The sequence below is a fragment of the Lathyrus oleraceus genome, chromosome 7 (assembly GCF_024323335.1).
Source record: "Lathyrus oleraceus cultivar Zhongwan6 chromosome 7, CAAS_Psat_ZW6_1.0, whole genome shotgun sequence".
NCBI classification, from domain to species: Eukaryota; Viridiplantae; Streptophyta; class Magnoliopsida; order Fabales; family Fabaceae; genus Lathyrus; species Lathyrus oleraceus.
Genome location: NC_066585.1, coordinates 527,279,965 through 527,352,053, shown reverse-complemented (window position 1 = coordinate 527,352,053; position 72,089 = coordinate 527,279,965). Strand labels below are relative to the sequence as shown.

At 34.2% G+C, this 72,089-nt stretch overlaps 3 protein-coding genes across 8 annotated transcripts; all 3 read left to right on the top strand.

Moving 5' to 3' along the window:
- The first annotated feature begins 19,963 nt into the window (after positions 1–19,963).
- On the top strand, positions 19,964–30,571 carry LOC127107852 (delta-1-pyrroline-5-carboxylate synthase). Of its 4 annotated transcripts, none has more exons than XM_051045183.1 (20): positions 19,964–20,236; positions 24,909–24,980; positions 25,119–25,222; positions 25,314–25,416; positions 25,504–25,665; positions 25,986–26,275; positions 26,646–26,796; positions 27,002–27,166; positions 27,331–27,408; positions 27,858–27,947; positions 28,243–28,329; positions 28,437–28,523; positions 28,602–28,698; positions 28,791–28,894; positions 28,985–29,060; positions 29,318–29,468; positions 29,565–29,633; positions 29,816–29,882; positions 29,972–30,042; positions 30,153–30,571. In XM_051045183.1, the coding sequence occupies exons 1-20, from the start codon at positions 20,057–20,059 to the stop codon at positions 30,235–30,237; spliced, it is 2,289 nt and encodes a 762-aa protein (XP_050901140.1). In that variant the 5' UTR covers positions 19,964–20,056; the 3' UTR covers positions 30,238–30,571. The 4 variants fall into 4 exon arrangements, with proteins under 4 accessions (XP_050901140.1, XP_050901141.1, XP_050901142.1 ...); XM_051045184.1 differs by having other exon boundaries at positions 19,966–20,236; positions 25,998–26,275; XM_051045185.1 differs by lacking the exon at positions 19,964–20,236 and adding an exon at positions 24,281–24,464.
- LOC127107853 (uncharacterized) lies at positions 30,571–31,904 on the top strand. Of its 3 annotated transcripts, none has more exons than XM_051045189.1 (3): positions 30,571–31,204; positions 31,292–31,344; positions 31,424–31,904. In XM_051045189.1, the coding sequence occupies exons 1-3, from the start codon at positions 31,129–31,131 to the stop codon at positions 31,727–31,729; spliced, it is 435 nt and encodes a 144-aa protein (XP_050901146.1). In that variant the 5' UTR covers positions 30,571–31,128; the 3' UTR covers positions 31,730–31,904. The 3 variants fall into 3 exon arrangements, with proteins under 3 accessions (XP_050901146.1, XP_050901144.1, XP_050901145.1); XM_051045188.1 differs by having other exon boundaries at positions 30,721–31,204; positions 31,289–31,344; XM_051045187.1 differs by having other exon boundaries at positions 30,571–31,344.
- Positions 31,905–50,537: 18,633 nt separating this feature from the next.
- On the top strand, positions 50,538–52,353 carry LOC127107851 (AT-hook motif nuclear-localized protein 15). The gene is made up of 5 exons (XM_051045182.1): positions 50,538–51,169; positions 51,245–51,370; positions 51,446–51,607; positions 51,689–51,796; positions 51,882–52,353. Exons 1-5 carry the CDS (start codon positions 50,603–50,605, stop codon positions 52,029–52,031), a joined length of 1,113 nt encoding a protein of 370 aa, XP_050901139.1. The 5' UTR covers positions 50,538–50,602; the 3' UTR covers positions 52,032–52,353.
- The last annotated feature ends 19,736 nt before the right edge of the window (positions 52,354–72,089 follow it).

The following is a 72,089-nucleotide window of genomic DNA, read 5'->3' as shown; positions in this document are numbered from 1 at the left end:
CATTACTTCAATGCGAGCGTGTTGCTTTTTCAGCGTGGGTGCGTTAAAGTCAACGTGGGTGCGTATTTTCCAGGGGCCGAGTGGATTTTTTGTTCCTTTTTCCACCAATTTTCTCAATAGGTTCTTTTTTTTTACCCAAAAGCGTTGTTTCGGGCATTTTCACTTAAATGCTTCTAACTTCCTCAATACTTGTCAAAATTAGTCGACTTTTCTTGCTAAATGACGTGCACTGATAGCCCGTCATCACAACCCCAAACTTGAATTGTTGTTTGTCCTCAAGTGACCTGTCTGCACACTGAACCTTTGTCTGAAAGAAATTATAAATCCTACCACCTGAATGTCACATGCTTTTGGTGATCGAGACCTCTGTTTCTTGTTTTGCTTCAACTAATTCAGATATGTTTCTTACTTTGCTTCGACTATAATATTAAAGAAATCACAAATTTGCTGGCGCTGAGATTCAAACCCATGAACTTTAGGAACTTTCACCATGATTTCTCTATCCAACTGTGGTAATATGTAAACTGTTTTTAATTAAATAAATAAATAAAAATTATGACGTCTGATTTTAGAGATGTCACCATGGTTCTTCAAAGAATCGTGATAAAATGGGCGTCGTAGTATATACTTTTTGTAATAGTGGTTCAGAGAGGATATGATATGGTGGAATACTACCATCATATGCCATTCTGAAACTTGTTCGAGTGGTTTGATAAAAGTAAAGTTATGGAGAGATATTTTGAAGACCAAAGAAATATAGCTGTAGATGGAGAAAGGATGATGAGAGAACAATTTTTGAGGCAGGAGCATGATCACCATGAGATGTTACAACACTTGGTTAACTTCAACCATTTTCCTCCTCAACCTTTTCCCAACTACCAGTGATACGGACATTTCAATGTTGTCTTCATATTTGTACTTTGATGTATTTTTTAGCTTTAACACTTAAGTTTTCTATTTTGTCAATTTGCTTTCCCTTTTGATAATTTATACTGCCTGCGTGAAATTAATGTACTGCTTTTCTTTCTATTTTTTTTTTGTTAGTTTAAAAGAATTGTTTATTAACTAATATACAAAATGAAGAAATATTATATATCAAAGATAAAAAAGAGCTTAGTTGTTATGGAAGTTTTGAATGCAGATTAATAGACAAAGAAGATGAATGATATCTAACCAATGTATACTCAACTTTAAGAGATCTAAATAAAAGGTTTTAGCCTAAACATTCACTTTTTACTCTTTCCTTGCTATTGAGAGTATCCATACAATGATTTATTTGTTAGAACTTGTGATATTTCTGAGTTATTTATTGGTCTGATTTATTATACACATTGAGACACTTGTTTATTGAAACTCTGATTCTTTTCAAGTCATTATATAAATAAATTTATCTATTGTTAAACTCATTTGAGCCTTAATCATTTTGTTCGGTGACATAGTCAAATTAAAAGCCTATTAACCAGAAAGATTAGTTTTTTCACTCTTTGAATTTAGGTATAAAAGAAATATTTTTTTTCTTGTTAATGCAAATGATTGAGTTTGTAATTGCTCTTGCAACTAGTAAGATTTTAGTTTTTCATTTTTTTTTCTTCTTTTAATCTTAGCCTCAAATATGGTCAAAATTCACACTAAAACAGTATATTTCTTCATAAATATGATACTAAAATTAGTTGAAACAAATGATAAAATTACACAATGACAGACATTTATCAGATTATAATTGACTTCTATAATATTTTAGATATAACTAATTTTATCGTATTTTTTCATAAAGATTCTCTTATTTAAAATAATTCTATTTGTGAGAGTATCGAACATTAAATGTGGACACTTAGTCCTATTTTAAATATTGACTCATCATGTTTTAAAAGTCTAATTTTTTATCTTAAATTTCAGAGATGACAAAACAATCCGGTTCGTCTTGTTTATTTTCATTCCGCTTAAGTCCGTCAAAAAAACAGGATTGAAAGAAAAACCCGAGTCAATTTATTAGTGAGTTGGTGGATTGGCTAGTTAAATAAATATATTTTAAATATTTTTCAATTAAAAATAAAACATGAATATTAAAATTTTAATAAAAATTAAACATATAATTACAAATTAACAAAGGTGATTAAGCTTTCTTGCCAACTTCAACTCATATTTTATATTTTTTTATATTGGCAAAGATGGAGACATGGAGAGGTAAATTTTCATGATTATCCTAAAGTAAATAAAAAAACTTATAAAATTAATTCAACGTCATCAATATAATTAATAAATTCAATATTATAATTAATAATTATAAATTCAGTAAGAAAAAAATTCATAACATAAAAAATATTTTTATTCAATTCACAAGTAACTCTTTCCACGTCTTTAAGGATGTAAGCGGATAAAAAGAATAAATTAAATCGACAATCTAAATAAAATTCAATTGAAATATAAATTGATTTGTTCAGGTTCGATTTAAAAATTGAACCGAAATAATAAAAACCGATATGGTTTGGTTCGGTTCTCAGTTTTAATTTTTAAGCACTGCCAAATCAATGAACCAAACTAATAGATATAATTTCGTTCTAAATCTTTTATTTCATCCATCATTAAGTCCAAATTTCATATTGGTCTAATCATTCTTTATCTTTGTTTACACTTCCTTTCTTTTAACAAAACACACATTTAGAACCAAACTCTAAAACATCGAAAGTAGAAATCATAAGTCACAAAAACTTGCTTTTACTGAACGACTACTTATGTTGCCCATCACAATTGTTGCTTTCTCTACTGTCGTTATGATATGTTATGACCGTCTTTTTGTATTCAAGTTCTCTTCATTAATTTTCATTTTTTTTTACCTTTTTTTGTTTCTTCTTCTTCAATAAAATTCATTCTAGTCTTGTTACAAAATAATTTTGATATGTGTTTGAGGTGGGAAACGTGTTAATTGATGTGTGTTTTGTTGTGTTCTATTTGTTATGCTTTCAGATCTCTTCCCAATCTTCTGATGCCAAATGTCAACTTTTATATTTGATAGTGAACTTATTTCATGATGCAATGAAAATCATGTCGCTGTTTCGTATGGATTAAGAGCAACTTGTAATTTGTTTGAAAAAATAAAGCATAAAATACACCAAAAAACACGATAGTGGAGAATACACTGATGAATACAATACTTGAAAAAATATATTGCAAATCGATTTGCTGAACCAAATCAAACCGAAGCAAACCGATTACTTTGGTTCGGTTCCATTTTTAAAAATATTAAAATCCGAACCAAATCAAACCGATGAAAAATGTCATCAGTTTAGACCTTTTTTTAAAACCAAATATTGATTCAAACCAAACTGATTACACTTCTACACGTCTCACCTGTCTCATCTATTTTTTCAACAAGTCATACAAAACGACTCAATTAATAGAATCAAGTTGAAGATTTTCAACTCAATTTATTTAAAATACTAAATTAAATAACTTGGTTTGTCGAATCCGATCCATTTTATCACCCATATTAAATTCAAATTTTTATTATTTAATTTTTATATTTTTTTTATATTTTATGGGTTATACTAATCAATGTTCTTGGGCATTGATTAAAAAATTTAAATAAAAAATATTATATATTAGATGCATTAAATACACATAATATTCTTTAAAAAAAATAATTATTTATGTTTTCAATTCATTGAATAATGTACCGAGACTTTGGTTAAAAAAATTAAATAAAAAAAATATTATATATTCGGTGCATTGAATACACACAATATATTCAATTTACTTTTTAAAATTTTTAACCAAGATTCATTGGCCCTACTAATCTGATTTGAGACTCAATTATCTCAACAGCAAGAGATTGAATTAGAGTCCTCCCTACTAGATTTATTGTCGATCATCATTTGACCAAGTCTCAATTGATGTTTTCCTTTTAAGATTTTATCCTTATCTTACTATTTCTTTGGTCATTAAATTTCTTTCATCCAAGCAAACCATCTAAATATCTATCCTTAAATAATTGTGGCGCGTTAACGTGTCGACGGAATAGTGTAAATAGAAGGTACACTATAATGTCTTCTTCTTTAATTTAACTTCTTCTCTACACCACAAAAGTTTAACTGTTCAAGTACGTCTTGAATCTTTATGTTTCTTTTTGTCTTCTCACTTTCTTTCTTTTTTTCATTTGGTCGTTTGACTTGTAAATATTGAGAGCTAATGACAAATTATTCTATTAATACATGTTTACAAGTAACAATTAATAATTGGGTTGTTAAAAAGGTACTATCATTATCTCCACAGATGTAACTATGTAAGGAAAACACATTTTAAAAAATTCCATTAACTAAAATAATATATTAAAATCACAACTCATCCTAAAAATCCAATTAGAAGTTGAGTGTCTCAATAATAATTCCATCCATGATAGTATGTAGGTATGGTAATAAATGACCTAAGATTAGTTTAGAAAAAAGTTTTTTTTTTAAATATTCATTAAAGCATTTTTAAATTTTTGTAATGTTGAATACATTATTTTTAATACAATAAATTTATTATTTACTTTTTGACATCTATCCTAAAGTTACTTTTAGAATATATGATTTATTTCATCACGATGTAACAATAAATCATAAATTTGTTTATAAAAAGAAAAAAAAAACTTAAATTATAAATCATTTTGCAAAAAAAAAAAAGCTATAAATTTCCTTCAATTATTTTATAAGTTAAATACAAAATTAATGTGTTTTTTCTATGATACAACTTACGGTCGACTTCCTTTTATTTATTGAGAGTCCCTATTTTTAAAGGAAGGTCCAAAGTTGTGTATTTCCATCCTTTGGCCGAACAAAATCAAAAGTAAACTTACTTTCTGGAAAACTAACTTAATCTCTATCGTAGGTGGAGTGAAGTTTGTTAGGTCTGTTATTCAAAGCAAGATGATATATTCAATAATAGTTTAGTCTTGACCTGTTAATATCATTAAGATGTTGGAAAGATGGTGAATGAACTTTATATGGAGTGCAGATTGTTAGTTATATGTATTGGCATCAATTTTGATAAAACTTAGTGCTATCACTAGATGTCACGCGTGTTGTCTTGATATGTGATATCAGCTTCCTGCAGGTTGTTTAATATGGTTATGCAGGATTTATTCAAGATGTCAGACTCGATGTTAAGACATGTGCATACAGAACATTCAGTTTGAATGTTATGTGTTTTGTTGTTGCGCTTTTCATGCAAGTCTTTGTGTGCTTATGTGGAGATTGCATGCGTTATTCAAGGAGTAATTCTATTTAAAGGCAAAATGTTTTGTTTCCCAAAGAGGAATGATTTGCTACTAATTCCTAAGGAATACGCGTTAAATAGAATTAGGATTTCATGATTACCCAGGCCCATTCAGAAAGCTTCTATTTAAAGACCATGTAAACCATGTGTGATGGTAGAACAGGAGAAGAAAATGCAAACGTTGAAGTGAGTGAGTATTAGGGTTTTAGCCTAATGTACGTTTGTGATTTGTGAGCCATTCATTCATCTTGTTGATTTGTGAATTGGACTGAGTTTTGGGTTGTATTATGTCCACTATAAGCTTTGAAGTACGAGTGTATTTGTTTACTTGATTGAAGCTTTTAAGCAAGATCAAGTATGTGTCCTTGAAGTGTGTCTTCTTTCTTTGTTGTATGTGTTCTAGTATCACTGTTGTGATTGAGGGGGAGTGAGTAGGGTCTCATATCTAAGAGTTCTTAGATAGAAGTCACACGAGTAGAGATTAGGTGAAAAGACTGTAACTTGAAGTTGTTTACTGAGAGTCTTTGAACTAATTTTGTTTAGTGGATGTCCTTCCTGGCTTGGTAGCCCCTAGACGTAGGTGTGTTTGCACCGAACTGGGTTAACAATTGCTTGTGTCGCTTTTTCAATTGTTTCTCTATTTTTATCCTGTTTATATGTCACTTGTTGTTCAGATATTAGTGTTGTGACATTACCTTCGACATCTCGTATCTGATACCAGAATTTCATAGACGTTCACAAAAGGAAATTGGTGACAGTATCGTGGAACACTATTACAAAGATGTGCAAGAAGGAGACCTTGGTATCAAGTCGTTGAGGGTCCTTAATAAGGCATCATATTTGAAACAATGTTGGAGTGTGCTCAATAATCATGAGGATTAGGTCAAACTTGTAAGAGCTAGAGTCTTTAAGAGAGGCAGACATATGAAGTATCATATTTTCTCTTCTATTTAGACAGGGAGCAAAAACTATCAAGAGGTAATAAAGAGAAACTCTCGATGGTTGGTTGGTATTGGCGAGCACATTAGTCTTTGGAGAGATAACTAGTGTGGTCATCCTTTGGTTGATTTAATCCAAGCTCCTAGAGAAAATATGGAGAATCTGAATGTAACTCTGAATAATTTTATTCATGATGACATAATCATTATTCCTTCTAAATTAACCAGACTTTGTCCTGGTTTAGTGCATCTTATTGATAGTGTATTGGCTAATCATGAGATGGACGACAATATGATTTGGAAAGCTACGATAAACGGCCAACTTACCCTAAAAGATGCGTATAATTTGTACAACAAACCTGTCATCCGTGCTTGGGGGCGAAATCTTTGGAATAAAGTTATTCCTCCTACTAAGTCCCTGCATTTTTGGAGGTTGGTTCATGGGAAATTGCCTAGTGACGAAAATCTAAGGTTGCATGGTCAGAATATTCCCTCAGTTTGTAATCTTTTTTCAGAATATTGAATCTATAAATGTTCTTATGCAAAGAATATTTTGGTCTAGTTGTGTGATTTGTTGGATTACGGTTTGGTATCGAGTTTGGAGGATTGTAGGAAGAAAATTGATGATCATCACTCTGCTCAGAGCCAAGTGGTTAAAGAATTTTAAGGTCTTATTGCATCCACCTCGTCCTTCGAATGTTTTGGAGGTCTTGTGGGCGCCTCCCAAACAATGTTGGATTAAGGTTTATGTTGATGAGGCTTCTGGTGGTACGCCTTTGTTGGTTGTGTATGGCGGAATTTTTCGTAATGATTTAGGTGAACATCTTGGCAACTTCTGGTGTTTTTTTTTCTATTAATGCGCTTCATGCTGAGCTTATGGGGGCATTTTGGTCATGGAAACTGCTTTTATTAAGAGTTGGAAGAATTTGTAATTGAAATTTAACTCATCTTTAGTAGTAACAACTTTTCCAAAATCCTCTATTGTTTTGTGGCGTCTTAAAAATAGACGGGATCTTTGCTTGTCAAAGTTGAGAAATTTTACTTTATTTTGCTTTACACATATTTAGAAGAAGAAGAAAATTGTGCAGATATCTTAGATAACATTGACTTAATAGTTAATATTCTTATTTGGTGGAATGAGATTCATCCGGAGGTTCGGGTGGATTTCAATAAAAACATGTTAGGTTTACCAAATTATAGAATTATTTAGGTTTGAGGTTAGGTTCTTTGACCTCCTCATTTTTATACCTATTACCGCTGCCCTTTTTCTAAAGAAAATATCTTGCAATTTCCTATTTATTTTTCTATTTTTCAAATTTTTATAGTCTATCTTTCACATTCAAATAAAACAATTCATAATATACTTTATATTTAGATATTAACTAAAAAATTTAGTTTGTATATATTTTTAAAACAATTTATAATTTAACTAAATAAAATAATAATAATAATAATAATAATAAATTTTAAAACACTATTGATTTTGATTAGATATTGATCTCTTCATACATAGTTGGTTTAAAATTTAAATTAATTTATTAATAAATCAATTAAAAAATAATATAAGATATAATAATCCAATGATAAATACATATTCAACTAATAAGCTCTTGAATATTAGTCTTGGTCATAAAAATAATACTCACTCGCTTCTTTTCTCGATAAGTGATCTATTTGAAATAGAAAAATATTTTAAAATGAATGACATATTTCAATTTTATTAATTAATTAATATTGATTTTATCATTTTTAATACTCCATCCGATCTCAAATATAAGTAATTTTAAAAAGAATTTCTTTAAAGAAAATATTCGAATGCATTTAAATCTTACTCTCTTTTTAATTTATCTCTATTCTTTACTTTGAAAATCCTTAAAAATATGAAAATATGAAATAAAATAGGGATATATTTAAAATAATAACTAAATATAATAATTATGAATTTTTTTCTTAAATTTTAGACTATTAAGATTTTTTTTTATATTTGAGACCGAAAAAAGTACTCCCTCCGTTCTTTTTTAAGTGTCATTTTCTTGAATAAAAAAATTGTTCATTTTTAATTGTCACTTGCAAAGTTCAAGGTAGTATTAATTGTACTTTTGTCAAATTTATCCCTATATAATTATTATATAGAGAAAAAATAAAATGAATGTAATAAATAATTAAAGATATTATAGAAAAAATAAGAATTATTATTTAAAAAATAATAATAATAATTAACTTCCTTCATAGGTGTAAAAAGTCAAAAAAATAACACTTAAAAAGAAATCGATAGAATATTTGATAAAAAACATATATTAATCTTTTTTAATCTTTATAAAATTGTCAATTAGATACTAATTGATTGTGTGAAGAAGAAAGTAACAAGCACAATCATTATTAGATACTACTACTACCATAACATGAGCTAGACTCTATCAAGATTCACCATCAGCCTAAGTCAATAATAAAGGACGTCACCAATCAAGTCATGCCAAAAAAAAAGAGTGAAGAATCTTTAAATGAAAAAGTTCCACAAACTCATTACTTGCTCTGTTATCCGAATCGGTAAAAAAAATGATATTTTTACTTCATTATCAAATATATAAAAAAATATGATCTTAAAAGTTTATTTTTTAGGTTTTATATATATATATATATATATATTATATATATATATATAATATATATATATATATATATATATATATAATCAGATTGCTTAATAGAATTTTACGATCTACTCGACAAAATCCAAATCAAATTAAATATTTTTTTAAATAAAAATTGTTTAAACTTTTAAAAGTTTATTAAATTAAAAAAATTTCATGCTATTAAAAAAGTATTTTAAATAAAATAATATATTTAAATAAATATGTATAACCTTTTATTATACTATATTTTATATATTAAATAAAAATAAAAATAAAACTTAATTGAATTTAAAAACTTGTGAAAACAAACTCAAAATATTATATGAACAATTTCATTAGTTGTTTTTTTAAGATTCCAAAAATAAATAATCTCACAAATTAATGTTAAAATATAAGTTTGAATAAATCAATACAAATAAATATTTAATTTTATTATTATTTTAATTTATTAATTTATTGAAAAAATAATTAAATTGTTTATTTATATATACTCAAATAAAATAAATCTTAAAATAAACTAATATGATAATCAAACTTCTGAAAAAATTACACTCAAACTTAAAAATAAAATTTTAATCAAATACAAACAGAACAAGATTTAAACTTAAAATTTTAATAGATATGACTTGCTGTACTAAATCCATACTTGCCCAATTTATTTTATATATTCTTCATGTCTTAATAATCTTAATAGATATTAGGGATGTTCAGCCACGGTTAATTTTCATAATCAATTTATAATTATAAATAATTCATATGTTACATTAGTTATTAAAATTATATTATAATCAGATTTTATTTTGGTAAAATGGTTATAAATTAGTTATTAACGAGTTATATCCATAATCAAATTTATAATTAGTTTTGAATTAAATTTTCTTTAAATTTTTTGTTTAAGAAAAATTGTTTGTTTTCAAAAATAAAAAAAAAAAATTTTGAAAAAAATATTTTTTAATTTTAAAAAATATATAATTTAGATTGTTTTTCAGTCTTTTTTTATTTACTGAAATAAAAATATTAAAAAAAAATATATTTTTTAATTTTAAAAATATATTAATTTGATTTTATTTTAGATTTCCAAAATATAAATTTGGTTAAAACTATATTAATACATATCTAAAATATAGATTTGGTTAAAATCATACTAATAATTAACCAGTTTTTAATCGAAGTCGAATATGAATATGGATAATTTAAATAACGAGTTAATTTGAACACCCCTAATGAAGATATGATGATCATTAAAAATAATTAATATTTTAAACTTCACAAAAAGTTTAAAAAAAATGTAACAAAAAATATATAATATGTTAAAATATTAAAAGTTTAATGATTCTGTCATCCAATAAAAATTCATCCCAAACTTAAGATATTTGTATATCTACACATATATTTGGTAAACTCGTCAATCACGGGGTTTGATCGTCATCACAAAAATGTAAGAGGGTCCTTTCAATTAATTGTATAAAAAAGAATTTATATTCACTACCATATTAGGGAATGTGGTTGTTGTTAGAGTCGTGAAATTCTTTACTACGAAGATGAGATTAATGATTTTTTATAGTATAGTTTTGAATGCACCACCACACCAAAGCATAAACGCAACATTCACAAATCAGAACCCATATCGTGTTACAAAAAGATGCTTTAGGTTTCTAAATTAAACACTACCGAAAACGACACACTATTTCCGCAATTGAAAAGACAAACGACAGCAACAGAGACACCATGTGGCTTCTGGATATCGACATGGAACACAACAAAAAAACCAACGTACATCACATGTCGTGGCATAGCCTTATTAACGTAAGTAATGCACGTGGTACCACAGAGAACCATAACATGATGATATATCTTTTTCACCGTTGGATTGGGTGGCTCACGTGCAGTTTTGGGGGCGTGGCGAAGATCTAACGGATGGTTTTGTTTTTAGTGTGAGATTTAATGAACCATGATATGACGTTGTTGAAAGCGAGATATGTTTTTCTTGTCTTTTTGTTTTCAAAGTAAGAGACGTGGCGATTCTTCGCTTTGTTTTCTAAAGAATGATAATGTCTTTTATGAATTTAGGTGATATTTAACGTGGTATGTTGGCTGCGTAAAAAAATTTCATTCATTGATGTTCAAGTTTTTTATCCTACAAAATACTACTATTAATGATTGAGTTGGTGTTAGAGTGGTCCAAATGGAGCTCATTCATCAGTCAGTTCGATTTATAGTTTAGTATGGGTCAACTTTTGGAGTTGATGGATCAGATTTGAGTTTTTCTTTTAACAAAGATTTGACTTTTAAGAATGAATATTTTTTAATTCAAATTTTGTTTTATATTAGGAATTATTTATCGTAATTTTTTTCATCCATATCTACTTGAACTGTTGTTAGATGACCTCAACCAAACATACCGTTTGAACATTTTTTTTAAAAAGATTTTATATACAAGAATCATGAGGAAGTTTGGGGATCATCACATTAAGCTTTTAACACCCACTTTAAATGAGTTAGACATTACATATTAATCAAAACCTTATGACATTAGGTTTATGAGTCTTTTCACTTATAAAATATTTAACATTTGTTTTTTCATCCAATGTGAAATTCATACTCATACTTGATATACCAACAATCAATCAATACATAATTTTGTTTTAACTTTAAATGAACTTTTCGCAAGTAAAAGGTGAATATGATCTTCGAACTTAATCAATTATTGAGTTAGGTGACAATTTTTTTTTAAAATTAATATAAATTTATATTTTAGTATGGATTGGATTATAAAAAATAAAAACAAAAATAGCATATCTTTTGTGTTGGATCACTCCAACTCATTTATATGCATATTCGTATGTGTTGACCAACCATAACGAAGATAGTTAAGTCTAACCAATCCACTTGTTAGCTCTAGTTGTTATGAATAAGTCATAATCGTCGCAAATATTAGTATATAATTTTATTAGATGGAAAAGTATCTTCACTTTCATTTGTTTGTTGCTATTGTATATAATCTGATATATGTTATTGCTATGAATCATTAATGTTAATTGATTGATCATTATGATGGGTGTTTCCTTGTCTATTTAAGATATTTAATAAAAATCAAGTCTCTTGCTTTTCTGTTTGAGACGAGTCATTTATGTGTGCATTGACATGTCTTGAATGTTCGGTCTGTGTGTTAAAAGTATGACTCAACAATAAGATATAATGACCTTAGTTTGACTTATTCAATTTAGATCATTCACGTTTATCCAATATTGTCATGTCTCATGGAATGCCTTGAAACTCGAGCAGACTCTTTTGAGTCCAGATTTAGACTCAACCCAAAATTTTAAATTTGTACACAGTCCCTTAAACATTAAATATATAAAGATGAAATGTTTTGCGAACATGTCGGATTATACGATAACCCTTCAAGCATGATGTTTATAAAAGTAAGATGTTTTGCGAGGAAGACGAAATTATACAATTTTTATTTAAAGATTAAATTAAAATTTAGAATATATATATATATATATATATATATATTATATATATATATAGATATATATATATATATTATATATATATATATATATATATATATATATATATATATATATATATATATATATATATATATATATATATATTATATATATATAATATATATATATAGAGAGAGAGAGAGAGAGACGAGAGAGAGGAGGAGAGAGAGAGAGAGAGAGAGAGAGAGAGAGAGAGAGAGAGAGAGGAGAGAGAGAGAGAGAGAGAGAGAGAGAAATGGATTTAATTGAAATACATTGACAGTGTAAAGAGATTTTACACCGTCAGTTAATCTTAAACGTTGGATATTGAAATAAGTTTGACTTTTATTTTAAAAACCTATAAAGTAATGCAAACGGATGATGGTGATGAATCGACAATGTAAATCTTTTTACACTGATAGTGCATAGTAATTAATCTCTCTCTCTCTCTCTCTCTCTCTCTCTCTCTCTCTCTTCTCTCTCTCTATATATATATATATATATATAATATATATATATATATAATATATATATATATATATATATATATATATATATATAATATATATATATAATATATAATATATGGATTTCATGACAAAGATTCTTATACTAGACTTCATGACGAATATCCTTACCACCCCTCGAGGTAATAAACATAGTTGGGTTTCATGACAAAGATTCTTGATGCCCCTTGAGGCAATACCTTTTGTTGGACTTCATAACAAAAATCTTTGTCGCCCCTCGAAGCGATACCTTATGTTGGACTTCACGATGAAGATCCTCGTCACCCTTCGAGGCAATACACATAGTTGAACTTCATGACGAAGATCCTTGTCGCCTCTCGTGGAGATACCTTATCATGGACAACATGACGAAGAACCTTTCCGCTCCTCAAGGCCATAACTTATGTTGGACTTCATGATGAAGATCCCTGCCTCCCTTCGAGGCAATACACATAGCTGGACTTCATGACGAAGATCCTTACCGTCCCTCGAGGTGATACCTTATGTTGGACTTCACGACAAAAATTCTTGCCGCCCCTCGAGGCGATACATTATGTTGGACTTCATGACGAAGATTTTTTCCTCCCCTCGAGGCAATACACATAGTTGGACCTTCATATGAGACTTGGGGTCTGCAGGAGGGTGGAGATAGTGATGCGTTTGTAGGTGAAACTTGTCTCCTACGAGAAGAAGAAGATGGAGAAGCATGAACCTCAAAAGTAGATGTCTCTGCATGGTCAGAGTGAACATGAGCCTCTGAAACCTGACTCTTCTTCCGCCACAATGATGCTTGATATGTAATTCTCCCGTGCCTTGGTTTATCATATCTATCAACCATAATGTTTGTAATTAAACCAGACAATTACTACAAGCAACAATAAAAAGCAAGAAAATAAAAAAAACAGGCTGATAACTTACGGAGATGCATCTCCGGGTAATATGAATCCAAATGTTAAAAAATTCCAGAGATGTATCTCAGAATTTTTTGCAACTCTTCAGTTCATCCATGGCGGCAATGCAGACATGCAAACCTCAAAATAAATGGTTTGATTGAGATTTTCAACAAACAAATATGTTTTACAACATGTTTATACTAACATTCTTGTATTTCCTACTCATTTGATACCTAAATCATCATTTTTTACTCATTTACACAAAAACTCAAAAATTTATAATTTTTCACTTTGCTTCAGTGTTGAATGATGTTTTGATGTACTTGAGATTTAATATTGAAGATCCTTAGAGTTTGGTTATTTGATTTTGGACTTGATTGGTGTTTTTTAGAGACTTTGATAAACTTTTGAGTTTTTTTAGAAATGATGAAGGTTTCTGGCGCGATTTAAGCTCAAATACCTTAAGGAGATGCATCTCCAAAATAAGTTTGAAGATGTATCTCCGAAATATTTTAACGTAAAGTCTAGATTTGGATGAGTCCGGAGATGCATATTCGAAATCTGGGATCATTTTAGAATTTTTACGTGGTGTCTAAGTAATATATAGAGTCTATTAAAAAAATCTCTTGAAAAAATCTTTGAACCCATATACACGTGGCACTAAATTTTGTATCCACAATCGTATTTTGTGGGTACCTAAGTACTCATCCATATATGTTTATCTATATTTTTAATAAAAAATTATCAATCAATTATAATTTATCATATCATTTTAAAATTTTAACAACATTTAAAAAAATTCAAGAATGTTATTGTTGAATTAAAAAAATAAACAAATATTTATATTAAAATGCGTACAAATTTAATAGTGATGTATATATAATAATAAATATAAAAATATATATTATGCAGTAATGAGATGGGGTGAGTACTAAGGTACATTTACCCGTCATATCCACTTATTTTAATGGATAATTGCTCGTACTCATGTCTGTACACATTTTACGAATTTTTATCCCAAAGATAATTTTTTTACCGATACCCACTAATGATTATTCCAACTGTCATCCCTAAATGAGATTTAATTTAATTTAATTTAATTATTATTTTGAAGAGAATTGATTTGTGAATTTGTGATTTTTTTGTTTTTGTTGTTTTATAATATTTTTTACTTTTATTTTTTAGATGTCATTCTTTTTTTAAAATTTGTATTTTGTTTATTATTTATTATTATTTTTTAATTATTTTAAATTAAATTAATAAATATATATAAAAAATTATCAGCTTACGGTGTCTATGTCATTTAAAGTGTGTCATCTACTAAAGAACTAGACCATTAAAAAACCTACTAAAGAAATTATATATTTGCTTTTTTTAGTGTGACCAAAATAGAATAAAAGAATTAAAATTATTTAAATATAAAATAGGATGATTGATTTTGTAAATAAACTAAAATAGGAGGACTAACACTCTAATTTAGCCTAACAAATTAAAAGAATTATAAATATATTTATTTGCATTTGAAGACTTATATACTAATGTCAATTTTTTTATCGAGAAAACAAATAATTGATTTATATGAATTTTTTTGAGTCAAATAACTTAGTAATTTATAATTCATCGGTAAACAAATAAGATGTTGCATGTTCGAACCCGCACCCCCACCATCTAATTTTGGTACAAAATAATTTACATGAATTTTAAGTAAGTGGTGTTGTGACAAATTTTATTCTAATTACGTTTAAAAATGTAAATAGAAAAACATTCTAAACAAATAATAACATCAATTTAAAAGTTAAAATAAACAAATTAATTATAATAGAATCTAAACTCTGGGTGTCAATGATAAATTGTCTTAATTGTCTTGCTTTCATCTTCCTTGGATTCCAACGAAGGTGGTGCAACGTTCTCAACCCACAACACCTTCTAACTCATTCGGTGTTGTTGCTCAACTTCGCAGTTGAGGATGAGTTCTTTTCCCATGATGGTTTTTGCTCTTATGTGATTGGCGTGTTCAAAGTTATGTTGTGGTAGCAAATTGATGATTATTTGAGTCTCTTACCTTGATTGACTTTGGAATGCTAGGCTCGAAATGACCGTTATTGCTTGCTTTTGATTTTAGAATAAGATGCTGGTTAGTGGTTCTAATTTTGTGTTAGAGGTCATATTCATTCTATGATCTTCACATTCTCCGATCTCTGGGTGGTTATTCTTCTCTCAAATCGGCTCCTCCGACGAGTAGGTTCTCATTATGTGTTGTAATGAAATGTTGTTCTGTTTTTAAATCGATCGTATATTCGATTCTTTGGTGTTGTTTTTTGTGATGAGATTTTCTTCATCCTCATATTTGTGTCTCTATTTGATTGGCCAGGAATGACTTGATTGCTTGCTATAACACCATAAACCCCAAACTCTTTATTTAACAAAATATACAAAATACTTTTTTCAAATACGATGTTACACATTCTCAACATGTATCTTACTAAAAAGTATTATAATAAAACAGTGGAATTCAAAACATCAATATTACTTGGACCTCTTTCATTGACACAACACAATGATGCATGTCAATACAAATCAATGCAACAACAATAACAATGCTTACGCTCCCCCTTCTGGCCATAACCAACATACATTGACACACAATAGTAATTTCCCATTTTGAACTACAATTCAACAATCATAACAATAATGCATACAAGTAATCCCCTCTTCTGAACTATTTATCATTACGTCAATAATACATAATTAATCACCTTATAACCATGTCTCTCACAACAATACTAGTCATTTTCACATCATATAACATTACAAAACAACATCATATGCATTTCATACAATTGTTAAACCATGTAAACAACAACATTTAAGTAATTCGATTATCATTCATCAATGATAATCCCACCATGATTAATTAAGATCATAATAATTAATTAATAATACGAACATAGCCAAACAGTAGCCAACTATCGACCAACTACAAAACAACATCAAAATTTTGAACCGACAACTTGAACTACATGAACTTGGACAAAATCGCCCCTTCTAACAGCATGACGGCCAGCCAGTCACCAATGTGACGCCCATCATCCACTTAAAATTGCCAACCCGTCATTCCAATGACGACCAGCTTGTAAAACCAAGCCTAGAGACCATGACGGTCTCCCTGTCATAGCGCTGACGCCCGTCGGCTCCTTGAGGTTCATGGAGGTCAACTCGTCATCTGGGTGACGCCTTTCACCCTGCACCAGGTTGTAGAAACACGAAACAACCATGGGAGTTCACTTGAAACTCCAAAATTTGGCTTCCCAACCATCCTAGAACATCCAGAAAATTATACCACTTATAATATTATCATTAATAACATGATAATTCACAGATTTACATAATTTATTCTTCAATTTCACAAAATTCATGTTTGTGTTTGAAACCTTCAACAATGACATGTATCATCTAGACATAAACAAAATTACACACGTACGAGTTTAGTCACGAAAAATCAGATAAAAACATATTTAATCGACAATTTTCGAATTAACATTCAACAACGACAATTCATAATAGTTTCACACAACTCCTAAAGGATGGTAAGGGTCGCTCTTATTCCTTTTCATGCAAAACACCAATATAGAAGCACTTTTTCCCTTACCTCAGATTCCTAGCAGCAATATCTAAATTTGATTAAGGTTGGTAATTTGAGTCATTCCCTCTTTAAGCCCTAGCCTCAATTTCTCCAAAAACTCTAACTTCACGTACTCTCTCCTCAAAAGCTCAATTAATACCCTTTTATCTCTAAAAAATCTAATTTAACCTTTTACTAATTACACTCTGGCCAAACTCCTTTTATAGTTCTAACCACTTCCCTTATTTCTTCTTAGTTTCTATTTTTCATCCAAAATCTCTATTTCTATTTATTTTAATTAATTAAAAATAACTATTATTTCTAATTATTCTAATCATTCTACCAACCCACCAATACTCTCACTACACCCCACCATATACCACATACACATACAACTCATAATATACTTGATTAAAAACGTATCACATACTAAAGCATTAAATAAAAACACAAATAATTTGATTAAATAGATTAATCAAATTTAGGGTGTTATGTCAATAATATACAAATAATTCATTACAAACCTAAGATAATATCAAGAACAGCAAAACATAAAAAAAAACTAGTAAAATCTACTCAGGTCCACCACGGGAAACATATGCTATCTCAGAGAACCATGCATAAACCTCACCATATGGGTTTACTAAACCTGTAAGGTTATATGAAAGAAGTGACATCTTATACAGTCGCAGTTGGCTAGTCACACTAGGTGGAGATGGTGACATGTCTTATGAAGGTCATCCTCCATCATGGGAAGGTCCAACTTCATCGTCAAGGTGAACAGATGGGATGATGCAAGAGTGTGATATTGTAAAGTACCCCTATAAGTAACAATCTAGACACTGCCCATGATAAAACACCCTCACTGCATTATTTCTAATAGCACATGCATTGCTGATAATGTTAGACTAGACTTAAACCATCTATCATTACCCTATGTTGGCACAAGAGGGACTGATATTAGGATGCCCTGAACATACCTAAATTGGTTCAGACACCTTTAAGGTAAATATCTAGTCACATAACTCTTCCTTCACAAACAATTAAAAAAGAGTTGTGTCAACAAACTCTTGATGCACTCTATGGTATGCATAAAATGTCCATATGACATAGTTGAATGTCATCGCATCGATCCTCCGCCCGTGCTCCTGAAGACCTCCTAGATGAGAATGTTTGTCTCTCAATCTTGTGGCTTGTGGAAATCCAATAGTGACAGGATCACGATCGTTCCTGTCACAAATTGACAAGAAACACTTGTATATCCAACACTACACAAGAAGAAGAAATTACATATACGAAATATCTTTGATAAATAAGAACTAAATAAATGAAACATAATAAATGTTCATACCTAAAATAGACTTATATAACCGACAAGATGTCTCGTCTCAAAGACAGTCGCCTATCCAAAGGCAATATATAACATCATCAAAGCAACACACCCTCGTACCTAGTTGAGATGCGTAAACTTAGTAAACATGAATATGTACATGACATCAATGTATACATGATACTTATCCACTAAGATAATACAACCTATAAGATGTAACATGTATTCCCTAGCGGCCGCCTCATACATGTGGTGTTACACCAATGTATGATACGTATCCCAGAGCAAAGACAGACGAAAGTGAACATCCATATCATCCCTAAACCACTCCAAGACCGCCCTCGTAGTAACCCCAAATATTTGCACAACAATATACATGCAAGCTCTTGGTCAATATCTTCAACAACATAATCACCGATCTGGTGAGGTATGAGGTGGATATTGGTGACGAAGATAAGGAAATTATCTTGATGTGATCATTATCAAGTTCTTATGACCATTTGATGACTACTCTTATCTACGAGAAAAACACTATTAGTCTTGATGTGATTACTGCTCCACTTTTATCTTATTCTCAAAGGAGATAAAGTTTAGAGGAACGAACTCAAGATCACAGTCTATATGTGAATGGGGTCGTTATCGTGGGTGGAACAATAGTAAAGTAAGTTCTAGAAAGAAGAGGTCTTCCAACAAAAAAATTGAATATTATAATTATAGATAAACTACGTTAATGCATGAGCTAATTATGGGAGTGTGAAGAAACTCTATGTATCTATTTTTTAATGACAAATTGCATCACTGATCATGACAATGTGTATTCTTGCAAGAAGCACAACCATATCTTTTAGTTATTAGAAACAACCAACTTCTTATCGCAAATGCTTGTGATCAACATTGTGAAATGCTAGATCAAAGAGCTCAAGTGGACAATAATTATACGTTTGAATTTGATAGAGATTAACTACAAATTTGCATAGATTAAAATATGATGTTGACCTTAGTCATATAACATGTCATGTCAGCATCATTGCTACACTGACATTGTTATTTCTACACACAGTTATAACAAATTTCCATGAAGCATTTCACATCAATTTTTGTTAATAAACGGTGATAGAAAGGACCAAAAATATGCCGAAGAAAAACATTAGGACTATATTTTTTATAGGTGTTATTGTTTGATTAAAAAAAGAATATTTTATAAAGATATATGCCGTGTCACTAAAAAAAATACCTAGTCTTATAGTATCAAATTAAAAATAGTAGTTGGTAAAGGACAAACCTCAAATCCAGCGCCTTTAAAACCCCTTGTCTTTCTGAACTAGACCTCACTCACTGCCTTCTTCTTTCATTGTCCTCCCTTCAATAAACCATCAAAACTGATATGAAAACAATGGAAGTTTTGCAAAATGGCTTTGCCAAGTTCGCAAAAACTAAAGTTTATGAGAAACCCTTTCTTAATGGAACAACAAATCACCTTAACTTGATAACTGAAACAGAGGATTTGAGCAACATGGATCCTTCTCGTACTTTTGTCAACAAGGTTAAGCGTTTGATTGTTAAGGTATCATCAATTTCTTCATCTTCTTTCTTACTTTTTACATGAAAAATATACAGTATTATGTTTATTCTTTCTTCAACATTAAACATTTTGTTTACTAATTAAGATTTTATTTCTAATACTGCTAATGCAAATAGTTTTTACGTAGAGAATCATAAAAGTAAGATCATAGAAATATTTGATTTTTATTGTAATTATTTTTAAAGTCACGTATTTAGTTAGTTGTTCTAAGAATTTTTTGATTTTTTGATTATAACATTGTTTTTATTTTATTAATTTGTTCACAGTCTTTTTATTATTATTTTTTACTGTCACAATTTCTGCATATAAATTATAAAAAGTACTAAAAGTTTGGGCCACAGGTTTTTATAATAGAAAGATATAGCAAAGTTTCTGCACATGTTGCTCTTTTGTCTCTAGCATATTTTGTAATAAAATATTCAAAAAGTTTTAATAGTTTGACAAAAATAAAATTTAAAATGTTTAATATTTTACTAGGTCGGTATTAAAATAAAAATGGTTTAAACTATTAAAAAGAGAATTTTTTTATTGTTAAAGATAAATAAATGTGTTGTTACTATCAAACATATTTAATTTTGTAAGTAAATTATACATGCCAAAAAGCAGTATTTTAAGTCATATATATTTTATTTTTGTAAGGAGTAGTTTAGTCATTTGTGAAATATGTCCTTGTCTTTCACTTTTACGTCTATTAAAAAAACTATTGTTTGTTATTTGAATTTGTTAAAAATGTGGATATAATAATAATTTTTACCATGTTTAATGCAAGAATAATCAGAAGACTAAACAAAACTTATGGTAAGCAATTGGATAAATAAGAATTTTTGTTCCTCACCGAATCTTGCGATAATTTTTTGTTTCAAATACAAATTAATAAAAAATATTAAAATATTATTCTCTTATTATTTAATATTTTTATTAATAAATATAATAATAATGTTTTATATATCCACAAAGAATATTTTAATAAAAGTAATATTATTTTAGCCTATTTCTTCATTTTTTTCTTTTTCTCATTATTTAGCATTTTAATTTATAAATATCAATATTGTATATATTAATAAGAAATATTATAGTAAAAGTTGTTATGTTATTTTACCTGATGCAAATACATACCAAACAAAATAAATAAAAAATTGTCATGTGCATCAACCATCAAACACAATATAATATAAAAAATTATCTTATATTATTATGTTAAATATTTTTTATTTTTATAGATTAAATACACTTAAATTATCTTAAAAAGATGTCATTTTATAAGAAAAATAGATATTTTGTCTATCATATAAAAAAAATATCATATAAAAAATAGTTTTGAAAATATCATATAAAAAAAATTGAATTCATTCTTTGTCATTTCTCTATTTTTTTTCCTTTTCAAAAAATTTATCCAATCAATAACCTTTAAGATTTTATACATATTTTTCTTAGTCAAATTGATGATTTTTAAAAATCTCATTTCAAATCATTATTTTTTGTAATATTAAACTTTTTAAGAAATAAAAAATAGGAATCTTCACATGTATTGAAAGGTGAATCCAAACTTTTTTTACATACTTTTTCAAAGCTCACCTTCACATATGACAAAATACCTTTTAATCCTTTTATAAATAGATAATTTACCTTTCATAAAGGTGAGGTTAAGAAAAAAAAAACTGATACAGAGGAAACATTTGTATGTGAAGTTTATATATATATATATATATATATATATATATATATAATATATATATATATATAATATATATATATATATAATATATATATATATATAATATATATATATATATATATATATATATATATATATATATATATATATATATATATATATATATATATATATATATATATATATATAACATCAAAAGTTCATATAGTAGATTAAACTAATTGAATTTTTTTTATCTCAATCACTTGATTTGCCAAACGATTATATAGCTCATTAAAAAAATGATTTCATATTAAAAGTTTAATTAAATGCTTATGTACTAACATTTATGCTGTATGTGATTACATTTTAAATTCATACCAAAATATGTAAAAGAATAATTTTTTTTTCTAAATTTCTTTAGAGGCATTTTTTCTAAAATTTAACTAATAAAGATTTTTCAAAATATTATTAGTTATCAGAAAATTTGAGTCAACCTTGATTCAAAATATTAACTTTTTTTTATAGAATTCTAAATTACTAAATATAATTTTATCTTTGAAATGGATGATAATAAAAATTAATAGTAACAAATAAGAAAACAAATAGCCAACGGGCCCTAAAATTGTATTATTATTAAAGATAAATAACTAATACTAATTATATATAACATTTTTATATATAAATTTATTTTTTATTTTTAGAAATCTATAATAATTTAAATTTATTTCTAAAGGAGTTTAGTGTTAAATTTATTATTATATTTAAAATTAAATAAGTGAGATATCGAAATTTAAACTTGCATTTTTAAATTGCGGAGACAGATTATCTTATATCTTATATGACATACTAAACAAGAAATGGTGTTTTCGGACCTCAAATTGTGTAGGCATCAAAGACATGAAATCGAATATTATCTTAAGGGATACACTCTATGGAAAGTTAAGAAATCATATGAATAAAGACACTCTTTGCATAGACTATCTTTCTAATTTTTTTTGCTTTAGTGCTTTGTTGGCTGCCTGCCTTATACTTGTAGTCTATTATTTTTGGAATAAAATATTTTTCTTCTCAAAATAAAAATTAGTTAAATATAAGTATGATTCTTTTATTATATAATTGAAATTTAATTGAAATACACTTATTAATATAAAAAAAAATTACATTAACAGTGTATAATAATTAATCCATATTTATTATTATTACTATTATTATTATTATTATTATTATTATTATTATTATTATTATTATTATTATTATTATTATGTTAATAAATGTTTTAGGAATGTTTTTAAAAAACTTAAATAGAAAATTATTTTTAAATAATTAAACAAATTTTCTTAATTTTTTTAGTTTTTAAATAGTATCACAAAAATATTTGTTAGCATATTATAAAAATGCTATTCAACATATAAATCAAATATTAAATAAAATATACTGAAATTGCTTACTGCACAAATTGCAAATTAAAATATTATTTTGACTTAAATATATTTTTGATCATCTAATTTGTGCGTTTTAAACCATTGATCTTCTATTATAAAATCTGCCGATTTTTACTCCTTAATTTTGATGGTCTTTGGACCTGTTTAAGGGACCAAAATCGCAAATTTTATAATAAGGAATAAATTATTTAAAATATAAAATTTAGGGGATCAAAAACACATTTAAACTTATTATTTTTATTAAAAACAAAAGTGGAGTATCTTATACAAATTATGAGTTTAATTTTTGTCTCATAAATACTTAATATTTTCCCACAAACAATGTGCTACATTATATTTTCCCACAAACAATGTGCTACATAATATTTTCATTAACAAATATTCTTGGTTTTGTGTACAAATACAATGGTTAAATTCAAATTTAAAATAATTATCTTACTATATAAATGTAACACTAGTAACACTATTGTCTATATAGAAAAAGAAAGAATAGTGAACCAGGTCAGTTATAGGAACCTGGTCATAAATATTTCAAAATACTATTAGTATTTGACCATTGTTTTATTTACCTTTTTTTATAATCAATTTATTTTCTTTCCATTTTATCAATTAAAAAGTGATAATATTATATTAAAAATGAAAAAAAAATGCAATACCAAAACATTTAAAATTTAAAATTATGATGATAAATTAATAAGTTTTTATTCAATAAGAGTGTAATTTTTAAATTATCATTGCTTTATCTTTAATATTAATAAAAATTATAAAAATAAATTGGTCAGAATAGACTACACTAAAAATAATAAAGACTTAAACATCCCTGATTCGTAGGGCCCATAATTCCCTTTGAATTTAGTGGACACGTGGCAGCACCACGTCAAATTAAGTGTAACTATATATTCTCCTCTCCCGCTCTCAACATTTTCCGCATTTCCGATACTCGTTTTTCTCTCAACTCGGGTCTCTCCGTCACTTACTTCAAAGTAACTCGTTCATCTTGACTCAGTCTTTGAACTCCATGGATTCATCTCGAGATTTCCTCAAGTCTGTTAATGACTCCATGGATACATCTCGAGATTTCGTCAAGTCCGTTAATCGAATTGTAGTCAAGGTCTTCTTCATCAATTCTTTAATTCATGAATATCTTATAGCATCATCGTCATCAATTTTCTCATAACTGTTGTTATTATTCTGAATTCTTGATTACGTATGCATTGTTGTAATCTAGTGTTTAGTTCAAGAATTTGGATTAGATTTTTATGGATTATAGTTTTCTTTTTACTGAATAAGATTATTATTAGAATTTGAAAAATGTATACTAAAGCATGCTAATCTGTCTCTTATTCGTATGCGAAGATTGACGTGAATTTTTTTTTTTTCGTTTTGGAATTGTATTTTCTGATGTGTTAAGCTCTAACTGATTTTAATAAGGTTGTTTGCTTTTAGTTTTATTTGAAATTGCTTTTCGTTTTAGAACACTGGTTAACACTATTATTCCCAATTTTTTTGCTACTTCTGTAATCAGTTTTTGTTTGTTTGATTTTCTTTATTGAAGGTTGGAACAGCTGTTGTTACTCGAAGTGATGGAAGATTAGCACTGGGTAGACTTGGAGCTCTATGTGAGCAGGTATGTGTGTATATATTTTTATGATTTTATCTGTATATAAGTTCATAAGTTGGAAATAATTTCAGTATGAGAACAAGAGAGTATTCTGGAGAGGTTTTTAGGCTTATTTCATGACATAAGTACTTTATTAAATTGCAGCTCAAAGAACTAAACCTTCAAGGTTATGAAGTTATATTGGTGACTTCAGGTGCTGTTGGTCTTGGCAAACAAAGACTTAGATATCGCAGATTGGCTAATAGCAGGTTCATATAAACAAGCTTATACTAATTTGTGTTGGAATGATAGAGAACAAGAGTGCCAAACCTAAAAAAAAATTGTTTATTTGTCATGCAGCTTTTCTGATCTTCAAAAGCCACAAGGTGACCTTGATGGAAAAGCATGTGCGGCTGTTGGGCAGAGTAGTCTCATGGCTCTATATGATACCATGTTTAGCCAGGTCGAACCAAAATTTAGTTTGCTCACGTTAATTTTTTGATAAAATTGTTCTTCCATATGATGCTGATAATTTTTTTTTCTTATGCAGCTAGATGTGACTTCCTCCCAACTTCTAGTGAATGATGGGTTTTTCAGAGATTCAGGTTTCAGAAAACAACTATCAGAAACAGTTACCTCGTTATTGGAGTGCAGGGTCATCCCCATTTTCAATGAAAACGATGCTGTCAGTACTAGGAAGGCACCATATGAGGTATTCTAGATTTTCTTGCAATATTTCATTGGGTTAAATCTATCTTTGGTCCTTATAAAATTGTTGAAATTTGACTCTGGTCCCTAAATATCTTTTATCTGCTTTAGTCCCTAAATTTTGTTGTAGTTCGGAATGAAAATGAATAACTTTTTGTAGGGATCAAAATCATTTTTGTTTCAATTTTATGGTGATTAAAAATATATTTAACCCAATTTCAATGAGTTATCTCTTTATTTATTTTTTTAAAAATTAATTTGCTTTTGACAACATGGTCTAGTCATGGTGGCTTTGTAATACTTGGTATTTCCTTAAATTGTAAGCATCGCGTGCAGGATTCTTCTGGTATATTCTGGGACAATGACAGTTTGGCTGGCCTATTAGCACTTGAACTTAAGGCTGATCTTCTTGTTTTATTAAGTGATGTTGAGGGCCTTTATAGTGGTCCTCCAAGTGATCCAAACTCAAAGCTAATCCATACATATATACATGAGAAACATCAAAAAGAAGTTACTTTTGGAGACAAATCAAGATTGGGCAGAGGGGGTATGACTGCTAAAGTCAATGCTGCTGTTGCTGCTGCTAATGCTAGTATCCCTGTTATTATAATTAGGTATTTAACATTTTGTGCTGTGGTTCATTCTCTAACAAAGTGTTCACTTTTACCATGCTGTGTAAAGTTTGGCTCATTTTATGCTATCAAAAATCAATACACATGTCTATCATGCTGTCTATGACTATAGTAGCTCATAGTGCATGTAACTCTTGGGATAAAAGAAAAAGAAAAATGGAATTTTGTGCGCTTTCAACAACTTTGACTTTACAAAAAGTATCTATTTTCCTGTGATTTGTTCATGTAATGAAAAAGGATTCTAATATCTGTCATGAGTAATGTTATAATTTGAATGTAGTGCATGATTTCAAGTGTACATCTGGGTTTTACATTTTACTGACTTTGAAACTGTATTTCAATTCCGTTTAAGTGGCTATGCCACAGACAACATCATACGAGTGCTTCAAGGGGAGAAAATAGGTACCGTCTTTCATAAAGATGCACATCTGTGGAAGAGCTTAAAGGAAGAGACTGCACATGAAATGGCAGTTGCAGCACGTAATAGTTCTAGACGTCTTCAGGTAAAAACAGTTATACACTGAGAAAACATCTAAATTGTTCTTGCACATATTAGCACATAAATACATCAGTTTTATCACTAATCTAGCTCAATTAAATTTTAAAATATTATCACATTCACTTTCTTGGAGAGCTATAGGGGTAGAAAATGAGCTTGGTGACTCATTGTATTTTTCAAAATACAAGTTTAATATTTTTGCCTTTCAGGCCCTAAAATCTGAAGAAAGGAGGGAAGTATTGCTGGCCGTGGCTGATGCATTGGAGAAAAACCAAAAGTTGATAAAGTTAGAGAATGAGGCTGATATTGCTGATGCGTTGGAAGCCGGATATGACAAGTCTCTGATATCACGTTTAACCCTGAAGCCTGAGAAGGCAAGAACTTAATTTGGTTGCATATACTTGAGTTAAAATTAAAGGATACACAGCCAGATTTTGATTATTTTCTATGTCTGGCACTGATTCCTCATTATCCAAAACACGATTTTTAATGATTGTGAGCATGTGTTTTGTCTGACCTTTGATTTTGTACTTAACAGATCTCTAGTCTTGCAAAGTCTGTGCGCGTGCTGGCAGATATGGAAGAACCAATTGGCCAGGTTTTGAAGAGAACTGAGGTCAGATCAAAACCCCTTTTCATTGATTTGAAGGATGCTCTCTTATCCTCCAAACTCGATTTTTTGGTCTAGATCCTTTATATAATCCGAGCCGAGCTAGGTTGATTCATATAAAGGGGCAAAACTTCTTGTGTTTATTTTTTATATCCACAAGACTTGAATACCAAACCTTATGTAAGAATAACATAGCTTCTTGCCACTTAGACCAACAAATGTTGGTCCTTCAAACTCTTACTCATCTCATTAGTAACATGTGTAATATCTTCTAACGTGTTTGACAGATTTAACATCTTTCCAGTATTTGGTTAAATGAGAAATTCTGAAATGGATTTTGTAACTTATGCTCACTGATCTTGAACTAAGATAAACAGATATAGTCAGTGACAGATTTTAACAAAAACTTAAGTTTACTCATTAGGACATTTCTGATTGTTGTTATACGTGTCCAGCTAGCTGATGACCTCGTCTTGGAGAAAATATCATGTTCTCTTGGTGTCCTCTTGATTATATTTGAGTCACGACCCGATGCTCTTGTTCAGGTACTTAAGGCACTCTATCTTATGCATCTTTCATTTTCAAAAATTACTTTGCATGACAAATATAAGTGTACCTTTCTAGTATAAGTTGATTATTGTTTCATTAGGCACCCTATCTTATGCATCTTTCATTTTCAAAAATTACTTCACATGACAAATATAAGTACCTTCCTAGTATAAGTTGATTATTGTTTCATTATATCATCGTATATCAATATACCCTTTTTGTTCATGCAATATTTCCTTTTAGTGAATTTGGATATTGTCGCGTAAGTTGTTTGTTTATATGAATTAACAGATAGCTGCATTGGCAATTCGAAGTGGAAATGGCTTATTACTTAAAGGAGGAAAGGAAGCCCGAAGATCAAATGCGATCTTACACAAGGTTTACTTATTTATTTTAGTTGAGGCTATAGTTTTTTCAGGTCAATCTGGATCATCATTTAAGTTATAAATAAGTTTCCATCTTTACATATTTCTTCTTTACTGTAGATCATTACTTCAGCCATGCCAGATACAGTCGGTAGCAAACTTATCGGGCTTGTCACTTCAAGAGATGAAATTCCAGATCTACTCAAGGTAGATATTACAAGTGAAAATCCTTATAATGATGCTCTAGTATGATGATTTTCCACTAATAATTAAACTCTGCTACAGCTTGATGATGTGATAGATCTTGTGGTCCCTAGAGGCAGTAATAAGCTGGTTTCTCAAATCAAGGAGTCAACAAGAATCCCTGTTCTTGGTCATGCTGGTAACGTATCATATGTAAAATATAAATTTTTTACTACACATAGACTTGTAAAATAAACTATGGATTCGATTGATATTTTTTCTGTTATGCAGATGGAATTTGTCATATCTATGTTGACAAGTCTGCTAATATTGATATGGCAAAGCATATAGTTAGGGATGCAAAGACTGATTACCCTGCAGCTTGCAATGCATTGGTAATTAGCATTCATATCCTTTGCAATGCTTTGTGATGTAAATATAGTTTTTGGACTGTGCTCATTAAAATAATGTCATGAAATTCTTAGGAGACTCTTCTTGTACACAAGGATCTGTCATCTAATGGTGGACTTAACGAGCTTATCCTTGAACTCAAACGTGGAGGTTTGACCTTACCTCTAAATGGATTTATATGAAGAACATTGGTTCACATTGAAGTTTTTTAATTTATTTTTATCGTACGAATAATTGGATTTTATGAATTGAAATGTAATGTAATCTCTGTTCTTATTTTAGTTTTGTGTTTAAATCTAGTCATTTTTTGTGATGATTGAGTATAGACGGTGCAACTATGCAAAAAAGCCCATCAAGTTGCCTCAAAATCCGGAAAACACGTATTAACAAAGAAAAATGGCTTGCAGGTGTTGAATTGTATGGTGGACCAAAAGCTAGTGCCTTGCTAAATATTTCTGAAGCGAGTTCTTTACACCATGAGTACAGCTCACTTGCTTGCACAATTGAAATTGTAGACGACGTCTTTGCTGCCATTAACCACATAAATAAACATGGAAGGCAAGTTCGAGCTGTCGTAATAAATTTCATTTTTGTTATCTGAGTCACTAGTTTTATTGTGTAAAATGTTTCATGCTTTATTTGATGTCTCGGCAGTGCTCATACTGAATGCATTGTCACCGAAGACTCTGAAGTCGCTGAGACTTTCTTATCTCAAGTTGACAGGTTTCTACTTCTTTTTGGTCAACTCATAACTACTACATTTTTATAACTCTTGTTACTTGATGTTATTAGTAGCATTCATGCTTTGATGTGTTTTCAACTCATAACTACTACATTTTTATAACTCTTGTAACTTGATGTTATTGGTTGTTAAAAATATCCATATTTGCTTTATGCACAAACAGTGCTGCTGTATTCCACAATGCAAGTACTCGGTTTTGTGATGGAGCACGCTTTGGGCTTGGGGCAGAGGTAATGCATCTTCCAGAAAATCCGTTGTTATTAGTGGGATAGTCATTCAATTTTTCTCATGTGTTTTTGGTTTTTCAATTGTTGAACAGGTCGGAATAAGTACAAGTCGAATTCATGCTAGAGGTCCGGTAGGAGTCGAGGGGTTGTTGACAACCAAATGGTATGGAAATAGATATTGTTTTAATAAATACAATAAAACTTCAAATGAACAAAAATTACAAGGTCATTTCTTGGCTCATATTTAAATATTGTGGATATAATACAATGCAGGGTATTGAGGGGGAGCGGACAGGTGGTCGATGGCGATCGAGGTGTGAATTATACTTTCAAAGAACAGCCACTAAACACAAAATAAACTTGCAGAAAACTAGTCCAAGCTGATATGTTCACCTCATCAAAACGGTGTCTCTTATCTGTTCTATTTTGATAAGTAGATGTTTCTGAGATGATGTTCATACAGAATCTCTATTACCCCTTTCCAAAGTCTTTTTCTTTTCTGGAGCAATTTTAAGGGGAAGAAAATAATAATTAGGTGAATGTTGTAGTATGACTATGCCGTTAGTATTTCATAAAAGATCCCATGTTTGTAAAACATCAATGCTGTGATGTGACACTTATAAATCTATCCCTGCATCCTATTGAAACTGAAAAACTGTGGAGGAGTGTTATTCTCCCGGTTATTTTAGAGAGTTGAGTTTCTTTTAAGTATTATTCATGCACTTAGACTGAATTCCAAATTGAGCTACTTTCAATCCATATCTACTACTCAATATTTGAGCACTTTCATTGCTTTTTCAAACCATTATTTGTGCACTTTGTCACCAAAAGAGCTTCACAAGAAGAAGCATTGCATATCTTTCAACACATGCATTTAATTAAATCCTAAAAAATAGATATTTATTGACATGTTTTTGGAACTAATCTAAAAAAACTATAATAAGACGGTTTGATTTGTTGAATTTTAAAAAAAAAATTACACAGTCAAATTTTAATGATTTGAGTTTTCCACGATTCCCAAATTTTCTCACTAACTACCATCAACCGAAATGAAGATACTTGCTTTTTATTTTGAAATATAAACTTATATAAACCGTAGGATCTTAATCTAATGAACAAGATAACCTCATTTAAAAGAAAGAGTTATGCTAACAAATGCTACAGACGACGGCAAGATGAGACGTTCCTTCCAAAGGTATATTCATCTCTCTCCCTTCACACTCCTTAGATTCTTGGCAAATTATCTTTAATGGAGGAAGCTCAGAATCCGACCGAGCCATCACCAAATAGGGATGAAGTGTCGGAGCAGCAAGCAGCAGAGGCCGGTAATGTGGTTCTTGTTTTTCAAAATTACAGATCCTATTCTTTTCCTTTTTCAAAAATACTCATTTCTATCTGTGGAAGTATAGCAGAAAAACCATCCAGAGAAAGATATCGTCTCTTCTTAAATTTGAAAACTCTCCGGGTATGTCAATGTCTGTTTCTGTTAGTGATTTTTAGGTTACAAGTATAATCCATCTCTCTTTGTTTCTTGTCAACTACAGTTTCGCAAAGTGAAAGTTGATTCTTCTTGCTCCACTGCTGATCAGAAAGATGATGTAGCAATGAACGAGGGAGGTGAAAACACCGAGAACGATTCAAATAAGAGAAAAGAAGGACCTGTAACTAAAACAACTTCTGCAGAAACTCCATCTGAGATAAGAAGAGAACATCCTCCTGGTTCTGGTTCCGGTTCTCAAACAACTTCAGCAGAAACTTCAACCAAGAAAAAAGATGACTCTTCTTGTTCTGGATCAAAGAAGAGAAAAGACAGACATACTCAAACAACTTTTGAAGATGGAAACACTTGAGAAGTTCATGATATTTCAAAATCCATAATTGTTCCCTTTTCTTTTCAGTTGATTTTTTAGGAAGGATAATTAGAAATTTAATTCCCATGCTGTTATACATTTTTCTGTTATATTGTTCAGAGATGGTCTAAGTTAGTATAAGATCTTATTGTAAGACATTTAATTACCAGTGAAATATCATGGATTTTCTTACAATGTTCTGTTAACATATTCAGTGAATGTGGTTCAGATAGCTTTGAAATCTTAGCCATAAAATCATGTTTCAAGTGTTGCAATGCGTGAAGATATTTGTCAAAGGAACTTACTGGTTGAGATTTGGAAGAGTTGTCTAAACACTTGCCGAATTCTCCTGCAGATTTGGCCATATAGTAGTAATTCATGCCATTGCCAAGTAACTTATAGGTTTGGATTAGAAAGAGGTGAAGACATTTATGTCTTAGGAATTTTTACGAAAAAGAATGCAATGGGAAAAAACTACAGAGAAAGAAAAAATAGTGCAGAACAAACGAAAGTTCATACCTTTGAAAAATAAAACATCAACAGAAACGATAAAAAGCACCATCTACATTCAACTAGCCTCAAAGTAACAGAATTGCATGATTTATTACATATATTGTATTAAACTCAGCAACAAGCAATAACTATCGATCAACAAGAGAAACTTGAAATATAGCATCCTAACATGGCAACTAAATTTCTAATTATTCTTCCTAAAGAAACAACTGAAAAGAAAAGGAAACAGCTGAATTTCAAGTGTCTTTCTACCAACATTCTAGAAGCTTCTTCTTCGATGAAAACGGCCGTGTTCTTTTCTTTTCTTGGTTGAAGTTTCATCCGAAGTTGTTTGAGTTTCAGAAGATCTCTCTTTTCTCTTCTTTGGTGTTAAACTCAGCATAGCATCCAATGGCAATGTTGACGAATCCATCACTGCTACTTCTTTCTTGTTGAATCTTCTTCCCCTAGAACAAGAACCAGAAGCTTGAGTTTGAGTTTGAGTTTGAGAAGGTCTTTCATTGATGTTAAGTCGAGAGGAGAAGGAAGAATCCAATGATTCAATGTCATTATTGATTGCAGCATCAGAAGATGAACCGATAATCTCTGCTGCTGCATCAGAAGATGAACCGATAATCTCTGCTGCTCCATCCTCATTCATTGCTGCTGCATCAGAAGATGAACCGATAATCTCTGCTGCTCCATCCTCATTCATTGCTGCTTTATCATCGTCACCATCTTTCTGATGATCAGGAGTGGAAGAATTGTTCATCTTTTCAGCTCTACAAGAACAAGAAGAATTGTCAAGAAACTATGGAATGTGAACATGAGAAAGAGAAAGAGATGGATTATATATTTATAGTATGAATGAAGAAATTATCTAACAAACTGTTTATAACTACTTTCTAACTTATCAACTACCATAACAGAAAACTGCCAATGGATCAATGTATTTTAAGTGTCATTTCAACTTATCTTTATTATAATAATCTCCTAGACTTCTTTTGACCCGCACTGAACCTAAAACTGTCAATAAAAGCTCTATTAGCCTATGTTTGGTTAAGAGGTAAAACACTGCTACCGCGTGTCCAATGTTCTTTTCATCGTAAGTTTGAAAAGCTAATGACTTCTGCTCAATCTGGACTTAAACATAGGCTTAGAGTCTCAATGAAAGGCACCCATGCGAGCTGATTTTGCTGCCTTGCAACAAAGAAAACATGAGCTCAGTCTTTGTTCCACCAAACAGAATGGTTATTAGTGTGAATGGCTAAACGCTTTAATCAAATATAATGAAACATTATCACTAGTTGTTAAACCATTCACGATATTGGACATTGGACATGCGGTAGCAGTGTTTCACCTCTTAACCAAACATAGGCTAATAGAGCTTTTATTGACAGTTTTAGGTTCAGTGCGGGTCAAAAGAAGTCTAGGAGATTATTATAATAAAGATAAGTTGAAATGACACTTAAAATACATTGATCCATTGGCAGTTTTCTGTTATGGTAGTTGATAAGTTAGAAAGTAGTTATAAACAGTTTGTTAGATAATTTCTTCATTCATACTATAAATATATAATCCATCTCTTTCTCTTTCTCATGTTCACATTCCATAGTTTCTTGACAATTCTTCTTGTTCTTGTAGAGCTGAAAAGATGAACAATTCTTCCACTCCTGATCATCAGAAAGATGGTGACGATGATAAAGCAGCAATGAATGAGGATGGAGCAGCAGAGATTATCGGTTCATCTTCTGATGCAGCAGCAATGAATGAGGATGGAGCAGCAGAGATTATCGGTTCATCTTCTGATGCAGCAGCAGAGATTATCGGTTCATCTTCTGATGCTGCAATCAATAATGACATTGAATCATTGGATTCTTCCTTCTCCTCTCGACTTAACATCAATGAAAGACCTTCTCAAACTCAAACTCAAACTCAAGCTTCTGGTTCTTGTTCTAGGGGAAGAAGATTCAACAAGAAAGAAGTAGCAGTGATGGATTCGTCAACATTGCCATTGGATGCTATGCTGAGTTTAACACCAAAGAAGAGAAAAGAGAGATCTTCTGAAACTCAAACAACTTCGGATGAAACTTCAACCAAGAAAAGAAAAGAACACGGCCGTTTTCATCGAAGAAGAAGCTTCTAGAATGTTGGTAGAAAGACACTTGAAATTCAGCTGTTTCCTTTTCTTTTCAGTTGTTTCTTTAGGAAGAATAATTAGAAATTTAGTTGCCATGTTAGGATGCTATATTTCAAGTTTCTCTTGTTGATCGATAGTTATTGCTTGTTGCTGAGTTTAATACAATATATGTAATAAAGAGAATGATTTTTTTATTTTGTGTTTCAGCCATAAATGCTGAGTATTTATAGATACAAGTGATACTTGAGTGTATAATTGATTCCTAATCTTAAGGGAACCCTATTATTGATTCCTAGTATTAAGCAATGAATAATTCAAACTATACCAACTCATATGCATAGTAATAGGAATGGTTGGTTACACTTAACTATTGGAACAACTTATTCTTATCTATTATTATGCCCCCTCAAAATTGGGTCACCATCAATGACACAAATTTTGTCTCTTAGAAATGAAAATCTGGTTCGATGCATAGGCTTTGTTAGAATATCTGTCGGTTGGTCCTTTGTGGAAATATGAGAGACTCGTATGTTTTCAAGTTGAACCATTTATCGCACGAAATGATAATCTTAGAAGTTTAGATAAGTTTCAAACCTTAGAGATAAAAGTATGGGTATAGATTGATAGAAATGGAATCTAAACTATTGTTAATTAAGGAGTAGAAGAAGAATATTATGCATATAAAAAGAGTAGGAGCTCTCATTATAATCCTAAAATTTGTTGAACAATGTATTTTTATTAATGTCACTAGTACTTATGCACTTTAGATTAGGTAAGCAAAATATTTCAACTAAATTTTTTTTTTTAAGATTTAGAAGGTTTATTTTAAGATATACTCCAATGAGAAGATTTTTCTTAGAGGAGATTTAAATGGATAAATAGCGAGTATAACAATAATTTTTTTATTTAAATCAAGTGAAGTGTGTTAAAGATGAATAAGAATAATTTTTTATTTATGAAGATGGTATAAAGGATTTTTAAAAAATGTATTTCTACAATTTATTTAATGAAGGATGTGATATATCACACCGTTTAAGAAGTTCGAGATTAGAGAAGATGATTGAGAAACTATAATTTCTACCGTCAAATTAAAAAACACAAAGAAAAATAAGTGTTGAAAAAAATGAGTAGTGAGACGGTTGGGCCAGAAAACGTATATATTGAAGTGTGGAAAATTCTTGGAGAAAGAGGTATTGAGTGACTCACCAAATTTTATTATGAAATTATGATACCAAAATAAATTTTAGATGAACGGAGAATACTCACTTTAGTTTCAATTTATAAGAAGAGGGGGAACATACAAAATTGTGCAAGTTATAAGGTTATTAAACTTATAACCTCCTTCATATCCTTATCAGTGTCCTTGAGGGAATCATGAGGTACCTAGTAACTTTTGGCACATTCAGAAAAATGTTCAGATGGCCAAAATCGTTGACGTCGTTCCATGCAACCTGTTCGCTCATCAGTAGTATAAGACACGATGCAAAACTCCTAGTGAGTCAGAAGAGTAAGAGGTTTGGCTAGAAAGTAATTAAACTTAAAATATTTTCATTTGTCAATGTAGACCTTGAAAACTCAGTTTCGAACACAGCAGATGAAAACAAGCTCGTGGCCAACAACAACATTCGAAGCAAGACACACCTAAAACAGATTGAAGAAAAGATCTCGGGAAGCCAAATTTGATTTCCCATGATATTCGTACCTGTATCAAAATACTTGCACGAAGCCCCAAACATAAGGATAAAGTTGCGAAGGGGGATACGAAGATGAGTTTTTACACACAGGCCCATTATACAAGTTAACTTAGAGAACAAGCTAACTTAAACAATTGTGCATAACAAATAGACCCAATTCAACATGCTAAAAGTCCTAGCATACTTCGACTACAACATGTGAACAAACTTCGATGGCATGCTAACAACCCTGTATGATTGTCAAACCAAGAAGCTAGCCTTCGACCATACTAGAGTTTGATTCAATATCTCACAACACGTCTAAAGAATATTGTCAGACTCTTCTTCATAAGGCTTCATATGAACTTTGAAACGACGATACTATGATCATTATTGATTGACACAAAATTTCAATCCCGAATCACTAATTCAACTCTTGGACGATTGATAAGCACTTCAAGTACATTCCTCGAATCTGTTATATTTGGTTGAAACTCCATAAAATCATTGCCAATAGTCACAAAAAATTCTTTCATCTTCTTTTTACAGCGACCTTGGTATAAAGGATATTTAAAAAATGTATTTCTACAATTTATTTAATGAAGGATGTGATATATCACGCAGTTTAAGAAGCTCGAGATTAGAGAAGATGATTGAGTAACTATAATTTCTACCGTGAAATTAAAAAACACAAAGAAAAATAAGTGTTGAAAAAAATGAGTAATAATGAGATGGTTGAGCTAAAAAACGTACATATTGAAGTGTGGAAAATTCTTGAAGATAGAGATATTGAGTGACTCACGAAATTTTCTTATGAAATTATGAGATCAAAGCAATTTTGGGTGAAAGGAGAATAATCACTTTAGTTCCAATTTATAAGAACAAGGGGAGCATACAAAATTGTGCAAGTTATAAAGGAATTAAACTTATAACCTCCTTCATATCCAAATCCTTATCAGTATCCTTGAGGGCATCATGAGGTGCCAAATAACTTTTGGCACATTCAAAAAAATGTTCAGAGGACCGAAATTGTTGATGTCGTTCCATGTAACATGTTCGCTCATCAGAAGTAAAAAAACGATGCAAAACTCCTCGTGAGCTAGAAGAGTAAGAGGTTTGGCTAGAAAGTAATAAATTAAAAATATTTATATTTGTAAATGTAGACCTTGAAAACTTGGTTTCAGACACGACATGTGGAAACAAGCTCGCGGCCAACAACACCCTTTGAAGCAGGACACACCTCAAAAAGATTGAAGAAAAGATCTCGGGAAGCCAAATTTGATTTCCCCTGATATTCCTACCAGTATTAAAATACTTGCACGAAGTCCCAAACACAAGGATGGAATTACAAAGGGGGGATACAAAGATGATTTAGAACCTTCTTCTCGAAATGGGTTAGTGGAAGACGTACCCCATAGATCCTGAAAGATACAAGCATAGAAGGGGACAAAATACCCCTAGAACTTGTGAAAAATCCTTTTTCGATCGAAATCAACGAGATTTCCCAATCGGAAGAAGCCCCAATTTCTAAATGATAAAATGACATATCTCCCTAAGACAAAAACATATTCATGCCAATGAGCTTCAATAAGTTATTGTCAGCAAAAGGTTTCAAGATTTTTTTTCCAGTTCAGCCTCATTAGTAACATCAACAAAATACTCAGGGTCTATTGGCTTATAAAGAAACTTATCTTGGTATTTTTGTAAACTATCTTCAAGAAACAAATGAGAAACTTTACTTCACAACATAGTCAAAGAAGATGAACCTGAAACAGATGAGCATTTGACCTTCTTGCTCAAAACCCCACCAGTGGATGCCTTGCTACCTTGTACCTTTGTCCTTGACCTCTTTGGAATAGGAACATGTGGATCAGAACCAATGGAGGTTGAGACAGGTTGCTTGTTCCTTTGTTTTTCAAGTCTTCCTTTGTATCCATATTCATACACCATTGTTGATGATGGATAGAGATGATGAGTAATGATGTTTAATGAGATGATAAATTATGATGATAATGAGTAGAGATGATGAATGATAGTGTTTTTGAAAAATTTGATCAGGTAGCATTCATGATAAAGAGAAAATGATGGAATGAAATTTGAAAAATGAAAAAGTGAAAACAAGTGAGTTTCAACGTGACTTTTCAGATTTTGATTCAGATCAAGTTAAAAATTTGATTTGAATCAAATTGAACAGTCTTGAATCTCAACAAAAATGATTCGAATCACGTGACCAGTTGAAAATGTTTGATTCGAATAAAAATGAAACACCTTGAGTCTTAATGGAATGATTTGAATCACGAGTTTAGTTGTAACTCATTGATTAGAATAAAAAGACCAAATTTTTGAAAAAGTTAAAAAATGAGACTTTTCACAAAACAACCAAAACACTTAAAATAATTTTTAATGCTTACGAGGGAAAATGGATTTATAGTATGTATGAATGAAAAATAATTGAGTCTTTTATAATGTAAATGCTCAATTTTTTTAATGCAAATGTGTTTTAATGTGAATATAATTTTTTTTAATGCAAAGGTGTTTTAATGTGAATACAATTTTGTAATGCACAAAAATAATGATGATGCATGAATGTATGAAAGATGCATATGAATGCAATGAACGAATAACATAAATTCAAACTGATGCATTGAATGATTTAGCAATTAAGAGATAAATGCATAAACATAGCACATACACAAACATATATAAATCACACAACACACATAGGCGAAAGAATAAATACTCCGGTGCATATGCAAAAGAAATAAAGAAGGGTTGGAATGATCATACCAATTTAGAAGATCTAAGTTTAACTTGTTGATTACGATACCAAGTGGAAATCAACAACAAGGATAACACAGACTTTAAACACGAACAATTAATTACGAATTGGATAGAACTCATATTGCACATTAAAAGAATATTTTCAGACCCTTCTTCATAAGGCTTCAGATGAACTTTGAAACGACAATATTATGATCATGACTGAATGGTATAATTTGTCAATCATGAATTACTAATTCAACTCTTGGACGATTGATAAGCACTTCAAGTACATTCCTCAAATCTATTATAGTTGGTTGAAACTCCATAAAATCATTACTAATAGTCACAAAAACTGCCTTCATCTTCTTTTTACAACAACCTTGGAAGACTAGGTCACGAGAAGATGCTTTTGTTTTCTTATCCTTTTCTCATAATACTTTCTAGCATATTGTAGTGTGAATGCATGACTTTCAAATTAGGATCAATCCATAAATAACCTTTAAGAAACAATGTCACAAACATACTGCATATATCTCAAAAATATTGTTAGTTCAATCCTGGATGAATCAAAACTTAAAGAACATCTAAAGTATAACTAATGCCTTAAAGGAAATTCTAGTAAGGTATTATTTTGAATTAAGCTATGTAATTGAATAATTAAACACAAGTAACTCAATGTAGTTTCATTGAGATCCATTGAATAACATAAGCTTCCAAAATGTTTAAGAAAACTCGTCTAGGTTCGAAGGAACCATATCCTCGACTTTTGGAGTCGCCAGACTTTAATCAAAAGTCGGGCTCTGATATCAATTGTTGGATGAGAATATGGAAACAACGATTTTTAAAGGGCGGGGGGAGGGGATGAATAGACCCAAAAAAAGCTTTTAGGCAATGTGAAAAACTTCTTAGGTCCCATATAAGGAAATTGGAGATTTTAAAAAGTGTGGAAGCAAAACACAAAACGAGGGATTGGAAGCATCTCAATGAATCAATGTCATATGAAATGGTACACGAGGTTACCGTGAGATTGATTACTTATAGTGCAAATCACTTACATGACAACTAAAGCCGCTTTGAGCGAAGCGATTTAAAAACGCATTACTTAGATGCTCTTAACAATGCATAGTTGACTTCATGATGATTCCTTAAGACTGATACACCACATACCTAAGCTTATACATTAAATTACTATAAGTATGGTCTAACCTATATGGTATACAATCAATACAATCTTGAAAATATGCAACATCTAATATGAATGAATGTTTGTAAAGTAAAAGGATAAGGAAAGGTAAAGATACACATAAATATATAGTGCTTCAACATTCTTCTTTGCTTTTCCTACATGCACACTTCAATGGATGATGCCATCAAAATATAATCACAATATTCCACTATGATGATAAAATAATTACATCATTTTAATTACAAAGAACTATCACACGATAATTCCTCTAATGATGCAGACACTAAACTACTAACACAATACAAGATCCCTCAAGATCTTGATCCAATAATCGTGATATCCACAATAAACTACTCCAAGTACTTGTGTCTAAAGACCCTCATGATTCCACCGATTTCTTGTCTGAGTGATTGCCATTAACTGAGCATATATTGGACAACTCCTAACTTTGCATGCAAGTAATCTTTCTCCAATGCCACCAAAGAAGTACAACTTCCAACTCCAACTTACAGACCGTTGATACTTGATTTTTCCAAAGTCTTCCTTGGAGTATAATGTAAACTATAATATTGTTAGATAACAACTCAATACCAAATTGCACTCAAGAAATAATACTTGCACCTGTTACAATAAAAAACCAGCTACACACAAAAACATTAGATACCCTAATGTAACACCCCGATTAAAATAAAAGAATTATTTAATTGAGTTAATATTATTTTATTAATTTAATTAAATAAAGTTGAATTATTGGATTATTTTTATTATTATTATAGATGTTATTTATTTTAATAATAATTAAATAATAAAATAAATGGAATATGAAGAGTGGAAGGGTAAAAGTGGAATTGATATAAGAAGCCAAGAGAACTCAGAGTTGGGTTTTCACGTGCTTTGCTTCAGAGTCAGAGAAAGGGGGAGAAACGCTAAGAGAAAGAGAAGGAAGAGGAAAAGGCCAAAGATTGCTCAGAGCTTCCTTCAATCCAAAGAGGTAAGGGGTCTGAATCTTATTAAACGATAATATGCGAGCAATTTCATGTATATGTTGGATTGTTGATGGATTTTGAGGATGTTAGGGGGATTGGGAAAGTTGGGGTTTTGATGGAAAATCATGTTGGATGAAACTGCGTTTAGACTGTAATTGAATATGTGTTTAGGTTAGTTATGAATTTCCGAACGTACAGCTTTTTACGGAAGTGGAATCGGAGGTCCGGAAGTTCTCCAACGGCGGAAAATGCGGAGAACTCTGCATTCTGCCTTGTGTTAGCGCAGGGACTGCTGTTTTGTCTGCGTTAACCGGTTAACCCAGGGCGTTAACCGGTTAACACTGTTATATTTTGTGAAAATGTACTGTTTTGCCTGCGTTAACCGGTTAACCCAGGGCGTTAACCGGTTAACACTGTTGCGTTTTGCCTGGAAGTGTAATTTTCCTGCGTTAACCGGTTAACCCAGGGCGTTAACCGGTTAACACTGTTGCAGTGTGGAAAAAAAATTGTTAAATTTTATGTTGTGAACCCAATTGGTGACTGGCCTATTGTAGTGAATTATGATGAGTAATTTTGTTGAGTTGTATGTCATGCTATTAATGATGATAATACCATGACTATATGATGCTGTTGTTGCTATGTTGATTATGATGCATGTTTGGTGTGCATGCATTCATGAAAGGCCGATGCCTAGTGATGAACGGACTGAGTTCCAATGATGCTGTTGACTCCGGGCTTGTTGAGAGGCTTGGTTCCTTGCGGGGAACTCGGATTCTATGGTGATGAATCTGGGAGTGGTGATCCTGTAGTTGGTCACAAAATGGGTATACCGAGTCGTGTTGAGTCATGCATGGGTGTGTGCATTGCAATTGATGTGTTTTTTGTTGATGTCCATGAGTTTGTTGATTATGATAATGATGATGAGTTGTGTTGGCATATGTGGAATATATATTTATGTTTATATTTCTGTCGTTATATTATTATTTAATAATGTAATTCTCACCCCTTCTGCATGTGTTTATGTTCATCTATGATGAGCAATGTGCAGATAAAGAGGAGTAGCTATTGTTGAGGTTCGAGGAATAAGTGTAGAGTTATTCTACAGAGTCGAGTCAAATGCTCTGGTCATGTGACACCGGGGTTATGGGATTCGATAGATAATTGGTTATTATTTAAGTTGTTTATGATGACTAAAATGTTGAGATATTAGTTGAGGAAATGTTGAAACATTATTATAATATTTGTGTGGTTGTCCGCTGCGGAATTTTAATAAGATATGTTGGTTTTTGTTTATTGTGATGCGATAGTGTTATGTCGTAAGAAATGTAAACTCTTCTACATGTTGTACTCTGATAATTATTTAAATATGTCGTTTGGGTAGAAGGGTGTTACAATAGTGGTATCAGAGCATGGTCAGTCCAGTCGAGTCTTAATGTGAGGTTTTCCCTGTTGGTCGATTAGTGTAAATGACACTGTCAATATTTAACGGTTGTGGTTGTGTTGTGCAGAGTATGGCTGGAGAAAATGACCGTGCGATTGCTGAGGCTTTGGCTGCTATGGCGCAGGCTATGCAGGCGCAGCAGAATCCGCCGGTCGACGAGTTTAGGAATTTGGGAAGGTTTCTGAAGAATAACCCTCCTACATTCAAAGGGCGCTATGATCCAGATGGTGCTCAGATTTGGCTGAAGGAGATTGAGAAGATTTTCCGGGTGATGACGTGTACTGAAGCACAGAAGGTGCAGTTTGGTACGCATATGTTATCTGAAGAGGCTGAAAACTGGTGGGATAACACTCGCCAAAGAATTGAAGTACCAGGTGCTGAGATGACTTGGGAAAGGTTCAAGACGGCCTTTCTGGAGAAATATTTTCCTGCTGATGTGCGATGTAAGAAGGAAATGGAATTTCTAGAACTGAAACAGGGTAACATGTCTGTTGCTGATTACGCTTCGAAGTTTGAGGAGCTGGTGCAGTATTGTCCTCATTATAATAATGCTGATGCTGAGGAATCCAAGTGTGTCAAGTTTGAGAACGGGTTGCGTCCCGAGATCAAACAAGGCATTGGTTACCAGGAGATTCGTAGGTTTCCTACACTGGTTAATAAGTGCAGGATATTTGATGAAGATAGCAAGGCTAGGACTGCTACATTACAAGAGTCTTAGTGAGAAGAAGAATAGGGATCGTGGTAGTCCTTATGCATCTCCGAATGGTAAAGGTAAGCAGAAAGTGGTAGATGAGAAGAAGCCAAGTGGGGGAGGATCTCCCATAGCTGGTAAATGTTTCAAGTGTGGCGAGCCAGGCCACCGTGCTGATAGCTGTACCAAGAAAGTGCTGAGATGTTTCCGATGCGGTCAGGCTGGTCATAGAGTTACGGAATGTAAGGATGCTGGTCCGACATGTTTTAATTGTGGCGAGAAAGGCCATATCAGTTCGCAGTGCTCGAAACCGAAGAAGGCGGCTACTGCAGCTCATACTACTGGTAGGGTGTTTGCTTTGAGTGGGGCTGAAGCTCCTAAAGAAGATAATCTGATTAAAGGTACTTGCTTGATTAATAATGTTGAATTGCTTGCTATTGTTGACACTGGTGCTACCCATTCGTTTATTTCGTATGAGTGTGCGACCAGGATTGGTGTGATTATGTCGTCCCTAGGCGGAAGTATGGTGATAGATACTCCTGCTAATGGTTCTGTGAAGACTTCTGTTGTCTGTCGAGGTTGTCATTTGACGATCTTTGAGAGAGAGTTCGTGGTTGATTTGGTGTGCTTACCCTTGCGCCAAATCGATATTATTCTGGGAATGAATTGGCTAGAATTCTATGGCGTGTTCATCAACTGCTATAGGAAGACGGTGCGGTTTTCTGAAGTTGGTGAGAATGATGAGGCAAGATTTCTATCTGCTAGGCAGGTGGGGGATTTTGTGAAAGATGAAGCTCAGATATTCGCTTTATTTGCGTCTCTGCAAGCGGATAAGAAAGTGATGAGTGTAGATTTGCCTGTTGTCTGTGAATTTTAGGATGTGTTTCCGGAGGATGTAAGTGATTTACCTCCAGAACGTGAAGTCGAATTTGCCATTGACTTAGTACCAGGTACGAGTCCAGTGTCGATGTCTCCTTATAGAATGTCGGCAACTGAATTAGTTGAATTGAAGAAGCAACTTGAAGAATTGCTTGAGAAGAAGTTTGTGCGTCCAAGTGTTTCTCCTTGGGGTGCACCAGTATTGTTAGTGAAGAAGAAAGAAGGTACGATGAGGTTGTGTGTCGATTATCGGCAGTTGAATAAGGTGACTATCAAGAATCGGTATCCATTGCCGAGGATTGATGATTTGATGGACCAGTTGGTTGGAGCTCATGTTTTCAGTAAGATTGATTTGCGGTCGGGTTATCATCAGATCCGAGTGAAGTCAGAGGATATTGCGAAGACTGCTTTCCGTACGAGGTATGGTCATTATGAATACACTGTGATGCCGTTCGGTGTGTCTAATGCTTCAGGTGTGTTTATGGAATATATGAATCGTATATTTCATCCGTACCTTGATAATTTTGTTGTGGTGTTCATAGATGATATATTAATATATTCTAAGACGGAAGAAGAGCATGCAGGACATCTGAGAATTGTTTTACAGGTGTTAAGGGAAAAGAAATTATATGCAAAGTTATCTAAATGTGAGTTCTGGTTGAAGGAAGTGAGTTTCCTTGGCCATGTGATTTCGAGTGGTGGAATTTCTGTTGATCCTGCTAAAGTGGATGTTGTATTACAGTGGGAGACTCCGAAGTCTGCTACTGAGATACGCAGTTTTCTGGGGTTAGCTGGTTATTATCGCAGATTTATTGAGGGCTTCTCTAAGTTGGCATTGCCGTTGACGCAGTTGACTAAGAAGGGTCAAGTGTATGTGTGGGATGCAGCTTGTGAAGCCAGTTTTGTTGGGTTGAAGAGGCGGTTGACCAGTGCTCCAGTGTTGATCTTGCCTAATCCTGGTGAGTCTTTCGTTGTTTATTGTGATGCTTCTTTGATGGGTCTTGGTGGTGTTTTGATGCAGAATGGTAAAGTTGTAGCTTATGCTTCTAGACAGTTGAGAGTTCATGAGAGGAATTATCCTACGCATGATCTAGAACTTGCAGCTGTTGTATTTGTGTTGAAAATGTGGAGGCATTATCTGTATGGTTCCAGATTCGAAGTGTTCAGTGATCACAAGAGTCTGAAGTATCTGTTTGATCAGAAAGAGTTAAATATGAGGCAGAGAAGGTGGTTAGAATTACTGAAGGATTTTGACTTTGAATTGAGTTATCATCCCGGTAAGGCTAATGTAGTTGCAGATGCGCTGAGTAGGAAGTCTCTACATATGTCTATGATGATGGTTCGGGAACTTGAGTTAATTGAACAGTTCCGTGATATGAGTTTGGGTTGTGAAGTTTCCGCTGATAGTGTAAAGTTGGGTATGCTGAAGTTGACTAGTGGAATTCTGGAAGATATTCGGAATGGTCAGCAAGTTGATGTCGCTCTAGTTGATCATATTACTATGGTTAACCAGGGTAATGGTGGTGATTTTGAGATTGATGAGAATGGCATCCTGCGATTTAAAGGTAGAGTTTGTGTTCCTGAGGTGTCTGAATTGAAAAAGAGTATTCTTGAAGAGGGCCATAGGAGTGGATTGAGTATCCATCCAGGTGCAACTAAAATGTATCAAGATTTGAAGAAGTTGTTTTGGTGGGCTGGTATGAAAAGAGATGTTGCTAAGTTTGTGTATGCCTGTTTGACTTGTCAGAAGTCAAAGATTGAACATCAGAAACCGGCAGGTATGATGCAACCCTTGAAGATTCCTGAATGGAAGTGGGATAGCATTTCCATGGATTTTGTGACGGGATTGCCGAGGACGGTGAAAGGTAATGATTCTATTTGGGTGATTGTGGATCGATTGACTAAGTCGGCGCATTTCTTGCCGATGAAGATTAATCACTCTTTAGAGAAGTTGGCAGAGTTGTATATTGAGGAGATAGTGAGGCTGCATGGTATTCCATCCAGTATTGTGTCTGATAGAGATCCCAGATTTACTTCTAGATTTTGGGAAAGGTTGCAGAAAGCGTTGGGGACTAAGTTGAGGTTGAGTTCAGCTTATCATCCTCAGACTGATGGTCAGACTGAAAGAACTATCCAATCCTTGGAGGATTTGTTGAGAGCTTGTGTGTTGGAGCAGAGTGGTTCTTGGGATAGTTATTTGCCGTTGGTGGAGTTTACTTATAATAATAGTTTTCATGCTAGTATCGGTATGGCTCCATATGAAGCATTGTATGGTAGGAGGTGTAGAACTCCATTGTGTTGGTATGAATCAGGTGAGAGTGTTGTACTCGGACCTGAGATCGTGCAGCAGACGACTGAAAGGGTTAAGATGATTCAGGAGAAAATGAAGATTTCTCAGAGTCGTCAGAAGAGTTATCATGATAACAGGAGAAAGGCACTTGAGTTCCAAGAGGGAGATCATGTGTTCTTGAGAGTTACTCCGACGACAGGTGTGGGTAGAGCTTTAAAGTCTAAAAAGCTTACTCCGAGGTTTGTGGGTCCGTATCAGGTTTTGAAGAGGGTTGGGGAAGTGGCGTATCGGATAGCTTTACCGCCGTCGCTTTCTAATCTGCATGATGTGTTTCATGTATCTCAGTTGAGAAAATATATTGCGGATCCTTCACATGTTGTTCAGTTGGATGATATCCAGGTGAGGGATAATTTGACCGTGGAGGTGTTGCCAATTAGGATAGATGACCGAGAAGAGAAGACCCTGAGAGGTAAGAAGATTGCTCTGGTGAAAGTTGTTTGGGGAGGTCCAGCTGGTGAGAGCTTGACTTGGGAGCGTGAAGATCAGATGAAGGAGTCGTATCCGGCTCTATTTGCTTGAGGTATGTTTTCGAGGACGAAAACTCTTTTAGTGGGGGAGAGTTGTAACACCCCGATTAAAATAAAAGAATTATTTAATTGAGTTAATATTATTTTATTAATTTAATAAATAAAGTTGAATTATTGGATTATTTTTATTATTATTATAGATGTTATTTATTTTAATAATAATTAAATAATAAAATAAATGGAATATGAAGAGTGGAAGGGTAAAAGTGGAATTGATATAAGAAGCCAAGAGAACTCAGAGTTGGGTTTTCACGTGCTTTGCTTCAGAGTCAGAGAAAGGGGAGAAACGCTAAGAGAAAGAGAAGGAAGAGGAAAAGGCCAAAGATTGCTCAGAGCTTCCTTCAATCCAAAGAGGTAAGGGGTCTGAATCTTATTAAACGATAATATGCGAGCAATTTCATATATATGTTGGATTGTTGATGGATTTTGAGGATGTTAGGGGGATTGGGAAAGTTGGGGTTTTGATGGAAAATCATGTTGGATGAAACTGCGTTTAGACTGTAATTGAATATGTGTTTAGGTTAGTTATGAATTTCCGAACGTACAGCTTTTTACGGAAGTGGAATCGGAGGTCCGGAAGTCCTCCAACGGCGGAAAATGCGGAGAACTCTGCATTCTGCCTTGTGTTAGCGCAGGGACTGCTGTTTTGTCTGCGTTAACCGGTTAACCCAGGGCGTTAACCGGTTAACACTGTTATATTTTGTGAAAATGTACTGTTTTGCCTGCGTTAACCGGTTAACCCAGGGCGTTAACCGGTTAACACTGTTGCGTTTTGCCTGGAAGTGTAATTTTCCTGCGTTAACCGGTTAACCCAGGGCGTTAACCGGTTAACACTGTTGCAGTGTGGAAAAAAAATTGTTAAATTTTATGTTGTGAACCCAATTGGTGACTGGCCTATTGTAGTGAATTATGATGAGTAATTTTGTTGAGTTGTATGTCATGCTATTAATGATGATAATACCATGACTATATGATGCTGTTGTTGCTATGTTGATTATGATGCATGTTTGGTGTGCATGCATTCATGAAAGGCCGATGCCTAGTGATGAACGGACTGAGTTCCAATGATGCTGTTGACTCCGGGCTTGTTGAGAGGCTTGGTTCCTTGCGGGGAACTCGGATTCTATGGTGATGAATCTGGGAGTGGTGATCCTGTAGTTGGTCACAAAATGGGTATACCGAGTCGTGTTGAGTCATGCATGGGTGTGTGCATTGCAATTGATGTGTTGTTTTGTTGATGTCCATGAGTTTGTTGATTATGATAATGATGATGAGCTGTGTTGGCATATGTGGAATATATATTTATGTTTATATTTCTGTCGTTATATTATTATTTAATAATGTAATTCTCACCCCTTCTGCATGTGTTTATGTTCATCTATGATGAGCAATGTGCAGATAAAGAGGAGTAGCTATTGTTGAGGTTCGAGGAATAAGTGTAGAGTTATTCTACAGAGTCGAGTCAAATGCTCTGGTCATGTGACACCGGGGTTATGGGATTCGATAGATAATTGGTTATTATTTAAGTTGTTTATGATGACTAAAATGTTGAGATATTAGTTGAGGAAATGTTGAAACATTATTATAATATTTGTGTGGTTGTCCGCTGCGGAATTTTAATAAGATATGTTGGTTTTTGTTTATTGTGATGCGATAGTGTTATGTCGTAAGAAATGTAAACTCTTCTACATGTTGTACTCTGATAATTATTTAAATATGTCGTTTGGGTAGAAGGGTGTTACACCTAATGTACCACTAGTCTCCCTTACATTAAATCTTTAGAGGAAAGTCCATAAATTAGGAAAAGGACTAAGGATGAAGATGGTGAACTGTGCCAGTAAATCTCAACAACAACTGACATTATAAGCGATTAGTCAAGTAATTCCGTTTTGATGAAAGAAGAACATACACACACAAGGTTCAATCAAGTTTCTAGATGAATGGGTCTTGGTTCTTGATTGTTATCAAGAGCTTAATCAATTTTCAACAAGATTAATCAATTCATTCTCAAATTCACACAAGAACAACAACCAAATTGCATAAAATAAGATGCAACAAAAAAGATAAAGAATTGACATGGAGTCAATATCAAAGGGTTGATGTTTGTAGTAGAAGAGAAAATAATGGTGTAAAGATGAACACACTAAGAAGAGAAGGCAAAAATCACAATTTTTGTCTCTATATATCATCATAGGTTTCCCACAATTGTTACTTTCACCATAAGAAATCGTCATTTAAATAAGTGATGGAAGATTTGATTTTTTAAGGTTTGATTCAAATTAAGAAGTATTTGTGATTCTAATCAATCTGGATAGTGTCAAAAAGGGCGCTTTTTAAAGCTAACGATTTAAATTATTATTTGCACTTGATTCGAATCAAATGAGTTTATGATTCGAATCATGTTCAATTTTTTATCTGAATCATTTGATCCATAATGATATTTCAATTTTCAATAGGTGATTGATTCAAATCAAATATAACACATGAGTCGAATCAAATACCAAATCATCAAAATTCAAATGTTATAACTTTTGATTCAAGCTACTCATGTGGAAATGATAAAACAGTAACTTTCATAGGCTCAAAAAGGAAATAACTAACAAGGATCAAATGAATATATCATGAAATGTAAAGGGTTCTTAATGGTACAATTATGTAGTTGAAGCGATTACAATCTAATGGAAAGAATGTTATAATCACACAAATGAATTAAAATAAGAGACAAATTACAAATACGCAATGAAACAATAATCGATTTGTAAAATATCAAAACACAATTGATACTTAAAGCACATTAACAATACCAAATGATATTTATGGTTTCAGTCGGGGCTATTACTTGTTTTATCACCATGTCGCCTTCCTATACTTTTCTAGGTCTCACCTTTGTGTTGTATCTTCTTGTCTCTCTTTGCTTTGTTGTAAACTTCTGATTGTAAGCCATTTCTGTGATTTTTTCTATCAACTCAACTGAACTTCTGAGCTCGGCTTGATTCTCCTCCTTGTTGAAATATTCTCTTTGCCAAATTGTTGTGTTAATATCAACTCGGAGCATTTCTTCCAAACCATTGGCCATTTAGAAAGGGGACTCCTTGGTTGATGAATTACATGTTGTATGGTAATACCATAGTACCTAATGAAGTTGCTCGGTCAAAAATCCTTTAGGTTCGTCAATATTTTTTCTCATTCCGATTAGTGTGATCTTTTGGCTGACTCCACCAAACTATTCTCTTAAGGGTGCTTGATCGAGATAAATCTCATCTAGATTTCTATATTTTTATAGAAGTTGATCATAAAAGAGCAATAAAATTGTGTCCCGTTGTCAGAGACAATGGTCTTTTAGTAACTTAAACTTGCAAATAATATTTCGTCAATAAAAATGACGCACCCATTTTGTGGTTATCTTGGACATTTCTCCGCCCTCAATCTATTTGGTGAAGTAATCGACCACAACTAATAGGAATTTTAATTGTCTAGGGGCAGATGGGAAGTGCTCGAGTATGTCTACCCTTCACTAATTGAAATGCCACAGTGACAAACTTGGAACTATGTCTAAGAATCTTGATTCAAGATGATTAGCACAAATCCCACAAGAGAGCAACTTTATCCACCTCAAGTTTTATAAACAAATCCAACAAATTAGTTACATTTCCTTCTTAGTTTTCTGTTATGACAGTTGATCAGTTAGAAGCAGTTATAAACAGTTAGTTATATTTCCTTCTTAGTTAGTTGAAGCTCTTCATTCATGCAAATCAAATCAATCTCTCTCTCTCAGTTCACATTCCATAGTTTCAAAACTTATTGTTCTTGTGGCACAAAAATGGAAGAGGATGATAAGAAGGAGGAAGCAGCAAAGATGATCGGTACTTCTGCTACCGATCATCAAGAAGAAGATGGTGACGATAGACTGCCGCAATTGCCATTGGATTCTTCATTCTTGAATCAACTTCACATCAAAGAAGAACCTTCTGAAATTGAAACTGAAACTTCTTCCAAGAAAAGAAAATTGTTAGGTGGTGATGCAGCAATGAATAATTCTTCAATATTTCCAGTGCCATTGCCATTGGATTCTTCTCCCAACCTAACACCAATGAAGAGAAAAGAGGGACCTTCTTTAACAACTTCTTCAGAAACTCCAACCAAGAGGAGAAGAGGACGCCTTCCTGGTTCAAAGAATAGAAAAGAAGGACCTTCTCTAACAACTTCAGAAGCAACTTCTGCAGAAACTCCAACGAAGAGAAGACCCGGCCGCCCTATTGGTACCCGTGGTGGAAAACTCACCCCTCATGTGATTGAGTTGAATGCTCGCCAGGTATTACATGAACTGACTAATGTTAACATTTCAGATGCAATTTTGTATTACATTTACTGAACATATGATTTGCAGGATGTGGTAGAGGTTCTATACAACATATCTGTGGCAAATCGTCGTAAAACTGTTATCATACTTTCTGCATCCGGTTCTGTATCAGACATTGTGAATCTTACTCCAGACGGTCCCATCCACATCAAGGTTAAATCATATCTTTTGATTTTTGTTGTGTGTGCGTGTGCGTGCCGTTTATTCCAATTTCCTATATGCATGTAGGGAGAATTTGAGATACATTTAATGTCGATAAAAAGTCTCGTTGATGGTGCTGGTCGTCACTGTCGTGAAAAGGCAACATGTATGGTTACATGCATAGATGATAAGGGAAATCCGTTTGGAAATGCTTCTGTCAATTCTCTCATAGTGGCCAGGCGTGTTAAAGTAAGCAGATCATATTCAAAATGGCTGCACTCATTCGTTTTATTTAAGCGAGTAACAATCTTCATCTTTTTGTTCAATTAGATTACTGCGGCCTTATTCAACACAAACACTGCTAAGAAAACAGGTGCAAGAATTGCAGAGATTGCTCGAAATGATGAAAAGATTCCCATAGCAGCCGTCCCTCTTCAAGTAAGCATATCCTATTTCGATTATTGATTGATGGAAATTCACGCCAGACTGCATAAATTTCAACCTTTATGTTTTGGTTGATCAGATGATTGGGGCCAACATTGATCCCAACAACTCCATCAAAGAAGAAGCTTGTACGTCTGGTTTTTTGCCAACAACTCCATCAGTGGCATCAGCAACAACTAGTACTTCAAATGATCAGGACATGAAATCTCCTTCTGTAGGGGACACTTGAAATTGTCATGTATAGATTGTATATAGACTCATATATATGAAATTAACAATCCTCGTATATGTATTATAGGGGCACGGATGTAAGTGCTGATAACCTGCACCAAGGTTTTACTCATGCGTTTGAATCAACCTTTGCAGAGTATGTGGCTCATCCTGCACATGTTGAGTTTGCAGATGTGTTTCTTCCTAGCTTGGAAAAGGTTATTATAATTGACTTTAAGCCCACCATTGTTAACTTCTGATTGGTTTGGTTAAAGTGATGAAAGTCACACAAGTTCATGGATGATGTCTTCTTGTTGTATTGGATCTGTGCTGTTTTATGTTAAAAATGAACAATGTATTTCCTCTAATGTTTTTCTACAATTTAGTTCTTGGATTCTACTACTTGTATGCATTTGTGGGATGATACCCTAGTAATATCGCAATTTCACTCTTATCATCTATTTTACTTCTAGCATCGCATCGGGTATGTGTATAAACCAAAATGACCTAAATACTTTTGGATGAGTCAGGTTAGGTTTCCTTCCATACCGAGCTTTGTCTGGCTGGTACCTTTATCATACCGAGCTTTGTCTGGCTGGTACCTTTATCATACCGAGCTTTGTCTGGCTGGTACCTTTATCATACCGAGCTTTGTCTGGTTGGTACATTTTAGTTTTGGTTTAACTAGGAATTTTAAAATATTAGTTTGAATTTAGCTAGGAAAGTTATAAATAGCTAATTAGCCGCCCAATCCATGCTACGGCAAATACCATAGCTAATCCACAACTAGTCTCCAACTAATTCTGTTAGACAGAGATTAGCTACAAATTACCTGCGACTTGCTAATTTTCTTGTCCATTCAAGGTAACATGCTAGCTTCATTTTACTCTCTCTTAAACATTGAATATCATAGGAAAAACAACATGTTTTTAGATGTTTTTAGCTTTTGATGTTCATGCCAAAGCCTCTACTTTCAGGTTTCAAGTTTATTCAAGCAAGGAATTGTAAACAATTGCATCACCATACTAAGATGAAGGCATTAAAATATTTGGTTAGATTAATGTGAAATAAAGATAGGCTTCATTGTTCATTGCTCATTAGCTTGTAGGTGTTAATTAATTACTCTTTGTCATAGCACGTTTACTATAACTTATAGTTATTTTAAGTGTTTTTTTAATTTTAAGTTTTTTTTTTTTTTATGTTTTTGTAGAATTTAATAAATATTCTAAAGAAGTATGGAAAAGACTAATTTACGTCAAAATAATCATAAAGAAACTACCGTGTTAGACATAAACATAAAAATCCCGACACAACTATCAGGGTTCTGGTGATAAAGAAAAATTGTGGTTCTCTCTCTCCTTCTCTCTCCTTCATATTTTTAATCGATTATGACACAAAAAATTTCCCTCTAATCAATTATGTAACTTGTCTTGTCGATTATGGAGCGATCTCATTCAATAATTAATTAAGGAAACTTTATTTTTGATTATAATCTAGATCCATTTTTTTCCTATTTTACTAGTTCATAATCGATTATGAATCTTCTAAAATGATTTCCTTTCTTGGCCATAGTTTTTACTATTAAAAGAGGAATTGTGTTCATATGATAACACAAGAAATATGAGATAACCTCTCTTCTACTCACTAACTAACTCTTCTAAATTTTCATATTCATTTAAATACTATTTAATGCTGAGAGAGAAAAATCTTAAGTAGGGTTATCTTATGTAAATAATTTTGATATGATATTTTGATGTTAAGGTTGCAAGTTAAACAAAGATAAAAACTTGGTCTTAGAAGGTTGTGGGATGATCATATTGTAAAATTTATGTGATAGTAGAAACCTCAAGGGTTACTCCTTAGGTGTTGAACGTAGGCCTCCTGGTTTTGGGGTGAATCACGATAAAATTCAATGGTTTATTCTCTATTTTTCTTTTTAAACTTGCACACAAAAAATACATCACAATTCACCCCCTCTTTTATTTGAAGTCACTTGGTTAACATAGAGGTCTCTTAAGTTGTTAAGGGCTTTGAAAGTTGCAGTTTGTGGTTCCATTAAAGCATTATGAACTACTAAAATAATCTCTTTGAAATTCAGGTTGGTCACGTATGTTCTTAAATTTCTTGTACATTTTTTATTGTATCATATCATATTGTAGGTTTCCCGATTCTAAGTGTATTGAATTGTATTCTATGTTTTGTTTATTGTAAGTTTATACTTCGTATAATGTATTGTACTTTGTATATTTTGTCTTCTATGTTTTTCATGAAAAGAGTCTCCTATTTGATATGAGTTTATACTTCGTATAATATACTGTATTGAATTTCCCTTTATATCAAATTTAAATTGCATCCTTTGATTTCATTATAGGACATATGCTTATTTAAGGTTGTCTTCTTCGCTAGGGTTGTTTTGTAAAAGACCATAAGTTAAGGTACTGGTATGATAGTGATAATGCTTATGCATACAATGGTCAGGATTCAAACTTCTTGTCGTGTTTCGAAGCTCGTAACCTAATTAAGAGGATTGATTTAAAGTTATAAGATGTTGTGAAAATTTGGTGGAAACATGAGAGTCATGGTTTAGAAGAAGTCATAAACTCATTAAGAAATTATGGTTATGCATGTGAAGAAAACAAGTCTGGTGTGGAAATAATTGTCGAACCCAATGGCTCTATATATGTGATTTTACATTTGTAGATTAGGAATTTTTAGCTGATGAGTAATGATACAATTTTAATTAGTTATTGATAATTTTTGAGTTATAATTGTTCGCTGTGAATTTTGGCGAACAACCTCTGGTTTACCAAAACTTGTAGAATTGGGTTACTTGCAGGATCAACCACACAAATCCTAGGACATGTGCAGATCTAGATGGTCTTGAAGATGTCTAGAATCACTTTCATATATTTCATTTTTGTTCTCTAAGTGTTTTACGTCGAAATATGTTGATTAAAACGTTAAGTTGATGTAAATTTAACAAGATAAAGTAAATGGTGGAAAATAACTGACAAATTGTAAAGTGTCGAAAAGGAGAAAGTGCAGAAAGATAAATGACTGGAAAACATAAAAGAGATTTGTAAAGAACTTTAAACTTTATAAAATAAACTTTGAAGGAATTGGTGTTTGTTTACACATACATTTTCCAAATATGACTCTTTTCTCTCACACGGGTATTTTGAGCGTTTTCAGGAATTTTGTACAAGTAATTCTTCACACCCTTTTTTCGATAACAAGTACCCTATTTATAAACAAATAACATAACTGTTACTAACGACCAAATCCTAAAACTGTGACACATGGCTTTCTTCCTTTCGCCAGATGCTTCCACGCGTCTTCTGCCAAACGTTACAACTTTTTAAATTCAAATTTACACTTTAAGTCGAAACGACGTCTTCCTTCAGGCTTTTTGTCGAATTATCAATATACTGCAATGTCTTCCATGTCTTGTCAAAGTACTTTTCTAGCTGCAAATATCATGTCGAAACATCAAAGATTCCATTTTGTCGAAGTGTCGAGCCACACTTATCAACCAAATCGTTTTATCCCATGTCATCATTTGTCGAAAAAAGTCATTCTGTACACCAAATCTCATGGCGTCGAAAACGCACGTATACAAATTGCCCCCCAGCAAAGACGTTTCGACTGTTGGTCTGGAGAAACAGTCATTTGTTGTCAACCAGTGTTTTGATGCCATGTCATTTAATCTTCATTAAATGCAAGTCTGATAATCTCAATTTCCAATGCAGGTTCATCATTACACTTTCTTCACAATGTCACGTCTAGCCCACGTTCACAGCCTACTTCCATCATTTCCTCACATCATGGTCTCTTTTCAACTTCCACCTCTTTATCATTCCCATCAGAAATGGCCACGTGTCCCACTAACATCATTACCATCCTAAAACGTTTCAACATCTTCTTCCTATAAATACCCATAAACCTTTTCTTTAAACCCTTTTCCGTTTCAGATTTCCTTTCCTCATACCCATTTCTTAAGCTTTCACATTTTCCTGAGAAAAAACTCCCAAGCTCTTCTTAACAATGGCTACTAACAAACCTTCAAACAGCCAACATTCCAAGAAGAAACAGAATCCAACTTTCCCTCCTGTACATGATCTGAAGGTGCCAATGGCCATTGGAAATCAACAGTATGTTCCAGAACCTCCAAATGAGAAAGAGAAAGACTGCATCTATAAATCTCAGGTACTAATCCCTGTTCTTATTTCTGGAAATTGTCATGCTATGTTAGGTCCCCTTCCAAATCCAGAGATAAAACCAGAGCGCTTAAGAGAATTTTTTCCTTCTTACTTTCACACAAAACCCATAGGCGCTGGAAGAAAACCTCAGTCTAAAGAGAAAGTTGTAGAACAAAAAGATTCATCGAGTTCGACGGATATTGGAGAGTTGGACTTAACCTATTTGAACTATCCCAGGATTTTTAGAACTTGCCCATGGTCGAAAGATCCTTCTGATTACGTATCTTGGTTAGATAAAATCGAAAAAGTTAAAGGGGCTTTTTGGAAAGAGGTAGGCATTTTCGACCTTATCCAGTTGTCGAGAGTAGGACCCAATATCTGCCCAAACATGCTTTTGGCTTCTCTCTACTTTTGGGATAGTACTTACAACACCTTTCACCTTCCTTGTGGGATGGTTACGCCTACCCTTTTTGACGCAGCAGCCATTGTTGGTCTTCATCCCAATGGTATAGATTTCGACCCTACTGTCTTAAATGAAGATACCATTACTTTCGAGACTAGCCTTGCACCCTACTCCTTATTCATGTCCTATTACCACGATAAGAGTACTACTGAAGTTTTAGATGTCGAACATATAGCTTTTCTAACACTATGGCTATCCAAATATGTGTTTTGTTCTCGCTCTCTCCAGGTTGCTAAGAGATTCATTACCATAGCCAATCAGCTTCATGCAGGCACAAAACTATGCTTGAGCGAAATGATTCTGGTGAACCTTTATGAATCTCTGAGTGAGAGTGTACATCTTTTAAAAAATACCAAAACCTAAGGGAAAATCAACTTATCAGGACCTTTCTGGCTCTTGCAATTATGGCTCAATGCCACCTTTGAAGCCAATCTTCCTGTAGCACCAGAAATAGATGAAGAAGAAATAAAAAATAGGACTGTCGAATGGCCAAGATTAGTGCTAATATAGGACGCCATCTGATGAAGGAATCAGCCTTCGACAAGCTTTTAAAAGCTATGTTATGATGTTTGCTAAGAGTGTATTCAATTTACTTCGACCATGGCACCTTTTGCTGATAGAAAAATTGGACCTAGGTGGTTTACCCAACAACTGCCTTTGGAGATGCAAAAGGATGAAAATACATTTCTAAATGTTTGGGACCCATCATTCTTAACCCCTAGGCTCCAATTTTTTCTTACCAAGTAACACCACTAAAAACCAAATTGCTTTGATAGTTTATCAACCCAACCTTGTTTCTAGACAGTTTGGCCTAATCCAAATCAAACCTCAATTCCTATATTTCCCAAGAAAGGATCCCTCATCTTTTATAACTCCCTTCACACTGAAGCCGAAGGCAAAGAGCTGTCGAAGAAACTAGCTGATGATTCTCTCGACATGTCGACCAGTTATTTTTGCGACCATCATTCTTATGCACTCCTGAGTTTGATGAATGGTGGAAGGATTATTATTCCAACAAATTTTTCGACGTAGCTGCTTTCGCTACACATTTGACAAATGCTTTCGCTTTTGTGCAGGATCGGACCAAAAAAGGTATTCAACGACACATTAAGGAAATACAGAAATTTCAAAAATATTTTGAAACTGCGTATAGACCTTCCAGATGATCTTAGTCGAACCATATGCGAAGCAGCGGCCGAATTAAAACGTAAAATGACGGAGAAGTTTGAAAAATTGTCATTGCCTTCCAATCTTTCACCAGAGGCGCGCAATGACCTGGCTTTCAGTTGTCATCCACCAAAGTTTCCTCCTTTGCCAACTGCTGACTTTGGGGTGGCGTTTAGTTTTCCACTTCCAGACTGGTTCCTTTGTGGGGATTTTATGAAAATTCTTCGTCAAAAGTATCAAAAATCTGCTGAGCGTGTGGTTCCGACTAAGTATCATCTGGGCGAATACCCAGGACACCTTCATATTGGAATAAGAACACGTTCGCGTGGAAGATCCCATTCTTGAAGGTGTTCACAGAAAAACATGATTTTTCCTCCTGTTATTCTAACTGTCTTATCATGTCTCTCTTATATTTGTTTCTGAATTTTCTTTCTTTCCTTAGCCGTGAAGATCCCTGCTAAGAAAGCTGCTGTCGAAGCGACGCCCAGTACTGCTAAGAAACCTTCGACAAAGGTACAAAACTTTTCTCTTCTTATTATTCATCTTCCCTTTTTCAAAACTAACTGGCTTTGGTCTGCATGACTAGGTAAGTCAAAAACCCCCAACAATCCAAAAGAGAAAGAGTGAAGAGGAGAAAGAAGAGGCTAAAGTCCCCAGTGAAGAGTCTGGTGACGAATCTCCAGAGTTAATCCCTCCCCCTCAGAAGAAGAAGAAACTCACGAAGGTCTCTTCCCAAAGATCTATCATTAAATCAACTAGGAAGGATTCTGCCAGTACTCCCCCTGCTAAACATCAGTCGAAAGATACAGAGAGTGGGAAATCCAGCTTTAATACTGAGATTCCTGAGGTAATTTTTTTTATTTCGACAACATACATTCCCCTTTTCTGCATCTTTTTCTTCTAAATCTTAGAATTATTTTCAGGAACAAGTGGCTGTCGAAAGAACGTCTGAGAAAATTCGGGAGGAAACAGCCCCAGAAGAAGATATCCCCACAAGTGATCATGACATGCAAACTGTAGCAGAATTCGACACTACAGTGGGTGAAGCTTCTGAAGATGAATCTCCTCCTCATCCAGGGTTAAATGTTGCACCTCAGGGTGATGACATTGATATGGATGTTGTGGTCGAAGATGATCCTGAAGATGGAGCTGCCAGAGATGGGGACAACCAGTCGAAACAAACAGAGGTTGAGCATGCTTCGACGCGAAACACTCCACTTGCTCCTGACCGGGTCCAAGGGAGTAGCAAATCAACTGGTTCGACCAGTTTCTCTCGCGAGGAACTTGAAAATCTCAAAGTGCAAAGACCTTTGGAGTATCTGAAAGCCATGCTTAGCACCCGTTTTAATTTCCAGGATTCTTCGCAGAGTAGTTCGACCACTTCTGGGGCAACTTCTGAAGCACCATCACTTGGCAACATCTTGACCAAAATCAAAACGAAAATCCTTGATGTCGATTTGTTTAAAGTCTTGGAAGAAAATTCCCTTGCTCAAATTGATCTTAAGAAAATTTTGAAGCAAGTGAATGTCCTGGAAGCTTCTTCTGAGATTGAAAGTTTTGTGATGGAGCTGATGACTCTCATTGACTTGGCCACTGCAGATCTCCATCGTCGAAGAGATCTCACCAATCAGATCTCCTCCAAGTCTGAAACTCAAACTGCTGAATGGGATGCCGTTTCGACTTCGACTGACAAAGTTTCAAAATTGCAAAAGCTCTCTGAAACTTATGTCAAAGAAGTTGCTGCTTGTGATGACAATATCCAAAAATGGAAAACACAGATAGCAGCACTTCAAGAAAAGATCTCTCAAGAGGAGAAACGTAAGGCATCCATACAGCAACCCAAGCAGAGCGAGATTGACGAAGAATTGAGGGTGGGTATTCGACATGCAGAAAAAGCCCAGCAACTTAGTCAGGAGATTGAGACTCTCTCTACTCACAAGAGTCTCTGTGATCATCGACTCCAGTTTCAGAGGCAGAAATTCGCCGCTTTGAAGGATACTTTTGCCAATTTTAATTTGTAGTCGAATTTATTTAGCAACTCTCAGCCCTTTGAGGCTTTCTTTGTAATAACTTTGAATGCCATTTTTATTTGGCCCATCTTATCACAATTATGTTTGCACTTATTCTGTTACTACTTTTACTTCCTGCAATATAGGCTTATACTTTTTCAAATACTTGCCATTTATTCTTAGGATTCTCTTATCCTTCTCTATTTCTTCTATTTCGTATGCGCCGTTTGAAAATGTTCTCAAAACCTGGAAAGGTCCCTCCCATTTAGGAGACCACTTTCCCATTAATTTATCCTTTCGATCCATAGGAAGGATTACTTTCCACACAAGGTCACCTATTAAGAAGGTCTTGAATCTTACTTTCTTATTGTAAAATCTTTCGACTCTCTCCTTTTGTCTTCTTATTAGGTCTAGTGCGCGCAGCCTTTCTTCGTCTAAATCAACTAGTTCGTCCATCATCATACTCCAATATGTATCTGATGGGATTTCATGATGCCTTTGCACTCTAACCGACTGCAGATATATTTCGACTGGCAAAACTGCATCATGTCCGTAAGTCAACTTGAATGGAGTCGAATTCGTTGCCTCTTTAGGGGACGTTCAACAAGCCCACAAAGCTTGATCCAAAGTCTTATGCCAATTTCTAGGTTTTTTCCCCACATGCTTCTTAATCAAGTTTATCACTACCTTGTTGGCTGCTTCAACTTGCCCATTTGCTTGAGCGTAGTAAGGTGTCGAAGTAAGGAGCTTAAAACCTGTTTCTTGTGCAAATTTCTGCATGTTTTTACCGGTGAACACAGATCCTTGATTTGTCGTTATTGTCTCAGGTATCCCAAATCTGTAAATTATGTATTTTTGGATAAAGTCTATGACTGCTTCTTGATCCACATTCGCCAATGGTATAGCTTCGGTCCATTTTGTGAAATAGTCTATCCCAACCAAAATGTACCTTTGTCCTTTTGAGGAAGCTGGTCGAATCTCCCCGATCAAGTCCAACGCCCATCCTCTGAATGGCCAAGGTTTTATAATTGAGTGCAGCTCACTTGCAGGGACATGGGGTATGCCTGCATGTACTTGACATTCCTGACAACCTTTTGCGAATTCGACACAATCTTTCAGCATTGTTGGCCAATACATTCCTTGTCGAAATAAGAGCCACTTCATTTTGTGACCTGCTTGGTGTGCGCCACACGCTCCACTGTGTATATTCGACAAGGCTATGTAGGCTTCGTCTTCACTCAGGCATTTCAACAAGACTCCTTCTGCAGTCTTTTTGAACAATTCATTTCCCAAAAGTACGTAACTCAAAGCTCTGTATTTTATCCTTCTTTCTGCTTTCTGATTTGGGTCTTGTAGATAATTCTTGATAGGCTTTCTCCAGTCTGTTATTCCTGAATCATCTATGTTAAATATCTCAAAGTTTTCTTCGTCACCGTATCCTAATCTTATTGACTCCAGATCTGATGGGGACAACTTAGTGGATACGACTCTTCCTCTGACTTCAATGGCTTCTTCTAACTTTTTCTTCGACACTTTGTATCCGGACGCTAGTTGAGCAAGATCATTCGCTTCTTGATTCTCCAACCTGGGAATGTGCCTGAAGACGACATTGTCGAACGCCTTGAGAAGTCTATTGGCTATTACAAAGTACATGATTAAATTTTCTTTCACGCACTTATACTCTTTCGTCAACTGCTTTATCACCAGTTCGGAATCACCCATTATTTCGACTCTCGTTGCCCCCAATTTCAACAAGATTTCAAGTCCGGCGATCAAAGCTTCATATTCTGCTTCATTGTTTGAACACAGACTTTCAACTTTGTACTTGAATTTTGTTGGAATTCTGTCAGGAGAAATAATCAACATCCTCACGCCTGTACCTTTTTTATGACTGGACCCGTCGAAATACAATTTCCAAGGTTCTAATTCGACGTATTCCACATCTTCGTTTATAGAGTGGTCGGCTATGAAATCAGCGACCACTTGCCCTTTCACGGCCTTTAAAGGCAGATATTTCAAGGAGTATTCTGTTAAAGCTAAAGCCCATTTTCCAATTCGACTATGTAAAATAGATTTAGATAACATATACTTTATTACGTCGAAATGGGAGGAAATATATGCATCAACAGGTTTTATATAATGCTTTAATTTGATACAAGAGAAATATACACACAGGCATAGCTTTTCTATAATGCTATATCTAGTTTCGGCATCGTTCAGGACTCTACTGAGATAATAAATGGCCCTTTCGACGCCATTCTCATCTTCTTGACACAACATACTTCCTAATGTTTTGTCTGATGCCGAAATGTACAATCTCATATTTCTTTTTCTGCAAGGAGACATCAGGATTGGGGGTTTGGCCAGGTACTCCTTGATTTTGTCGAAAGCCGCTTGCTGTTCTTGCCCCCATGCGAAGTCTTCTTTCTTTAGTCGAAGTAGAGGAGAGAAAGCTTGTGTCTTCCCACTGAGGTTGGAGATGAATCTTCTGAGAAAGTTGATTTTCCCTAGCAGAGACTGCAACCCCTTTTTGGTTGATGGCGCTTTCGCTTCCATTATGGCCTTGGCTTTATTTTCGTTTATTTCGATCCCCTTCTTATGGACCACAAAGCCTAAGAAATCACCCGCCTGCACACCAAAAGCACATTTAAGTGGGTTCATTTTCAAACCAAACTTCCTCATCCTTTCAAAGGATTGTCGAAGATGATCTATATGACTTTTCCCTGAAACAGACTTAATCACAATGTCGTCAATATACACTTGCATGAAAGTTTCGATAAAGTCATGAAAGATGGAATTCATGGCACGTTGGTAAGTCGCTCCAGCGTTCTTTAAACCAAAAGGCATTACTACCCATTCGTACGTTCCTATGGCTCCAGGACAACGGAAAGCCGTTTTAGGAACATCTTCTTCAGCGATAAAAATTTGGTTATAGCCAGAGTATCCGTCTAGCATACTTAAGTACTCATGGCCGGCTGCAGAATCTATGAGCATTTCTGCCACTGGCATAGGATATTCATCCTTTGGGGTAGCCGAGTTTAAGTCTCGAAAATCAATACATACCCTAAGTTTGCCATTTTTCTTAATTACTGGAACAATATTTGCAATCCATTCGACATACCTGGTTGTGCGGATGAACTTGCATCTTAGAAGTCTTTCGACCTCTTCTTTTATTTTCGACAGGATTTCTGGTGCGAAGCGTCTCGGAGTCTGCTTCACTGGCTTCTTTCCTTCCATTATTGGCAACTGCATTTCGACCAGACTTCTATTAAGACCAGGCATTTCGTCATAATCCCATGTGAAGCAGTCTTTGAACTCTTTCAGCAACTGGACTATTTCGACCTTGAACTGGGGGTCCATTTTTGCACTTATGTAGGTTGGTCTATTCTCTATCCCCACCCCCAAGTTTATTTCTTCTAAAGGATCCTGCGCCACCATCTTCTCGTTAGTTGACACTGGATCTTTTTCGAACCCCAGAGGTTCGTCGTCGTAAATGGCGTCAAGCTTCTGGTGTTGCCATCCGCCCATTTGGTTGGTGACATGATCTTCCGCAACGTCTTCTTGGGGACATTGTTTGTTGGAGTCCTCTTGGTTGGCTTCGACAGCCATATTTTTTACTTCAGCCTCAAGGGCCTCTTTTAGTTTGTTTTCGGCTATGTAAACCGTAATCTTTTCGATCGCTGATTGTTCACTCGTCATCGTCAAATTCACTACCCCATCCCGTCGGCGCTATATGAGTGGTTCCCCATATGTAAGTTTCGCCAATCACTTCTTTATCCCACTGGAAACCATGCGTTGGATGCAGGTACATGGAGCAATAGGCATTGTCTGTCGTCTTCAAGTCGAATTCTGCCGGGCTGCAGGGAGGTATATGAGCCAGGTTTTTGTCGAAGCTTTGGCTGTTGACGGTGTTCACCTCGGTCATGAAGTAGCTTTGGTCAGCCTCGATGTTTTCGACGATTCCATCTGGCCTCCATATGGCTATCCGCTGGTGCATCGAAGAGGGTACAGCTCCCACGCCGTGAATCCACTCCCTACCAAGCAGTAGGTTGTAGTTGGCTTTTGAAGCGATGACTATGAACATTGTAGGCCTTGTTATGGTTCCTACAGTTAAGTTCACTTGGATGACTCCCATAGTTGTTCCTATCTTCCCTTCGTAATTCGACAGCACCATGTTGTGAGGCTTCGCGTCCGAATCGTCTTTTCCAATCTTCTTCAGCATGTAGTGGGGCATCAAGTTCACTGCCGCTCCCCCATCCACCAGTATCTTATTCACACCGACATTTTCCACCTTTCCTTTTATAAACAGAGGTTTCAAATGCGCTTTCATGGAGTCGTCTGGTCTTTCGAAGAAAGCGTTCTGCTCTTCGACGCATCCGTTGTTCATCACGTAGTAGCAGACGGGCTTGTGTGCCATTGTTTCTTCTTCCATTTCGTCTCCTTCATCCTCGATCTCCATGACTCTATCATAGTCTCTAGGGAGCACAGAGACCACGTTGCAAATTACGTTGAAGGATGCTTCTGAGTCAGAGTTAAAACTGTCCGTTACTTCATCATCTTCCTGCATCTTCTCCTTCGACGCCACCGATTCGACAACTCTGCTAGGACTGATCTGGAGGGGAGTCTCTTTCCTGCTCCTTGTCTGACGATTGTTGCTAGATTCTGCTTCGTCTGGACCATTCATGTTCTTTTTTGCCATCTCTATTTCTGCCCTCTTCTGCCTTTCGAACCTCCTCCATTGGGATCTGGACATGGGATTTTTGCCTTTGTAATTCTCTGAAGGATATGGTCTTGGCTTGTGTTTTTCCATTTCCTTCTTGCCCTCCATCGACGCGCCTCTCTGAACCTCAAACCTTCCCCATTTCTTCTGCCCCTGGGCGTCTCTAATGGGTTGAACCCATTTGTCGTCCGCTGCTTTGTCAGATGGTTTATAGGTGTTCTGGCGTCTCTCTCCGTGCCTCCACTGGTGGTGATCACTTCTCCTTGGGTCATATCTCACGGTTCCCCAATTCTCTTTCCTCTTGGTCTTATCAACCGCTTCCAGGTTGGTTGCTGCCTTCCTGTCGAAGACTCCGCTGCAGCGTGGGCACAACATCACTTCGGTTTTCATCCTTTGGCTCCTCTTGATGAATTCCATTAAGTTTTCCTCCTCTCTAGGATACGCCAGCCTTTGGTGTTCTTTCCGACGACGATCTTCGCCCTCTTCGACCTGGTCCTTCTGAGATATTTCCACCATATTTACCCCAACATTTCGTTCGTCGGCGATGCTTAATTCGTTCATCTTTCTAATGAGCCTCTCTTCTTCGCCTTCGACGCCTTTTGGTGTCTGGTCGAACTCTTTCTTTGGGCAGCAGCACCAAGATATGGTCCTGGGACCATGTTTGCAACAGCATTTGTTCCAATTTCTTCTGGGGTCTTCCATTGTCCTACGCAGAATCCCACTGATCACGGGCTTCGAAGGACCGTTAGCGGCTTCCGCTTTGATTTTTGTGACTTCTTTACTGAAAGGCCCCATAGTGTTGACGCAGGTGGCGATATCACCTTTATTCTTTTTGTTAGAATCAAGGCCTTCAGCAGCCTTGTTTTCAATCACGAGGTCTTCAGTAACCCTCTCTTTCGTATTAGGGGAATGCTTAATTTCGTCGACTGTTTCTTCATCGTTGTCTGAAGAAGCATCTCCCCAACCGCTTGGTCGGATTGTGTTGATGTCGATCTGGGAGCTTGCCGGCGCGTCGTACTTCACAAGATAATCATATTTCCCACTTGGCTGACCCAAGCGGTCCCAATTCTCCTCTTGTCGAAACTCCACATTCTCGACAGCATCGTCACCGTCCTTCTTGTCGAAACCTTCAGTAGTTTCTATCCTTTTCTGGCTTGCGAGATCATCAGCATCTCGACCATGTTGACATTTGCGTCGAAACTTCCAGGGGCTTCCACCATTTCCAAATTGCCATCAGGAGCAACTTCGGCCTCCACCATGTTCACGACGGATGGTTCAGCGTAGTGGGCTTCGACTGCTTGCATAGGATTCGAATCGATCTTCATCTGTTGTTTTGGTTTGTCACCAAACTTCAGCCTTCCGTCACGGATAGCATTTTGAACGAGATCCCTGAAAAGGAAACAACGAGACGTCTTATGGCCCAGAAAATTATGGTATTTACAAAAACCTCTCTTTTTCTGTTGTTCCATAGGCGGTTCTTTAGCGCCTGGTGGTTTTATTAATTGACCATCTTTAACCAACAGATCGAAGATTTCGTCACATTTGGTGATGTCGAACGTATAAGTCCTTTTGGGGAACTTATCGTTGGTTTCGACTGGGTTTCCGTTCGACGGAGTTAGTACTTTGCACGAATAAGGTGGCCCTTGCTTTAGTTCTGCTAGGTCAATCTCTTGTTCGTCGAAGCTACTTGGTTCGTTTTCGTCGAACTCATCATCTTGGCGAACCCCTACGTAGGCTACCCTCTCTTTTTTATTCTTATTTGCCCTGAATTTTTCGTCCCTTAACCTTTCGACCTGTCTCACTCTATCCGCTAATTGTGCCATATCCCTCAAATACTGGGTATCTAGTTTCTTCCTTATAGAATAGTCTAGTCCCCCTGCGGCCATTTCGACCAACTCGTGTTCTGGCACTGGGGTGAAACATCTAGCCTTTAGCAATCTGAACCTATTTAAATAATCATCTATTGGTTTGGAGTGTTTTCTCTTGACACTGGCTAATTCTTTCAGACTTATTTTTGTTTGTCCCATGTAGAATTGTTCATGGAACAGCCTTTCTAATTGGGTCCACGTGTATACTGAGTTTGCAGGCAAAGATGTAAACCAAGTAAACGCGTTTTTTGTTAAGGAACTAGGGAAATACTTTATTTTCAAATTTTCATTACGGGCTATCTCCCCTGCCTCGATCAGATAACGTGCCACATGTTCTATAGTGGACTCACTAGTGTCCCCTGAGAACTTTGTGAACTTAGGGACTTTCCACCTTGGTGGCAGTTCTTCTTGCAGAATATATTCCGATAGTGGGGATGCGTAACTAGGCCTTTGTAAACCCATGTTCATCCCATTTTGTGCCATTATCGTTTCGACCATGGCTGCCAAATTGTTTTCGACAGGAGGATTATTATACCGTATCCGTTGTTGCAATACAGCATCCGCGTCCTGACCTCTCTGGATTACTATCCTTCTAGGCTCTTGTGGAATGGGGATTTCGACACGAGGCTGTTCGACTACATCCTCTTGGTTTCTGACGTTTGTTTGAGGATTATCCAACGGTATCTGGTTTATCGTAGGCTCTTCCTGGACCGCTACCACTGGGTTATGAATCACTTGTTCTCTGTGTCGAGTTTGAGGGACTCCAAAGAAATCAGCAATGCGCGCCATCTGCGCTGCCAACACTTGGTTTGTTTGAGTGGTGTTTTGTATTAGTGGGTTAAACACCGCTCCCATTTGTTGCGTCAACATTTGGACCATATCATGATTACTCTCGTCCATCTGCTGTCTAATTACTTGCGCCGAATTATTCGTTATCGGCGGCACGTAAAGTGGTTGTTGATTCAGTCTACTCATATTTCCACCATATCCTGACCCTTGTAAGGGTGAAGACACGTTGGCCATCGAATCTGAATATATTAACGGGGAGTTGTGTAAATTTGCCATCACCGAAGTTGGCATTCCAAAGGGTTGTTCCCTACCAGGCGGAGGCAAGGTGAAATTTGTTACAAAAGGCCTAGGAGTGTTCCCCGCAGGAGGGGGTGTCCCAACGGGCATTTGTTGTGCCCTGAAGGACGAACTAGGCGCGTTTTGCGACATCGAAACCGCTGGTATCGACCCTGTTGACGAAGGTACAACCTCTGACACAGGGACCGATCCTATATTGCCTTCTGTCGAAGGGGCAGGGTTGGATACTGGGATGGATTCGTTTGGATTATTTGGCTGGTTCGCCATTTTCCTTACTCTTGTTCTTTTAGGTATTTCTACTTCGGATACGGCTAATTTACCGTTTCTCAGTCTCATACAATGAAGAACAAATTTTGATTAGTGATTATCTCGATTTCTAGATTTTTTGCACTGTCCCACTGGGCGTGCCAATTTGTTCGCTGTGAATTTTGGCGAACAACCTCTGGTTTACCAAAACTTGTAGAATTGGGTTACTTGCAGGATCAACCACACAAATCCTAGGACATGTGCAGATCTAGATGGTCTTGAAGATGTCTAGAATCACTTTCATATATTTCATTTTTGTTCTCTAAGTGTTTTACGTCGAAATATGTTGATTAAAACGTTAAGTTGATGTAAATTTAACAAGATAAAGTAAATGGCGGAAAATAACTGACAAATTGTAAAGTGTCGAAAAGGAGAAAGTGCAGAAAGATAAATGACTGGAAAACATAAAAGAGATTTGTAAAGAACTTTAAACTTTATAAAATAAACTTTGAAGGAATTGGTGTTTGTTTACACATACATTTTCCAAATATGACTCTTTTCTCTCACACGGGTACTTTGAGCGTTTTCAGGAATTTTATACAAGTAATTCTTCACACCCTTTTTTCGATAACAACTACCCTATTTATAAACAAATAACATAACTGTTACTAACGACCAAATCCTAAAACTGTGACACATGGCTTTCTTCCTTTCGCCAGATGCTTCCACGCGTCTTCTGCCAAACGTTACAACTTTTTAAATTCAAATTTACACTTTAAGTCGAAACGACGTCTTCCTTCAGGCTTTTTGTCGAATTATCAATATACTGCAATGTCTTCCATGTCTTGTCAAAGTACTTTTCTAGCTGCAAATATCATGTCGAAACATCAAAGCTTCCATTTTGTCGAAGTGTCGAGCCACACTTATCAACCAAATCGTTTTATCCCATGTCATCATTTGTCGAAAAAAGTCATTCTGTACACCAAATCTCATGGCGTCGAAAACGCACGTATACAATAATATAATGATTAAAATTAATTATATTAATATTTTTGAGTTGAATGTTTCAGAGGAATTACAGTGTGATCTGATAATTGGCAAACTTATAATTCAAGAGATGATTTTGTTTTGAAATTTTGAGAATGATTTTGGTGATTGTTTGAGTTCTATTATTGGTTTCTGTCACACACACACACACACACACACACACACACACGCACGCACGCACACGCATACGCACACGCACACCCACATTAGAGTTATGTAGGACTTCGGTCCAATGAGGTCAGATTTACAGAGGAACCAAGACGATCTCATGTCTAGAGAGGGACATGATTAAGAGAGGAATTGAAGACATGGATAAATCAATAATACACCTCTAATGCCTAAAAACCTGGTATCACGTGCAAATTGGAGGAGAAGTTGGTGTCTTTCGCATTTGCATTATAAATTATAATGTTATTGTTGTTGTGTGAGAATAATCTACGTATTTTTATAATTGTCTGTTTACTTTCACCGCTAACATTTGTATGAATTATTATCACCCCCCCCCCCCCGTTTTTTGTTTGTGCCTGAATTTTATGTCCATGTTGTAGATACAAGTAGCATGTAGTGTTGTTCTGTTGAAAAATGGCGGTCATTGTCTTCTTCTTTGTTTTTCCGTTTTGTCTAGTACCATTTGGGCCGCTTTGGTATTGTAACACTGGGGATGGGACATTATTTCTTTTTTGGAGAATTACCGTGTTCATTTCAAAAACTAATGTTATTTGAGTAATTTCATTTGATGAGACTATGTGAATGTGTTTTTCAATGTTTCATTTTTTCTGCTGCAAGCTGTTTAATTTAATAACAAGTGTTTTATTTGAGAATGTGTGACACCCTTGGATGAAAATATATTTTGAATTGTTATATTATTTCGTGAGTCTGAAAATAGGGTGTTACATATTTCTTGCACAAATATAAAGTAGAAAAAACGGCTCCCAAATGATTGAAAGTTGGTTTCCATATGACCATGTTATTAGAAGATGGGGCATCTATAACCAGATACCTGACCTTGATTTTATTTGTTTGTTCCTACTCCAAATGTATTCATCAGTACTATGTAGCCTTTCACTTGTACGAGCTCCTTAGAGAATCCAACTAGTGACCCTTTGAAAGCTTTTAGACCATCTTGGTCAAGGAGGATTCTCTCAAATGAATCCCAATAAAGGATATCTACAGAACTTCCTTGGTCTACCAGGACTCTTCTGATGTCTCAGTCATCGCACCTCAAGGTGATGACCATGGGGTCATCATTGTGGGGATGGATACATGTTGCATCTTTCAATGAGAAAGTGTTCTCAACCTATGGCGTCTTGGTCTCGCCTTCCTTCGAATCCATGGGCAGATTCTCTATATTTAATATTTGGTGTGCATATATTCTTCAGGCGGAGCTAGTCTCTCCACCCTTGTTCTACAATAGTATTGAACTTATGGTGTACGGCCTTTTCGCCCTACTCTTTGGATGGTTTCTTTCCCTTTTTGGATTTAAGGCTTCATTAACTGTCACTCCCGTGGGAGTTTGACCTCCTGAAACTTGAGAGGAGTCACCTTTAACATACTTCTTAAGGTGTCCCTCCTTAATTAGACGCTCGATCTCCTTCTTGAGTTAGTAGCAGTCTTCTGTGTGGTGTTCTTTAAACTAATGAAACTTACATCACCTGCTAGGCTTAGGTCCCATAACATCCACTTTTAGAGCGGTAGGCGTAGGGGTACCATGTAAATGGAAAACTTCGTGTCAGATCTGTTCACGACGAGTGTTCAAAGCGTGAAAACCTTAACAACCTTTCTACCTTGCTTAAAAATCATTTTGTCCCTGATGGGTATGGTGTAATTGTGTTGGTTCTATGTATTGGCATCAATTTTGGTAAAACTTAGTGTTATCACTAGATGTCACGCGTGGTGTCTATCATCTTCCTACAGGTTGTTTAATATGGTTGTGCAGGATTTATTCAAGATGTCAGACCCGATGTTAAGACATGTGCATACAGAACATTCAGTCTGAATGTTATGTGTTTTGTTGTTGCGCTTTTCATGCAAGTCTTTGTGTGCTTATGTGGAGATTGCATGCGTTATTCAAGGAGTAATTCTATTTAAATCCAAAATATTCTGTTTCTCAAAGAGCAATGATTTGTTCCTAAGGAATACGCGTTAAATAGGATTAGGGTTACATGTTGCCCAGGCCCATTAAGAAAGCTTCTATTTAAAGACCATGTAAACCCTGTGTGAACAAAAAGAAGAAAATACAAACGTTGAAGTGAGTGAGTATTAGGGTTTTAGCCTAATGTACATTTGTGAATTGTGAGCTATTCATTCATCTTGTTGATGTGTGAATTGGACTGAGTTTTGAGTTGTAATTTGTCCACTCTAAGCTTTGAAGTACGAGTGTATTTGTTTACTTGATTGAAGCTTTTAAGCAAGATCAAGTATGTGTCCTTGAAGTGTGTCTTCTTTCTTTGTAGTATTTGTTCTAGTATCACTGTTGTGATTAAGGGGGAGTGAGTAGGGTCTCATATCTAAGAGTTCTTAGATAGAAGTCACACAGGTAGAGATTAGGTGAAAAGATTATAACTTGAAGTTGTTTACTGAGAGTCTTTGAACTAATTCTGTTTAGTGGATTTCCTTCCTGGCTTGGTAGCCCCTAGACGTAGGTGTGTTTACACCGAACTGGGTTAACAATTGTTTGTGTCGCTTTTTCAATTGTTTCTCTGTTTTTATCCTGTTTATATGTCACTTGTTGCTCAGATATTAATGTCGTGACATTATCTTCGACATCTCATATCTGATACCAAAATTTCAATTAGTATCAGAGCAGGCATCTTGCTCTGGTTCTGGGTGAGATCTTGGGACATTACTTTCTGGTACTATGGTTAGAGACGGAGGATCTGTATACAGACCACCAATTCTGGATGGATCTAACTATGACTACTGGAAACCTCGGATGGTAGCCTTCCTGGAATCGTTGGATAATAAGGCTTGGAAGGTTGTTCTAACAGGCTGGGAACATCCCTTCACTATGAAGGATGGAGAAGTTACAACTGATAAGAAGTCTAAGGAAGAATGGACCAAGGAGGAGGATGAACTAGCTCTTGGAAACTCTAAAGCATTGAATGCTATATTCAATGGGGTTGATAAGAACATCTTCAGACTGGTGAACAATTGTGAGGTGGCTAAAGATGCTTGGAATATTCTCAAAATCACTCATGAAGGTACCTCTAGAGTGAAGATGTCTAGATTGCAGCTGCTTATTACTAAGTTTGAGAATTTGAGGATGAAAGAAG

What these genes read in the sequence shown, in the direction of transcription:
- LOC127107852 (XM_051045183.1), top strand. Translation starts at nt 20,057, where the DNA reads ATGAAAACAATGGAAGTTTTGCAAAATGGCTTTGCCAAGTTCGCAAAA. An exon ending in CAAATGCGATCTTACACAAG is followed by an intron (nt 28,330 to 28,436) that starts GTTTACTTATTT and finishes TCTTTACTGTAG; the next exon opens with ATCATTACTTCAGCCATGCC. An exon ending in CTGCAGCTTGCAATGCATTG is followed by an intron (nt 28,895 to 28,984) that starts GTAATTAGCATT and finishes TGAAATTCTTAG; the next exon opens with GAGACTCTTCTTGTACACAA.
- LOC127107853 (XM_051045187.1), top strand. Translation starts at nt 31,129, where the DNA reads ATGGAGGAAGCTCAGAATCCGACCGAGCCATCACCAAATAGGGATGAA. An exon ending in TAAATTTGAAAACTCTCCGG is followed by an intron (nt 31,345 to 31,423) that starts GTATGTCAATGT and finishes TGTCAACTACAG; the next exon opens with TTTCGCAAAGTGAAAGTTGA.
- LOC127107851 (XM_051045182.1), top strand. Translation starts at nt 50,603, where the DNA reads ATGCAAATCAAATCAATCTCTCTCTCTCAGTTCACATTCCATAGTTTC. An exon ending in TAGTGGCCAGGCGTGTTAAA is followed by an intron (nt 51,608 to 51,688) that starts GTAAGCAGATCA and finishes TTGTTCAATTAG; the next exon opens with ATTACTGCGGCCTTATTCAA. An exon ending in TAGCAGCCGTCCCTCTTCAA is followed by an intron (nt 51,797 to 51,881) that starts GTAAGCATATCC and finishes TTGGTTGATCAG; the next exon opens with ATGATTGGGGCCAACATTGA.